The 60,948-nt window shown below is 35.8% G+C and overlaps 1 protein-coding gene across 1 annotated transcript; it reads right to left on the bottom strand.

Annotated features, from left to right (window-relative positions):
- Positions 1-11,051: 11,051 nt before the first annotated feature.
- On the bottom strand, positions 11,052-28,791 carry LOC131067376 (uncharacterized). Its single transcript, XM_058002354.2, has 4 exons — positions 28,404-28,791; positions 25,265-25,370; positions 11,712-11,860; positions 11,052-11,555 (listed from the first exon to the last, which is right to left on the bottom strand). Exons 1-4 carry the CDS (start codon positions 28,560-28,562, stop codon positions 11,460-11,462), a joined length of 510 nt encoding a protein of 169 aa, XP_057858337.1. The 5' UTR covers positions 28,563-28,791; the 3' UTR covers positions 11,052-11,459.
- Between the last annotated feature and the right edge of the window lie 32,157 nt (positions 28,792-60,948).

The raw sequence follows: 60,948 nt of genomic DNA, 5'->3' as shown, positions 1-60,948 counted from the left end.
CACCTACAAGTCTCACATCTAAGATGATGTGATCCCATCCTCAATTGTGCAACAAGCAACCTTGATTTTCCTTTAATAACTACCCCTACATAAGTTTTTTTCACCATGTTCACAAGTTGGGTGAAATTCTTTGATGTATGTTTTTTTACGCCTAATGTGATTAGTCCACATGGTAGTCCTAAATTTTTCTATCACAAATTTCTTTATTTCTTTGATTGGTGTTAGGACATTCATGCAACTTGATGTTCCACTTGCTCAACCATTTTTTTTTTTGCTTCATTCAAGTTTTCTTCTTATAGCCTAGATCCTCCACCATAGCTATTTTGGGTCAACTTTGATTATCCATGTTTTCAATATTTTTTTAAATAACTTATTAACTAGGTTATCTTTGATGCCTCCAACAGAAAAGTACTTGCTTCAACCAAAAGAATTTTGTAGAGGACTGTGGTTTTAACTTTGAGAATGCTTGTAATTAGATGCTTCTAGATTTTTTCTAACTCTCTCCAATTGCAGTTTGACATGTTGTTGCCCCATACTTCACACCCATAGAGGGCAACTGAATGTAACCAACAAACCAAAAAGAGCTTTCTTGGTTTTCTAGTCCCAAAGCTCAATGTTTTTGCATATATTTTGGAGCAGATATGAGGTTTCCCAACCTCCATGTATCCTTTTCATCCCACAAGTCTCTCAATTGATCTTATAGTGGAAGTCAATCCCAAGATATTTGTACTCTTTCACTATTTCTAATGGATTGCCTTAAAAAAAAAGGTAATTGTTTTGTCTTTCCTTTTCAGAGAGAAGATCATGATTTTGGTCTTGGTAATGTTCACTTGCATCCCGACCTCCTAATAAAAGTATTCTAATTCCTTTAAGTGTTCTCTTAAACCATGAGTTGTTTTTGAAATTAGGATAAGATAATCAACATATAGAGGTAGCTTCACCACATATCCTACCAATTGGACCCCTTCTCCATATGTTTTGCTTAACTAGGCTTCCACCTTATCAATGTATAAACCAAAGAAGGTGGTGGAAAGAGGGCATTCTTGTTTAACACCAATGGCACTACCGAAACATTTCAACATTCCTTCACTTGTTCTAATTTTACCTCTAACCCACTCATAAAGTCTATGCACAGTCGCTCTATACACGTCTGGGATACCCAATTTTTTCCATTTTGTTCTAGGCATCGTGTCAAAACCTTTCTTAAAGTCTACAAAGAAGCAATAAGCTTCTTCTTCTTGATTCTCCCATATTTTTTCTATCAGATGTCTAAGGGTGATGCAATGATCAATGTTAGTGTCTAGGCCCAAGACCGGCTTGCCCTTTTGCCCTTTTGCTCTTTTTCCTTCACCTTCTACCCAAATGTTGATTATGTGTTCTATCATGCTCCCAAAAAGCTTACCAAGAATCGTGTTGACCATAATAGTGTGGTAGTTAGATGGGTTATTGATATCCCCACTCTTAAAGAGAGGAATGACCACACTAGTAGTCCACTCCACTAGAAAAGCATCCTAAATAACATCATTGAAAATTCCTTTTATGTGAGGAGCGAGAGGCTCAACTCCCCATTTTAAGAATTCAACTTGAAGCCCATCTATGTCCTTTGCTTTACCACTTACTAAATTCTTTATTCCTTGTTTGATATCATCCGTTGTGAAGAGTTGCACTGATGTGTTCACTATCGGGTGAGTCTTTCTCTTGTATCCGCTCATAAAGGAGCCTCACATACTCTAACTATTAGATATTTATAATATTGTTTTCAATTTTTTTTCTCCTTTGTTGTGGTTCCTTTTAAAATCCTTCGGGATTGTGTTTTCCAAGAGAGATTAACTCCTTTCTTCTTGCATTTGCATATTCTTCTTTTTTTATTGTACCAATTTTTCATTTTTTTAAAGCTTTCTTTGCTCAATTCGCTCTCTTTCAGAGATCTCTTAGCTGCCTTACATTCTTCATCATATCACGGATTTATCGGAAAAGTATTTGCAGCCCTCTTTTTGGGGTGAGGCCTTTTGCGTGCACTTAAGGCCTTGTGAATTATTGGAATCAGCAAGCTACTATGAACGTGACCTCTCATCTCATTGGTCGTTTTATCTACTATGTTATTTTTTCTATTATGAAACCGCTACATAAGAGCAGAACTAAATATTTCTCTATTTTCCTTATTCATGAGGATTTTGCTTTTGGGAAGGGTTCTCTTTTACATGCAATGAGTTTGTTTATTGTATGGACTAATTGGGGAAAAGTCCAACTTAACAAGTAGAGTTGCATGATCCTACTTCATCTCAATAGGGCAATCCCCAATATTAAACTCCAACACTCTAGAAATAAAACCTTGAAAACAGATTACGTAGTCCACCACACTTTGACCTTTATAAATTTTACATGTGATACCCCTGAAAGTAGCCACCTTCTCATTAATCATGCCAAACAAACTACATAACCCCAATAACTCTACCCCAAAGTGTCCCACACCCCATTTCTATCTTGTGAAGCTCTTTCCATGATTGACCTCCACCTTCTTCCAACCATAAAGGTCGAATAGATTCCATAAATGTATTGACTAATACACCAACATATTCTTTCACGTGTCAAATCTATCCACTTTCAGCAAGTGAGATGTATTAATTTGGTACATTCTAAATGATGCCCACATAAGACAACTCAAGTTTCCTCTCTTGTATGAATCAACACTTGGAATTCATGTCCTTGCTTATAGTTTTGCACGAACGTATCATTTCAGACAGTATTATTTCAATACAGATTTGTAGTTAGTACTTAATAATTTATGAAAAATCTTTGGACTTCTTTTTCTATTTTCTATGAATAAAAGCTTGAGCAATATAGTAGTGTTGTGAAAGTCCTACCAAATTCTTTGAGAATCCAATGAAACAATTTATTTGTAAAGTTCTCTTAATGATAATGGCAATGACGCACAATACAATTTTGTGCAGTTTCCCCACGACATATTATCCAAGGTCAATTCCCATGTTGATTTTTGTGTGTACTACTTAATCTTATATTTGTTTCATTTCATTTTATACAACTACTCATCAGTTTTCTTCAACAATCAAGAATTCAATATTTAGGGAAATTTTTCATTCTTAAGTAAAGTGTTTTTTTAATTTTTTATTTGATTGTGTATCTTTTTTGTATCAATGTTTCGGATCACATTCTATGATCTATCATCAAGATGTAAGAGAGTGTCAAGAGATTTAGAAATGTAAATTGCAGATTTAGACTCACTTAAAGTTGATATTTGAAGGGGAAAGGAAATGGGAAGAAGCACGTGGAATGAGAAGGATGAGAGACCAAAAATAACAAATGGCTAAAAAAGGAGAGACCAATTAAGAAAATACTATAAAAAAAAATTACAACTTGAACAAACTAATAATGTGCTAAGAAATAATGTGTATGAACTATGCAATATGATAAGACAAAAAGAGAAATATAACTGAATCTTCAGGAGTAATTACTAATTAATAAAAAGACAAAAAATGAAAAAAATTATAAAATTATGATCAAATATAGGAATAATAAGATAGTATATCGCAATTAGTGTATTTTTTTTTTTATCGGTAATAGTTTTTGTATTATATTAATGCAGAACTTAAAGCATACATAAATGCAGTCTCCCATAGTCCATTTACATGTTGTAGACAAGCAACCCCCCATACTACCCACAACCATACAGTATGTTCTAAAAAACCATACATCCTATGCAAGTCCAAGAAAACCAGTTCAAAGTTGCTCCCGCCAAACTCAAAAATTACAAACATAGTTAAGTTTTAGCAGCAACTATTAATAGAAAATTTGTAAAGCATATATAAACAATGGCCAAATGGTCACTCACTCGTTGTCACTCTGGCTCTCCTTCTCCCCTCCCTCCTTGGTGGCTGAAGCTTTTCCTCTTGCTACTTCACGTTTCATCTTTGGGATGCAATCCAAACATCCAAAGTCAATGTCACCTTCCAAGCTCGCAAGTAATTGAACAACCCATCCTTCCTCAAACCTGTCTCTCAGGTCTCTACCGACTTCATTCGCCCTAATTAGTTTCACACATAGCTTCATAGCTTCCCATCCAATACAAGCTCGTTCACGATATTGTTCTTTTGTTTCATCCTCCGGCCAACGGACAAAAGGCAACAACTCCTCCTGGTCATCTCCCTCCTTGATATGAATGCCTACTCGAGGCACAACCCACTCCAAAAGTGAGTCTAGATTGATCAAGTACTCCCCATCAATCAGTTTGGTCAATGTGAGTCTAATCTTCTCCACCTCCAGCTCAAACTTGCATGCCCATGCCAGAATCAAAGAGTACACCTCCATATTCATCTAGTATCGATGATGGACATACACCACCTCTTCTGTAAGCATGAGGCGAGCTGCACTCCACAACTTCTCTGTCTTGTAACGGAAAAGTCCTTGCATCCTCTTCTCTGTCAATCTGCTCAGGAATGACACCAACTTCTTATCTGTGCGCAAGGTGAAATTTGCTTCCATACTCTCCTGCAAATTGAAACTGCACCAGCTTCTGTAATAATAATGTCATAAAAGCCACCAAGTAGTGCAATAATTTAAAAAATACACAACCCTAGCTCGCAAACCAAAAGGAATTGAATTTCTTCTGCCGTCGTTTGGGGTGAGTAATGAATGCAAAAATGATGGCATAAATGCCATGAGATTGCACGAAAGATTTGTTGCCATCCTCCACCCTCATCGAAACATGCGACCTGCCAAGAATAACAACCACATTCAAAGAGCAAGTGCCAACTTGTGTGGTGTACTTGCCAAAAAACTTCGCTTACATATAGTGGGCTGCAAATTCTTAAAAGATTGCATTTAAGACCACCTCCACAATCTTCCATCTCCTTTCCACCACTTGGTCGTATAACTATCCATATCACACCCAATATTAGATAGCAAATCTACCACTACATTTGCCACTCGCCTGACATGGGAGACACGAAATTCCACAAATGATTTGAGCTTCTCTCGAATCGTAGACACCCAACAGTTTATTTTCCAGCATGGAGTGTTGCCTTTAGCAATTGCGTTGACAACTACCTGAGAATCTCCTTCCAAATGCAGTCGTTGGATTTTCATATTTAAAGCCAACTCAGTTGCTAGGAGTGTCGCCTGGACCTCCGCTTCATTATTCGTACCATCCTGCAAACGTTGTGCTCCTTTGAAGAGGATAGATCCATTATAATCCCTCGCTGCCACCCCAACACCTGAGATTCCCGGATTTCCTCTTGAAGCACCATCGAAATTGACCTTAATCCACTCTTTACTAGGTGGTTCCCATATAACATCCCCTATATCATACGAAGGATCAACCCTCGAGGACCCATTAACGGATGCAATTAGTGTTTATTAAGCAACATAATGATATGATATAAAAAATGAAAGAAACAAAAGCACAATACATGATTATATGGATGATGTAACTAAAGTAATGAAATATAATTCATGTGATAATTGCATGAGATTATCTCTATAGTAATAACAAAATATGCACAAAATATGAAAGATATAAAAGATGAAAAAATATACTATAAAAAAATCACAAATAAATCTCAATATGCAAATGAAAAAGGGAATAGTTACATAAGCAAGAGTGCAATTGGATAATGTAAATGCATTTATCATATTGCACAAGCAAATAGCAAATAGATATATAATAATGATGAAAGGTGAAAAGCATAAAATGCTATATAGAAAAATATTAACAAAGGAATACAAGGAAAAATGGGCATAAAGATAAATGAAAAAAAATGAATTACAACAAAATGATATTTAATAATACAATTGCATTTACATGAAATGAAATAAATGCAAGTAAGATGCTACATAGAAGAATATTAACAAAGGAATACACAAAAGAATAGGCATAAAGATAATGATATTTAATAATGTGATTGCATTTATATACAAAACGAAATAAAAACAAGTAATTAGAAATTAAAATAGAAAAATGCCAAAAGAATAGAAAGAAAATAAGAAAATAAAAAAAAATAACAAAAGAAGAAAAAAGAATAGAAAATAATTGGAAATATATATAAATATAAATATATGCAAAAAAGGTAGAAAATAATAGATATCACAGCAATAATATATATATATCTCTCTCTCACACACACATATATATATAAGCTAAGACAAACAAACTTAAGTACATAAATTATTAATAATTGAAAATAAATTGGAATGTAGTATATTTTTAAAACAAAATAATAAGATATAAAGCAATTAATGAAACAAATGTATAATAAATTATGTAATTAATGAAGTGATATAACAAGAAAGTGAAAAATTCTATAACTTGAGATAAACTAATAAATGAGAAAATAAATAAACTAATACCATATATATAATAAGAAGCATTTGTAAGAGATTAAAAATAATAAATACTAAATAAAAGAGAAAGCAAAAGATACGACAAGATGACAAACAACACATAAAGCAACTTGACAAGAGAGGAAGGAAGAGAGGGGAGTGAGTGAGGACAAAAAAAAAATGAGGGAAGGAAAAGAGGGGAGCATGTGTGGGCACAAAAATTGGTCATGGAGGGGACTATGGTGGGTGTTTAAGGAAGAAAGAAGAGGATGATAAGAATGACTTAAATTCCACCCCTTGTTGTGGATGAGATTAGTAGGATGGTTGTAGATTTCCATGAGCTCCCTTAAATTTTTCTTGTAATAGTTGTCTTCCTTAAACAGGAATTTGAGTGTTTTACAAACATATATGATGATTGGTAGATGATGAGTGCTTAGCTAAGGCTCATAGATTTCTTTACCTGTTAAGATTCCTGCACATGAATTAAGCTTGGATGATATGTGTTGATTGGGGATCAAATCTTAAATGTCTCAATAGTTATAATCCTACTTACTTTACATGAGATAAACCAGTTGAGTGCAAAATTTAAAACAAAAAATCTACATTTGTTGATTTTAAATTTTTAACACAAGCCTCAAAAGATAAAAGTTTATGAAGGAAATAATTTAACAAAAATGAAATAAAAAAATTTACACAACTTCACAAAAACAAAGGTTTATGTGAGAATTTGTCAAGATCTAAAGGCAATGGAAAGCACAAATAAGAGAGAAAAAAATGTGACAAGAATAAATCGTATTCTCATCAATAGATAGATGATCAAAAGATCAATAGTCTTGTTCATACAATGAATATGAGTCTGCATATATAGGCAAGGCAATATGGATATGTGAGTACACAAACATGACATGTGGCTCAATAACAAACAAGGGTAAGTAAGAAATAAGTGTGGTAGGTAGGAGAAACAATAAAATATTCCACATGAAGTGGATCACCCACCGAAAGTGAAATTATCACTCCACAATAAGTGGATATGATAGAGTAGTAACAAGATCACACCATAAAAGGTGGAAATTCTCCTACACACAATATCTCAATGTGGCACAAACACCCAAGTGTCCCATACTCAAACTACTATGAAATGCATTATCCTAAGTAAACTTAAGTAAGGTGTAATAATATCCATGATGAATAATTATTTACACCAACACCCCCCTTAAGTGCAACTTAGGGGGATGCACTTAAGTGAACAATGCAACTAAGCAACGCAAGATGGGTCCCGACTACGAGGCCAAACAGAGAAAGAGAGAAAAACCATATGGAAAAAAACTCTCCCCCAAAAGAGAGATGATGAAAGCACACAATGCTCTCAATGATGAATAAGAAGAACAAAATATGTTCCCCCATAAGAGAGGAGACCCTGAAGCCCCCCCTCAATGTAAAATCTCCTACAAAGATGGTCCAATGATATTGACCAAAATACCTTCCCATAAGGAAGAAAAAGAGTCAATGTTGCACCAACATTGTCAAAGTGTGACAAAACCAGGCACCAATGTCGATGACAATGAATCACTTGATGCAACATGATAAAGATCGACATGGAGACAACCTAATTTGAGCATCAACTAGATACTCATAAATAGCAAAAATACTGGTACAATCAAAGTTTCATGAGAACCATGCACAAATGTGTACAATCTAAGTCTCAACTAGAGCCATGCACCAAGTCTCACAAGGATATTTCTAATATGTGTACAAGAGGATTACATCAAATAGTCATCAAAAACAAGATACAAAGAAGTGTGTCACTTTATGATAGTGCGCGTACAACATTGCTCATGCAAGAGCATACAACATGATATAGAGCAAATCTGAAAACATGAAAATCATGTCACCAAAGAAGCCTTGTAGAATATTGTAGATGAAGATACCTCTGATTGGGATGTTGCCAAAAAAAATATAGGAGCAATAACCCCCCTCTAGTTGTCAATTGGAAGCGCTGCAAACAAGTATGAAGTGATAAGAAAAACATTTGTTCCCCTTTTGGCTTATTTATTAAAAAAATTGTTTTTAAAAGATTTTAAAAATCTTAATAAAAACAATTTATTAAATGTCCATGAAAAAAAACTTGATTAAAAAATAATAAAGAAAAAATTGATAAAAAGGGCTCTAAGTCATTTTTTTTAAATTTTTGATATTAAAAAAAACTTCAATAAAACTTTATTAAAGAAAAACTTTATTTAAATAGATTATTTTTATTATTAAAAAAAATTACAATTTTTAAAGTTTTTAAAAAAAACTTAAAAAAAAATCCTCTATGAATAGGGACCTGCAGAGCCCTCCGGGTACACTGCAGGGCCGCACCAAATTTTAAAAAAATATATAAAAAATTAACCCCCCTCCCACAATATTTCGATTTATAAATTTTTTAAAAATTTTTAATGAAAAACGAATTTTTTTATTAAAAAATTTAAAAATCGTACCTACTCACTACGTCTGTACCAACGACCAAAGGAGGGATTTTTTCTCAGCTCGGAATGACGGAGGCCAATTTGGGCAAATGGACAATCGATCTTGAGATTTTTGGGCCTTCAGAGCGCAATGGCGATGAAGAACTTGGTCAAATATGCTCCAAAATTGCAGATCGCTGTCAAGACAAGTCACCACCTTCCACCTTCAAACAGCTCTAAATTTAGCCTCAAATGTCAAATTTGGACAAAACAAAAATCAATTCTGACTTTCTCGAACCTCCTCAATCCAATGGTGACCTCAGATTTAACCCAACAAGCTTCAATAATAACCTGCAACAAAAAGCTCCAAAATGAAAAAACCTCAAATTTCTCTCAATTGGCAAACCAATGACACTCTAATGGTTCTGATACTATGTGAGAATTTGTCAAAATCTAGAAACAATGGAAAGCACAAATAAGAAAAAAAAAAAAAATGTGACAAAAATAAATTGTATTCTCATCAATAGATAAATGATCAAAAGATCAATAGTGTTGTTCATACAATGAATATGAGTCTGCATATATAGGCAAGGCAATATGGATATGTGAGCGCACAAACATGACATGTGACTCAATAAGAAACAAAAGTAGGTAAGAAATAAGTGTAGTAAATAAGAGAAACAATAAAATATTTCACATGAGGTGGATCACCCACCGAAAGTAGAATTATCACAAAAAAATAGAAATTAAAACAGCAGTCATACGTAATATATCAATGTTGTGAAGACCTAGATAACACAAAAATTAAACTTTGAAACTAGTAAGGATTCTATTACACAATAATAGAAAATATGCAGCAGTGCAAACCAAGATTATAGCGCAGGAAAAATGCAGTTACCAACACACCCAAATATTCAGTGTGCCGAAGAAAGATCAAAGAATTCTCATTAGTACAATTAAAGCTTAGAATTCTCCTTACACAACTCCACAAATCTCCCATTTTAAAAGCCAAACAAAAAACAGGCTTTTCTCGTGCCTATACAATATCATTTATCTTCTATTTAAATAACTGTAATCTAACAATTCTAACGAAAAATAAACCATTACAAGTTTGATCAACTAATCCAAAAGGCACTCAAGCATAACGCCCTGGGACAAGCAAGCACAATAAATTAAGGATTTATCGGTCCTTATTTCATATGGAGAGATGATAAGAGAAGTAAGCTGATCAACATGACAAAGCTAAATTTACACAAGTTATACATAATTTGCATATTTTAAGTTTCCACATTCATTAAAAAAGAAAAAGGAAAAGAGAAAACCTAAGTTACCAGTTGGGGTGTGGGGACTTGGGTATGACCATACAGCCAAAAAGATTTCGGATTGAATGAATACATACAAAAAATATATAAAAATCATAAATATTTATATATTTAAGCCTAAAAACAGGTATTATGTTCAGATAAAAACATAACATGCATAGAATGAACAAAACAACCATCAAAATATATTCCAAGCAGTATAGAAAGTCTTCAACAATCAGCAGGGGCAGGGAGAGCTCAAAATCTTATAATGCAAAAAAGTTATCATGCATCTGACATTTCTGATAAGTACTTGAATGGATTAATAATTCTTAGGAAAAAAACAAGTGGGTTATAAAGATTGTTACCTAGTCCATGAGCTATAGGACACGTAATAAATTTTAAATTGAAACCAAATGCTTTCAGAAATATTTTCACAGGTGCCACAAGATTGCACTTTGATGCTGACTGACGAGATTTGATGGCAATAGTTTTGAAACTTTTGAGAAGGGTTGCGCCTTGCTGTGCTTACCAAAAATTGTCAAATAGTCAGATGATGTCTATACGATATCCATTCTGTAATAACACCAGCCAGATGTTGGCAAATCTTATTGTACTCTGGTCGTTCATTAGAAAAAAGTTCAGTACATGTGAATAGCTTCAAAGATATTTAAACCTCTTTTCATTCCAGTATAGATAAAGGTCACTTCAAGGTGATAAATTTCAAGAAAAAATCACCATGTAAAATAAAACATAGATCGACACATTTTAAATACTTTGCACACTAAACCTCTTTGTTTTTATTTCAAGTTCATCTTGTGCAGTGGGGTATTTGCACACTAAACCTCTTTGTTTTTATTTCAAGTTCATCTTGTGCAGTGGGGTATTTGCACACTAAACCTCTTTCTTTTTATTTCAAGTTCATCTTGTGCAGTGGGGTAGCAAAGGATTTATATAACACACAGGGTTAAAGTTTTATAATTGTGACATATCTCACAAAGATCTAAAAAATACCGTTTGCTATTTTTCGGAATGCAATGTCCCTAACCTATATAGATAGGGACATTAAACAACTATAACAGTGAGATAAGAAATTTAAAATTACATGATTACAAAGAAGTTCCTAGCCTCATGGACCAAAAAAAGTGTGTATGACTATGCCTCTCAAAAGAACAGAAAAAAAAATACAAGAAATCATTTCAGTCTATTGTGGTGAAAGAGCCTTGTAGATGCACTGGGAAAATCCATATGCTGTCACTTGATCTCCCTTTGCAAGGAAGATAATTATCGGCAATGAGAATAATACAATAGAAACAACTGAAAAGAATTCTATGTGGAATCCCTGTAAAAGCCACTTTGCACAACTTCATTGAACTCATTCGTTCTTTTCGCGAGACATACGGGCCCGGTGTTTCAGCTCTGCTTTCTTCCACTTTACAATAAGCTGAGATAATGTAATCAGAGTATTTATCTGCAGAACAGAGTTTTATAATTCAATTATACTGGCAACTCCACATCAGTTCAATTAAGTCAAATTACTGTATGTGGATGTTCCAAGACATAATTTATAACTAAATCACTCAATTTAGCATATCTGAAGACATTTCTAATAAAGTTAAATACAAACCAAGATTATTGTTGAAATGACCAGCAGAGGACCAGACCACATATTTGACAGAAAAACCCCATGTGGATCGAAGTAGTTCTGTCCAGCAAATTTTTTCCAATTGCGACTTAGGTGGTAATTGATCGTTTCAGCAAAGTACACCCCCGCAACTGCATGTTATACCAGTTAACATGTCAGAAACATGATGTTACTTTCAGTTAATAATCTACCTCTGATCATAACACAATTCCTAATCTTCTGAGCAAATCGCCCACCATGTTTAGAAAATGTTTCTGTACAATCAGTGTGCAAAATGGTATATAAAATTTCCAGAAGTAAAAAATTTGAGAAAGCTACTTATAAAACATCAGCATCAAACAGTAATAAACCTACTAACTCCAGAGTACACTAGCAGTTTCATTTCCTGCAATGTGCAAATTTTCTCTTAAGCTTAATCAAACAAAAGAAATTACTCTTTGTAAAGACAGAATGCAAGTGTTGCCTCCAAATGTTTCCCACATGCACAAAAGAGAGTAGCTAATGCAAATATAGGCAAAGGCAGAAATTTTCATAAATTGCTTGAAACTGGGTTACAGAGTCAAGTAAGGTTTTGGAGACTGTTTTCTTGTAGCTTAAATTCAAGAAACCACATAAAAAAATCACGTACCCTCCACCCATGCAGCTTACTGTGTTTATCCAGTAACCTCCTAAGTTCAATGTAAAGTCCAAGGTATCACTTTCTAAGGATTTGAAAAGGCTATGGACACTATGTTACCCCGAGTTTCTGGGACGGGGACAGCAGGGGACAACGGGACGAGTTTCCGGGACGGCAAAAATTTTTGCCAATTTTGGGGACGGCGGGGGGACGGCAAAGGGGACGGCTATATAAAATATAGGGAAAATTTAAAATATATAGTGAAATTTTAAATGTTCATATGAAAAATAGATAAAGCATGTATATATACATTATATTCATATGAAAACATGGATAAAGCAAGTATATGTACATTATAGAACCTTAACATACCACATTTGTGTTCAGAATTTATTGTCAATACTCAATATGCATTCATAATTGAAAATACATTGTCAATATGCCAACACTTGTTTGCATGTAGTTCAATGTTTATTTCTGGTTGAAGGATATTTTGATAGTCTTCCATTTCTATTATGACCTACAACCGCTTCTTTATGCACTACAAAGTTTTGGATGTTTGTGAAATTCTATACCAAGCTGTTATTCATATTTCTGAGTGCTTTTGGCTATGATTCAGACCTGTTTACCTTTCATAATTGTGAAAAGTCCAATATTGCAGACCTACAACCACTTTTTTACGCACTACCACATTCTAAGTGTTTGTGAAATTTATTACCAGGCTACTGCTCATTATTTCTAAGTGCTTTTGAAAGTGATTCAGACATGTTTACCCATCATATTAATGAAAATCCAATTCTATAGCCCTGTAATAAAATAAAAAAATCTTTTTTTGAGCATTTGAGTCTTTTTTTTTTTTTTAAATGTGCTGGGAAAAGGGGGACGGTTGGTCGTCCCCGGGACGGTTAGGGGACGGGGGGACATCCCCTTTGAGAGTCACTGTCATCCCCAAGTTTCCAGGACGTTTCCCACAAATTTTGCAATTTTGGGGACGTCGGGGGGACGTCCCCTAGCTGTCCCCAAGTCCCCGAAACGTCCCCGGTACGGAGACGGGGGATTTTAACCCGGGGACGCGTCCCTGGGTTACGTAGTATGGACATGATTCCCTCTTAAGACTAGGTTTTAAGTCATGTCAACACACTGCAATTGTCTTTACATAGGGGTTTGACATTTTGGCTCTCCAGTTTTGAAGACCACAACATGGGGTTCATCATATATACAACCATGACATACATGGCAGCTTAAACTATCATCTGAACCTGCAATTGCTTGAGGACAAGCAATTTTCAGTGAGGCAAATTTGTCATGTCTTGCTTATTGTCAATCTAAGTCTATGCATATTAGGCTTGTACGTGTGTTTTCCTTGTTTTCCCCTGTTGTGTGTTTTCACTTCCTAAGTATGTATTTTCCCTTCTTGAGCAGGTCTTCTCTTCCAGCTTCCACTCTTTCTTTCTTCTTGTTGAAGTTTTGAACTTCTCTATTGTGGCATGCCCTCCACCTATCGCTCACCTCACCATTGTATTTGTCAGACTTCTCCGTCCTGTCGTACTCATTGCTCAACCCTCAACACCTCACCCTTTAGTTGAGTCTTGTGTATGGACTATGGCCAACCCTTGATCCCTGATATTTCCACCTGTGTTTTTCTCCTAACTTCCCCGCACATGTTACATTGTTTCCAATAATCTATTTTTGGTGCCATTATTTGTGGCACCTTTCCCACCCATGATCACTTTTTGAACTTTTAGTCACAGATTTTTTGGTGGATGACCTATTCTATTTGTGGTTAACAAATCTCTAATAGTATCTGCATTGGCCAAGGAAGGCTCTCAAATGAGTCAATGTATTAGGGGTTGGCCAATCTAGAATAGCTTGGATCTTTTGTTGATCAACCGAAACACCTTGAGCACTAATGATATGAGCCAAGTATAGAATCTATATCACTCCAAAATCACATTTAGATTATTTTGCAAAGAATACTTGTTGCTACAACACCCCAAGGACTATATCCAAGTATCTTAAGTTATCTTCCCAATTTTTACTATAGATCACTATCATCAAAGCATACTAAAACTCAACTGCACACTAAATACATGATTCATAGCTGACTGGAAAGTAGCTATACCATTTGTTAGCCCAAATGGCATGACCAAGAACTTGTAGTGTCCATAACAACACTTGAAAGTTGTCTTGTATGAATACTCATCACACACACATCTAATGGTAGCCGATCCTCAAGTAATTTTTTTGAAAATTAGACAACTCCATGCAATTCATCAATAAGCTCAACAATCCTAGGAATGGGACATCTATTCTTGATTGTCTTCTTGTTCAAGGCCTTGTAATCTGTACACATGCCCATCATGCAATCCTTTTTATTTACAAATACTACTGATGATGCAAATGAACTAGAACTACATCTTATGTGGCCCATTTCCAACGATTCTTAGATGGCCCTCTCTACTTCTTTGTAAACCCACAAATGGTGATAGGAGGTGATCATGACGGGCTTAGAGCCCTACTCCAACTCTATGATGTGGTGGAATCCCTTATATGGTGGCACATCTAGAGGTATATCATTGAACTCAATACTATGCTTATCCAAATAGCCTAAAGGTCAATGTGATAAGTAGGCATGCCTTTATCACAAAGCAACCAGTTGTCCATGAGACTTCTCCTTATGGAAAGTCCTTTCCATACTCTAAGTAGTAACAACCTAAGGTCATCAAGCATGCCCCTAAGTACCATGGTTTTCCCCTAATATTTGAACTCAATTCCATGGAGTAATAATATGGGGAAAATTGCCCAAGGAAATGCAATCACCATGTACCTTGACCATGTGTGCCTCCCCTAGTCCCACAACATAAAAATCATCACACATATCATAATCACAAAGGGTGGTGCAGGAGCACCTAAGTTGTCATCAAGCCTCTATGAGGCAAATTATGAGTCTTTCATGTTTTGATAGGTAGTAAGGTCATGAATAAGGTATAATAAACCATTTCTAATGGATTAATGTTAGGTTTGTGTGTTTAGAAGCTATTTGGTGTCATTAGTCCTAAATTGTCAACAAAGACCTATTTAGGTTGTCATAAGGAGTCCTAGATGTAAATAAGCCTTTCATGGCATTATTGTTGATGTAATGAGGGTGGTATTCATGTTTTAATCATTTTCAAGTCATTTGAAGCATCTATGCAAAGTTTGGAGTCACTATATATCAAAATGTAAAAGTTGTCCTAAAGGTTGTCAAAATTGTCAATTACACATAAAGAAAGTTGTATTAGAGCCTCCAACCGTCATAAGGAGTTTGAAATTCGGTTTGTATGGTTATGATGTTTGTTTTGGGTCTATAAAATCTTGTCAAAACCTCAGTGGAGGGATGATGGTCATTGTATCGGGAAAAGAGATCAATAAGCCTGGAGTATTCTGCATATTTACTGTTCTGTTCCAATGTGTTCTGCATATTTACTGTTCTGTTCCAATGTGCAGACTGTTATACTGAGTTTTTTCATGCTTAAATCTATTCATTGATGTTGCAAATCTATTTCATGTCTTAGGGGAGTGAATCTACTGTCGTTTCCATTTGGTTTCATTCAATTTCATGCAGTATTGTTAAAGTTCTCTTGGTTTTTGTTAAAATTGTTACTAACCCTATCTAGGGTAACCCAAGACAAAGAAAAATGCATTATGTTTCATTTCCACGTTGAATAAACCCTCCAATGGGTGAAAAACGCTTGTACATATGTATCTTCATGTTTCCTAATCACTGCAGGGCTCCATGTCAAGGAAAGTACGTACAAAATGGTGAAGAAAGCACTGTTTTCTGAGTCTGAGTCAGAATGAGACAGCAACATGGAGGATTGGAAGGGCTGAATGTAAAGCAAGGGTCTTGGAGGGCTATTGAGGATTTAAAAGGGAGTGTGAGGGTACCACAAATTTGTGTCCAGGATTGAAAACCTTTGAACAAGCCAAAGTGTCAAGGTTTTGTTGACTGTCCTCAAACTTGTGTATTACTGTCACAACATGACAGTGGACTGAGTTTCCATATTTTGAAAGGCCATAGGGAAGTTTGTTGAAGAGTTTGGTATCAGGAAGAGTTGTAGGGATGTCCTCCAACACATCCACTATCGTTTCAAGTTCCAAGGATTAATAAATGCACCATAAGTGTTTGACTGTCCTACTGTTACTTAACTGCCACTGTGAACAGTGTTTCCACAGCAAGGTCCATGTTGTCTTCTAGGGAGGTTGGGAGGGTAAAGACTTGTGTTTTGTCTATGGGAGAGAGTCTGTTTAGTGTTCCCATTAAGATCCTTGGGTTGTCCTGTGCCTACTTGGCATTGGAAGTTGTGTCTATAGCCATTAGGAGTCCTAATTGGAGAAGGACTTGAGGGAGTAAGATTTTGAGAGTTGGTGTGATTCAATGATTGGAAGATCTCAAGATGGATTTGGGCAAGATGAGTATGCCTAAGGTGATGTATGTCAGTGATTGGATGGGGGTTAAGGAGTAGAAGTGTGTCTTTGGGGTGTTGAAGCAACTTGAGAGGCTAGTAGCCTAGTGAGGGTTTGGATTTTGTTACCTATTGAATAGGTGAGTTGGGAGAAAGATATCCCTAATTGGTTGAGATTGTTGGATGCTCTGCATCAAAGGGATAACTTGAGATGTCGAATTATCTTGGTTCATGGGATAGTGAATCCATCAACTACAATGACATTTAACCCTCAGAAATCATCCCCCTTCAACCTTCTCTTCACCACAAGGCCTTCATAAAAAAAATCGTGCCTAGTCCCACTATCAATAAGCACCATAACCCACTTTCCCAAAAACTCTCCACAAATCTTGAACGGATGATACCATAGCATACTTGAAAGAGCTTCAAGTCTCCCTTCACTAGTGCCGATCTTATCTCAAGCCAACTGCTCAGGTTCCTGCCCTGCGATTGACTCTTCTATTGCATGTTGCTGTCCTTAATCATCAGCCTCATAGCCAGTCTCCTCTTCATCAGAAATTACTTCAATGTAATGGACTTGGCCCTTGCCCAGACATTTATAAACAGGATCCTAAAGTTTTTTGGACAAAAAAAACTTTATTCTTTTGAGCTCATTTTTCTTTCTCTATTGTCATGTGCCATTTTCTACTTCCTCTACTCCCTCTGTTGATATCTCACTTCCTTGTCACTCCCTCTGTTTGATTGTTTATATTAGTTTGTTTTGTTTGTTTATCATAGGCTGGCAAGAACACAGCTCTAATACCACTGAGATGTCCTAAACTATATACACAAAAATCAATACGAGAAGGGCTATTAAAACAAAGATTTTATTTTTTAATTGCTTATTAGTTATTACTTATGAAACACATACATTCAAAAGATAGCAACTTATCTAATACAACTCTCATTGGAAACTCCCAGCCTACAGATCTGAACTCTGAAACATCCCTATTACATTGTAATTGCAAGATAATTGCCCTGCTGTTCTAAATTCTCTGTGCGATCCTGGTATAGTTCTGTACCAAGTATCACTCCTGGCTTCTATCATTCTGCTACACATATGACTCCTAAGGGTTTTCATCCCCAAGGAGACCAGCTTCACATTTGAACGGTTTTGTTCTGCAAGCTGCTGTGGCAGGGTCACCTTTCTTAAGCTGAAGTTGACTTCAGGCTTGTAATTTTCCAAATATCTCATCTCATTTGCCCTAGGCACTGTTTAATAAGCCTAGCTCCCAGCAACCCCCAATTATAGGAAGTTGGTCCACAAATAGTTGCAACTAACTGACAATCAATTTCCTGAAGCTGAAGTTGGGTTCAGGCATTTTCATAAGCTGGAAGTAGGCTGGCAAGAACACAGCTCTGATACCTCTGAGATGCCCTAGACTATATACATGCAGAAATCAATCCTAGAAAGGCTCTAATAATAAAGAAAAAATAATAATTACTTATGGAACACTACATTCAAGAGCTAGCAACTCATCTAATACAACTCACTTAGAATGCCCAGCATACAGATCTGAACTCTGAAATGTCCATATCGCATTGCAGTCCACAAACTGATTGCCCTGCTGTTGCTGGATTCTCTGCATGATCCTGCAATAGTTCTGTACGAAGTATCACTCTTGGCTGCTATCATGCTGCAACACATGACTGGAGGTGGAGGATGGAGCACCCCCGGTTAAGGATGGAGAATTTGCCATGTTAGCAGGATAGCAATCTCATGTTAGCAGGCCTTCAGAACAATCTAATGACCCGACCAATCCAACTGGAAAGAAACCAGAAACCGGATGCTCGAAAACAAGGACCAGAATGAAAGCAAGCTCCTTCACTCAACCGTATTCCATCTGCTACTTTGGATGGGACCCCTTGCCTTAGGTACCCTCCCCCACCCACAGTTGTTTGTTTCTTTCCATCGGAACAAATGGCTCCCATCCTTTGTTTCCCGATCCACCGAGTTCCTGCTGTTGAGAGAATGGAAGAGCTCCGGTTGAGTCTAGTTAGGCTATCACGTATATAATCTGGCTCGGTGGCAATGAAGGACAGAGGGCTATAACTCCCTGCCTCCCTCCCTTCAACTGAACTGTCGCGAAACGCCTATAAAAAGTAGGGCCTCAACTGTTCCGGGCACTCCCGCACTGTTCCCAACAGGGAGGGGGTGAGGGAATAAACTCTTTGCTGGGGGTCGTAAACTGTTCCAGACTCTGAGAAACCACCTTCCCTTTCAACTACCGGGCTCTGAGAACCAAACAAAATAGTGACTAAAAGGGAGGGTGGGCATGTTACGTATAGAATTGAGAAAGGGGCCCCCGCCCCAATAGAGCCCATAGAATTGTAGGACCCCCCCTATACTAAGCAGGCTGATGAATCAAGAGGTAGATTAATATTGTGGGCATGTTGCATATAGAATCGAGTGCAACCTCTAGCAGGCGTACTCCCCTTATATAGTTGGTAGGTAGATTAGTTGTGGCCATGTTACATATAGAATCGATAGCTTCTTCCTCCTCCCATATTCTATATGTAAAAATGATCACGTGACCCTTGTGTCACTTGAAAACCACACGACTTTGGTTAAATTAGCTCGCCCCTCTTCTCGATTCATGCGGTGAATTGGATGAGTTCATCTGCTGTGGAGGAATGGCCAGCCAATGACTAAACAAAGGATAGGACGGCCACTCGACTTCTTAAAAGAAGCTAATGACCTGCTGGAAGAATTTGGTAGGAATAACTCGATTTGAAGGGAAAAGAGGTGAAGAGCAGTGGGAGGGAGAGAGCAAGCATTCGAGCGGATAACTCGGCTGCCGTAGGGGCAGACTCAACCAGTCTCTATTTATTGATTGCATCGTTCGCGTGTTTCTTCAGCCCTAGATGAAATGAATATCAATCTGTATAGAGTCAAGGAAAGTCAAAAGGGTGTTCTGTTTGTCGATGCCATATCGCAGGTTTTGCTCAGATGACAATTGGAGACACACCAAGAAAGGACATCAAGTAGTTGTGAAAAAACCTACGGGCAGTCGGAGAGTGAACTGGCAGAGTGCTGACAGGATCAGGATCAAAATAGCGGTCTTTGGCGCTTCAGGGTCTCGGAGATTTCTCTTGACCATCCCAATTAAGAGAGGGCGGGGTCAAGCCCACATAAAAGCTCTCCCCGATGGTTGGATCATTCCAAAACCAACTCTTCTAGTGGAAAGGCGGGTTTCACTCTCTTACCATCATAGTCTGGGAAGGGTATCCATCATTTCTGCAATGACCTTGAAGATAGGGTAGGTCATATGAAATGCATCTGCTTCAAATTAGATAGAGGTGCATTTAGCTCTTTCCCGACAAAGGAGGGGAAGGAGCAAGCACTCTAGTTTATATCTAGTTTCTATTTTTACCAACGAGACTGGAAGAAATGCGGGATCATTCTGCTTCTTCCCCTCTCTAGCATGTTGCCTGAAGGTCCTGCTTCACTAGGTGGAATGCCGAAGATAAACAATCTCATTTATTAGGGTTCACCGCCAATTAATTGAATAAGAAATAAAAGTAATAAGAAAAGGGCCCTTTTCTTGAAAAATTCTCTGGAAGGCTGACTCATTTATCCGTTCCCTGGGAATAGGAAGAAATTCCCCTCCCCACTGTACCCAGTTCAGCGGCAACTAACTTGGATTGGAGAGAAACCTCGTGTCTACCCCTGAAATAAAGACTAAGGCAATCACTTGCTCCGAACAAATGTGAATCACCCTGGCAATCATTAATGCTTACTGTCCGTTGAGCCGGAAAAATGCCTACACATGGCGGTAAACGTGAATTTGACCTCCCCGAGTGCCCGTAGGGGCAAATCACTAACGAGAGATGACTCACAAATGAGATATTACTTTGAACGGTACCAGTCTACTCTTTTCTATGGATTCAATCCTCCCTCCCTTTTTCATTAATCTATTTCTATTCATTCCCCTACCATCTAAAGGGGCCCTACCTCCATACTAAGGGTTTTTGTCCCCAAGAGGACCAGGTTCATGTCTGAAGGGTTTTGCCCTCAAGCCCTAAGCAAGCTGCTGTAGCAGAGTCACCTTCCTGAAGCTGAAGTTGAGTTCAGGCTTGTAATTTTCTAAATATCCTCTCATTTGCCTAAGGCGTTGTTTAATAAGCCCAGCTCCCAGCAATGCACAATTATAGGAAGTCAGTCCACAAACAATGGCAACTAACTGACAATCAATTTCCTCAGACGTAGGCAGCTAAACTAAAAACAACTCCCTCTAATTGCAGGGGCTGGTATGGACAGGTAGCAGACCAATAAACAAACAGACACTTTATTTTATGCAGTAACCTCCTAACTGAATTAGTTCCAACTGCTGACAGACTTGGTTGCTCCATGGTTTAAATATTGTAAATACCTTTGTTCCATGGGGACACATCCCTCGCCCTCAAACCCCCATCCCCATTCACATCCCCAATGTTGTTTTGGGTTCTGGGGTTGCAGAAATTGTAAACACCATAGGGACATTTGGCCATCCCCAGACTGTCGAGGATGTCTGACACGTCCCCTGACCATCCCAGGGACAGCCAGACATCCCCTTGGGCAAAGCCAACTTTTTAATTATTTAAAAAAGAAAATCATTCACAAATCATAATATTAAAAAAAGACTTAAAACATATCATTGTGGTATTATGATAGCATTACAACAGCAGCAATAAATATATAATGATAGCAGCAGTATAACAATAATAAAATTAATCCCGTTAATGGGTCTTGGAGGGTTAGTCCCCTTTCGGAACCAACAAAAGACGAGGTTAAATGGGAACCGCCAACAAAGGAGTGGATTAAAATTAATTTTGATGGGGCCTCTAGGGGTTATCCAAGTATCTCAGGAGTGGGAGTAGTTGCAAGAGATGATAAAGGGGTTATCCTATTCAAGGGGGCTCGACGACTACAGAACAGGACAAATAACGAAGCGGAAGCACAGGCGGCACTAATGGCTACAGAATTGGCCATAAACATGAAAGTGTCAAAATTACATTTGGAAGGGGATTCCCAAGTGGTTATCAACGCAATAGCGAAAGGTAACACCCCTTCATGGAAACTATCTCATTGGGTGGAGATAATACGCGAAAAACTCACCTCTTTTGAAGCTTTTCGGGTTTCCCATGTCAGGAGAAGTACTAACGCAGTGGCGGACCTCCTCTCAAATGCTGGATGTGATATGACATGCCAAGTGGCCAAGTGGTGGAAGGGTGGGTAGTGTATGGAAGTGGTATTAATGCAGTTCGTGAAGCTACAAACCAGTAAGCACTCTAGACGACTCGCAAGGACGAGTAATCACTATCACTGGCATAATAATTAATGTGGCAGTTCAAAAGCACAGAGTCTTGGTTCGAGACAATGGCGGTGGGTAGGAAATCTGCCGTGAAATCTCTTTCCATTTATTTCACAGATCATGCATTTATACCTAGCCGCAAACGACGGCGGATTTATAACTAATTTGAAATTTGTGCAATGTATTCGCCAAAAACCGGATTAATGAAGGTTGTTTGTGTCTTTGCATTTTAGTTTTTCTGGTTTAATAGGTTGCGAGCAGGTTCAATGGAGGCTAATTTCACGCTCCGAACAGAGAAGAAATTGGTCCCTTTCCTGGGAACGGTTTCGGACAAGCGTCTGCAAGGTCTTTTCAAATACAAGGAAGATAAGTTGTGGAGTGCTGCTCGGTTAATGTTGGGGGAGGAATTGGTCAATATCCATTTCCGGTACAGAACAAATATGGAGGTCTACTCTTTGATAATGGCCTGGGCGTGTGAATTTGAGCCCGAAGTGGAGAAAGTCAAGCTAACAATGAAAAAGCTTGTTGATGGGGATTACTTAATTAATCTTGATTCCATCCTGGAATGGGTGATCCCCCAGACAGGAATTCGCATCCAGGAAGGAGAAGCAGAGGAGGAGATATTACCGTTTGTCAAGGGACCAAAGAGTCGTTTAAAGGAGCAATGCAGGGAACGAGCTCACATTGGCTGGGAAGCCATGAAGCTCTGTGTCAAGTTGATACGAACAGACGAGGTCCTTAAGGCACTTAAGGTGGTGGCGCGCATGGAGGTGGGAAGAGAGCTTCGGGACCGATTCGAGGAGGGGAGAGCGATACAGTTCCTAGCTAGCCTGGAAGGTGACCCAGACTTTGGGAACTTGGACTGTATTCCGAAGATGAAGTCTGAAGTGGCCAAAGGGAAAGCCTTGGCGGATATCGATGATGAGGAGAGGAAGATGCCGAACCAGAGCGACTCGGATTGAGCGGTCACGGTGCAAAAATCTGTGTTTTTTGCTTTCTGCCTTCGTTGGTTTTTAAAACAAAAACTTTTATGGATTACTGTAATATTTCGTGCATGAATGCACAGTACTGTGTTACTTCTTTTTCTGTTTTTGTTGGAACTCTGCATAGTAGGTTTGAACTGATTTTGGGCTGATGTTGATATCCGTTTGGCCCTTGTAGATTGTAGCTATTTTCTTGAAAATCAATATATCCAAAATTACCAATAAAAAAAAAAAAACAATAATAAAATTAATCATTACAGCAGTGACAATGGCAACAGTGGTATACCATATCATGATTCAGATTCATAGCTCATGATGTAAGTTATATAATAGTTAAAACTAACAGAAATTATTTAGATTTCTCGTTTCATTGTTCAAAGAAGTCTCAAACTTCAAAATTTTCGATATGGTATTAGAGTCAGTTATCATTGTCAGTTGCAAAAGAGATTAAAAGTGGATTGACCGTGATCTGGTACAGTATGATATTGTGTGAGAAGTGCAGACAAACAATTTCTTTTTGGAATGTGGTTGTCATGCAGGCTTTTGCAGACATCATCCAGCATCAATTTAACAGTGTCATGTTATTTTGCTGCTGTTATACTTTTGTTCATTAACTAGTAGAAATCTCTCTCTCTCTCTCTCTCTCTCTCTCTCTCTCTCTCTCTCTCTCTCTCTCTCTCTCACACACAATATTTTGCCATCCCCCCACCATCCAAATCCCAGAAATTGCCATGTAACATAGGTAAATTAGTAGATATGTTGAATCTTATTTATTAATAATTAATAAAAAAATTAAATATTTTAAAATATTAAATTAAATTTTAAAACGAAAGAGATACAACTTAAATAAAAACAATCGATACATTTTTAATATATTAAATTTTATTAAAAGCAAAAAACAAAATAAAACAAAAACAAAACCTAAAATGAAGTACAAACGAGAAGTTACAATTTACGAATCCCTGCATCTCCTCCTGCAGCAACCTGAAATGGATTCTTCAGCAAAATGACAACCAGGTGGCAGGACAGACACAATACTCGCACTGTGCAGGACACTGACAAAGACTTCCTCCCAACTCTCTTCAACTCTTGTAGTCACAAATTCCAACCTCCAACAGCTCTCCACAGGCTTACAGTCAACACTAGTCTGCAATGCAGAAGGCAACAACAATGCTAAACACAGGACACTGACAGTGAGTTGAATGAAGCCTCAAAACAGGCTGATTGTCTACAACAGTGAGTGAATCCCACATTTGCAACAGCAAGCTGCCACCAAGTCAAGACTAAAACCAGGCTGTTAAGTGTCAACAGCTCTAACAGTAAACAATAAACACTCATATTTTTACAGCACAAAGACTCACATGGCAAAGACTTGCAGACCTGCAAAAAAATAGTGAAGAAAACATGTCAAAAGTGTTGTTTATAGAAAAAAACGTAAAAACCCTAATAAAAAACCCCTGATCCTTTTTTCTGTACTAATTTTAGGGCAAATTGAAACAATTATTTAGGGTTTTTTATGTTCGCTGAATTTTGAACTTCATGAATAAAATCTGGCGAACCCTGTGACATTAGTTTGATGTGCATTGTTGGCTGCTTGATGCTACTGGAGTTACTAGAACCAAAACCTAATATGATAATGAAATCTGCAACCTAATTTGAAAACATCAAATGGGTTCCACCACACTTCAATAAAAAATCTAATAAGATTCAGAATATGGCTTCCAAAATCTATTAGGGTAGTGAGACGCGCACCCCAGTCTGAACACATGGATCAATTAATTCAATCACTTAAATACAAAATGCGACAAGATTCAGAGCACAACTTGCCGTCTTATTTGTTTCTTACAATCAACTTCATTGCAAACAATTTATTCTAGAAGAACACTAAATAAATCCAAGTGTCAGCACCAAATGAAAATTGTCATTCATCGTTGCATGATAGCAGAAAACAAATAACACAATAAAATAATGACCAAGGCATACATACAATCCAACAAATATCAGCTAAATGCTAAAGATAAAACAAACCTCGTACAAATGGCAAAGGTTAATCTCCAAATATCATGCCACAAGCCAAAAAGGAAAATGACAATATCCGACAGCAATTAAATGTTAAATTTTGAATTTAGTTGAGGAAAGAATATATAGTCCAACTTACGAGCACCAAGAAACAAGCCCATCTGAAAGTTGCTGCTTTTCCTAGTCGTTATGGCCAAAATCAATAGTATAATATGAAAAACTATGAGCGTTATCAACCAAGGCTCCTGTTTATCAAGCAACAGAGAACAAAATTAAAAGTCTGAAGCAGATTAATTTACCAGAAATATTTTATCGAATGCATTAAGCAGATTAACATAACAGATGCCATTAACATCACATTACGTTAGGAATTGATGATTCCAAATTGTAATACCGGAAACGTGTTTACTAAATGAAACCTGAGGACCTAAAACACAAAATCTTTAAAGAAAGGGCTAGGTAAATTTGTGGTACTCCAATCAAGCAATCACTTCAGACTCAACAAAACATTCATTTAATTTTAACAAATAAAATCCTTAGATAGCTTTTCCCATGTCTTTGTTACTAGGATTAGTATCTCACTGGCAAAATGATGCCCTCTGGCATTAAAAATTATAATGCTGCAAATTAGAAGGAAAGGGCTAGGTAAGATCTTGATACTCCATCTAAGCAATCCTTTGGACTCGACAAAACATTCTATTTAAAGAATAAAACATTTAGATACTAGAAACATATTAAAGAAATGAAAACTGCAGACCTATAACACGTTATAAAATCTTTGAGGAAAGAGCTATGTAAAATTTAAAAATTGTTACACAGAGCTCTCTAAAATTTAAAAATTGTTATACAGAGCTATGTAAAATTTATAAACTGCGATACTCCATTCAAGCAACTCTTTGAACTCAACAAAACATTCATTTAAAAAATGAAACCTTAAGACAGCTTTTCTCATGTCTTGTAACTACAATCAATATCTCACTGACTAAATAATGCCCTTTGCAATTACCTTGTGAACTGACCGCTGAAAGGACAACACACATCACTATCATTTTAGATTAAGAATATTGAATAGTTCTGCCTAAAGTAATGCAAAACATTTTCAAGCCTCAGAAATGTACCTTAAATCATTTTTAGTACTGGAAAAACATGTGTAACTTTCCTCATAATGCCTGATTTGAATCATTCAGTTGCATCTCTTTAATTTAAAGATGTTAACGTTTGCCACATTTCCCCATTCATTACATTCAATAACCAAACAGCTGAATGTTTTGCCCAACCAACCTTGTCCAACTTCTTCACTCTGACCTGAATCCAAACAGGTTTATGTTCAAACTACCAATTGGTAACAGACAGGTTTTATTCTATGATCATGTATGACAAGGTCTTCATGTTTTTATCAGTTTATGCAGTCAGGCTGTCAACATTGCTCTTGGGGACGTTTTGTGTTTCCCCAAGTTGTAAGTATAATGTAATTTTCCTATATCAAAATGATAAGAACTTTCAATTAATGAAAAGAAAAGAAAAGCTGATATTGGCATGGTGTGATGGTCAAGTTGTAGTATTGTTGAAACCCCGTTGGGGTGCTATTGTTTAATGGTTAAATGGGGATGAGATCCCCCATTTGTGACCTCACCAATTCATAGCTCCAGGTCAAAAGCATTTACCCCTTTTTTTAAAAAAATTTTAAAAAATGAAATGAAAAGATTAAAAAAGAAAAGACCAATGCTTGATTGAACCCCATTCAAACCAAGTCGGTGACTTGGATAGTTTGACTTTCAGTCACTGGGATACATGTACAGGGAAAGGGACTGTGATGGGAACAAGGATGGAGATGTCAGCTTGAAAAAGTGTACAAGAGTATATGAACAAGGATATAGCTAATATCCAATTAAGATTAAGTATAGTATCCAGGTCAAGGGGTACCGGGACAAGTTTGTTATCCTCGAACATAAGTCTCCTGATTACTATACCACCAATCTTTTTAGAGCCCCATTTTTTTCTGAGTTGGGTTAAGGGATTGTCAATTGATGCAGTACTGCAGACAATGAGAGATCCTGCAGTCAATCACTCATTTAAACATCATAAACATGGCTCATATAATCGATGTTGAGGCTATCCTCTTCAACACCAGCAATGCCCTTGCCATAAATGAGGAGATCATGGTGATAGGGACAGTTTTCACAATCATGCCGGACAAAATGTGGAATCTCCAGAAAGTGGAGGCCAAAAATGCAATTGATCAACAAAAGAAGGGAATGCCATGTGCAGTAATTTGCATATTCAACCAGAGCTCTACAGGGTTACTGCAAGTCGACAAGGTGTCAACCGAGCTCAAGTTGGACAACCTTCCTCCTCCAATACCTCGTCCCAATATTGAGTAAAAATGATCAATGCTTCAGTCTACTCACATAATGATCGTGTATTTTGATTTTGATTTGGGTATGGAGCATGAGACAGTAGGTAGGAGACCCACTTTGTATCTCCACCGAATAATGTATGCATATGTATGGCTAATTACCTAAGTTGCCAAATTAGCAAAAAAAAATTTAAATGTATCTGGACTTTTTTGTTTTTGCTCCCTTAGAATTCCTATTAGAAGAGGCTAGCAGTTTGCTGGCACGATTTGATGCCCCTTTTGATTTACCATATCTAAAACATAGAATCCTTATAATATGCATGAACCAAGCTCAAATCTAACCGCTATAATAGGGCAACTCATAACTCCAAGCATTGGCAATTTTGTGGTCAAATGATTATAAGCTATATTCCAATATAATTCAAGCTTAATAATAAATATTAATAAACTTTATCTTAACCCAGTTATCAAGAAAAAATCATCCAACAATGTTCCTGCAGCAACCTTCAATCCAAAATATTATGAATGCAATCCATGCCTGCTGGAAGAAAACTTCATACTCCAGGCAAAACAGCCAATAGCTTAGTCGTTGTGGGCATTAATATTTTAATGGAGGGCCTAAGGTACAAATCCAAAATGATCCAGATTAACAACACATTACAACTATTACTTATTAAAGCCAAAAAGACCACCAAAACCAACTTATTATTTTGCATTCAAATAAATGTAACGACTGCACAATAAACTCCAGAATAACCCAAGCTTACTAAAAACAAAATTCTCTAATACAATATTCAGCCACCAAAGATCCAATTAGTTCAAAAATACTAAGATTTACAGCAATCTTCATTTAGGGTTTAAATTTAAAGAACATATCTTAATGAAATGAATAAATTGAAAAAGGCTTATGTAGAATGCGTACGGTCCAGTCGACAGCATGGACGAAGGCCAAAACGGGATCCACGAATTTCCCTCCTTGAGGGCCTGCATTCCATTGCTTGCGGAGCTCGGCGCTTAAGCCCTCGAAAAGATCAGCCACCTGATCCATGTGACTCTGAACTGCCGCTGTTATTTCCTCCATGAGATCTTCAAGACTTTCTGAAAAGATTTTTTTCTCCTTTTAACAGTAGAGTGGGCAGAAAAATTGCGCAATATCGTTCATGGGACAATCGATTTGGGGTTTCTGAGTTCGAAATTTGAAAAAGAATTGGGCTGGGCAATGAGAACGACGTTGAAAATAACTGAGCTTCTTAAATAAGACCTTGTTTTTAGATTTTACAGTACGCCTTTTTAACTTATAAATGGCTTTTTTTTCAAAGCTGGGAGGGCAAGTCTATCCAACCCTCTAGAATTGTACCTAATGAAATTAAAGTGTATCTAGAATGTTTTATCGATAATAATTTTTTAATTAGATTGTGTATTTGATCATAATCATATTTGTATATTCAATAATTTATTATTTGGTATATTTTTAAGATAAGTAGGAGATTTAAATGTATTTTCATATTAACAAATATTTAAATGTATTTTCATGCTAACGAGCTATATATATCATCCTTTGGAAGGTCAAAAAGTGCATACTTAGCTAACTCTCCTTTAGTTTTGTACTCATTTTAGCACCCCCAATTATAAGAACAATTTCAACCATTTTGATCCTTTTAAAAGTGAATTATTCCAAAAAACCCTCCCATGTGGACATTAACCCCTTCCATAACAAAAGTCTCATTTTGTCCATGTTTTCCAAATTTATGTCATCCAAGACACAAGCACATTGCACTCATGTGCAGCAAATTCAAACTTAATGCTATCAGATTTCCACAATTCATATTATAATTCTTTTAGAGCTTCTGGATTAAATTGTGTACCAAAAAAATTTAGCATCCAAAATTGTGTGGATTAGATTGATGTTAAAAAAAAATTGGCACACAATCTAATCCAAAAGCTCTAAAAGAAATTCAAACTTACCTTTTTTCTCAATGCTCTCCTTGTTACCTAAACTTTAATTCTCCTCCAATTGCAAGTTGAGCCCAAGAATGCTTATTTAAGTGGTTTGGCTAAAATGGAAGCTAACAACAACCTTCTAGCACTCACCTTATAAGTCTAACACATTGTTTCTATTTTTTATCATCTATACATTCCTCAATTATTGCACACGCCATCTACCTCCATAGTTGTAGTTGTAGACGTCTAAAATTGTCCTAGCCTAATTAAATAAATAATATTTATTTAATTATTTTATCTTAAGTCTTCTATTAATTAAATAGATTTTTATTTATTTAATTAATTCACTAAGGCTTTTATAGCCTTTTCTTATCTAAATAAATATTTGTATTTGTTTAAATTATCCTCTCCCTAAATTAAATAGATATTTTATTTATTTAATTGGTTTCGCTTCCTCTATTAATTAAATGAATCTTTATTTATTTATTTAATTCGTTAGTTTTTTCCCTTTATGACACTTGTCATTTATCTCTTGATTTTATTGTTGGTATTTTGGATATGTTGATATAGTTTTGTCATTGATGTCAACACCTATTAACACTTATCGACTCTGAACCGGCAACAGAGATACTGACAAATGAACCTACATTGAACACACCAGTACAGAATGAAGATCCAATTACACCGGTATCATCTGAAAATTCCACTATAACTGAGGAACAACAACAAACAAAGACACCCCAGTATGTAAGATTGAACCACTCTGAAAATCAGATAATTGGGAACAAATATCAAGGAGTTATGACAAGAGGAAGACTGGCAAATGAAGAGGTATGTCTTATTTCTCAAATTGAACCATTATCAATTAATAAGGCATGTGAAGATAAACATTGGATTAAAGCTATGGAAGAAGAATTAGAACACATTGAAAAGAATAACACATGGAGGTTAGTTCCCCAGCCTAAAGACAAAAATATAATTGGAACAAAATGGGTATTCAGAAACAAACTTAATGAAGATGGTAAGGTAATCAGAAATAAAGCAAGAGTAGTGTTTAAGGGATATTCTCAGAAAGAAGGAATTGATTATAATGAAACCTTTGCACCGGTAGCTAGAATTGAGGCAGACAGATTATTCTTGGCTTTTGCAGCACACAATAACTACAAAGTATATCAAATGGATATTAAGTGTGCATTTCTGAATGGAGATCTTGAAGAAGAAATTTACATTGAGCAACCTGATGGATTTTCTTTGACAGATAACAAATATATGGTTTGCAGGTTAAGGAAAGTTTTGTATGGGTTGAAGCAAGCTCCAAGAGCTTGGTATGCTAGATTGGATAAATATCTTTTGAAGAATGGTTTTTCTAAAGGTAATGCTGACAGCAACTTATACTATAAAGTGACTAATGATGACATCTTGGTTATAGAAGTTTTTGTTGATGATATAATCTTTGGAGGAGAAGATGGATTATGTAAAGACTTTTCTATTGAAATGCAGCAAGAATTTGGAATGTCTATTATTGGAGAAATTAAATTCTTTTTAGGATTGCAGATTTCACAAACTAATAAAGATATATTCTTGAGTCAATCTAAGTACTTGAAGGAGTTACTAAAGAAATTTGGGATGGAAAACTCTAAACCGATAAGCACACCTATGACTACAAATGACAAATTATCACTAAGGGATGAATCTACACCTGTTAATCTGACTAGGTACAAATCTATGATAGGAGGTTTACTGTATTTGACACAAACAAGACCTGATATTATGAATGCAATATGTATTGTTTCAAGATTTCAGAGTAATCCTAGAGAAAATCATGAATCAGCAGTAAAAAGGATTTTTTGGTACTTACAAGGCACTACAAATCTTGGCTTATGATATCCTAGAGATGAAAACTTTGAATTATGTGCATACACAGATGCAAATTGGGCAGGAGATGTAGATGACAAAAAAAGCACCACCAGCGGAGCATTTTTTCTTGGAAGCAGATTAATTTCTTGGTTGAGTAAGAAACAAAGTTGCACATCTTTATCAACAGCAGAATCAAAATATGTTGCAGCAGCAACTAACTGTACATAGGTATTATAGCTTAAGCAAATGTTGAAGGACATAAAGGTAAAATGCAAGGAACCTATAACTACATATTGTGATAACACTGCAGCAATTGATGTATCTAAGAATCCGGTACTACATTCTAAAACTAAACATGTTTCTATCAAACTGAATTTTCTAAAGGATAATGTTGAAGCAAAAGAAGTAAAACTGGTTTATGTAAATACTTAAGAGCAGATTGCAAATATTTTCACTAAGCCTTTGCCTAAGGAGACTTTTGAATATCTCAGAGATCAGCTTGGGGTCATACCCCCAGTGGTAGAGACTTAGACAGTTGATGTTTGTCATCAATCGACAGAACTAACAGAGAAATATTTTACTCCGACTTTTGATGAGGAGAGCTACTTCTCAAAGGGAGTAGTTGGTATACTAAATAAGTTGGTATTTTGTGTTTGAACTTGGTTTTTGTATTACTTTGCCATTTGATGTCAAAGGGGGAGAGATTGATATGGAAAAACACATGTTACTCCTAGGGGGAGAGATTGTTATTTTGGGAGAGATTGATTACTCTCTGTACCTGAATTTTGATTTCTGGTTTTTTATCTCTTTTGGAGATTGTTGGTTTTTGGTATTTGGCATTTCTGTTTTGGCACTTTGATGGTTTTTCCATCTTGTGTTGCCATCAATGCCAAAGGGGGAGATTGTTGGTATTTTGGATATGTTGGTATGGTTTTGTCATTGATGTCAACACCTATTAACACTTATCAACTCTGGCATTTGGTGAATTGGCAATGTTCACCGGCAAGCATGTGACTTATGCATAGTCACCGGTATCTGGTACACCGGCAGGATATATTGTTCATCGACACTTAGAATGATATGGAAAACACTTTGTTATGTCGAAGACATCGTTTGGACACTTTGTCTTGGAGATTTATTCATTGGTATATTCAAGTTTACATATTTGTTGTTACCGACAAATAGGTTCAGGATAAGCACCGACAGACTTATCTATTCCAGATTAGCACGACACGCTATGGAGATGATTTTGTTGTTATTGTAAATGCATTGAGCCAACATCATGCATCAAATATTGTTTTATTTGTAAATGATTTTATTGTAATATCTTTTAGAGCCAACCTACTAAAATTGGTCTTAGGTTATGGTATATATGTAAGATCTTATTAGTAAGATTGATATGCGAATGTGAGAAGGATTGCAATTCGGTATATGCGAGAATAAGCAGAGCTATACATGCAGACATCATTTGAAGGTTGAAGGAAGGTTTTTGTGAAGGCAATCACACCGGTACTGAATCCAACATATGAAGATGCTATTTTGAGCAGTACATCATTATTGGATTTAACCATCCAATTGTAGTCAATGTGACTCCTATTTGTGTTTGAGTAGTGAGCTCTAGGCGCTTGGCCTTTCTGCATGTGCAGACTCCATTTGTATACACATACTATCTGCAATAGTATCATCTAATTGTGGGTAAGGTTTCCCACCGTGGTTTTTCCCCTTACAGGATTTCCACGTACAAATATTGGTGTTATGTGTTGTGGATGTTATTGTCTTTCTGTTTCATGCATTAATCTTTACCGGTACTACAATTAACTAATAAACTGTTTACCGACATAAAGTTTGGTTTACCAGTATTAAGCATTAAGGTTGGTTAAGTAGTTTTTGGTTTGAATTTATTTGACAACTGATTCACCCCCCCCCCCCTCTCAGTTGTCTCCGGGACCTAACATTTATCCTAACCACCTTTCTAATATTTTATCCTTTTCCCTACCTACCCTTTAATCATAACCGACCATTTTTCCTTTCACCTCTTAATCTTATCATTTTCTAAGGTGTCTTCTATGTAAGAGGATTCATTCATCCTTATCAACCCTAATCCAGCATAATCAACAATCAATCAAACTTCATGCGATCAAATGTTTATACAACCACAATTTGTTCTTTGTTGAGCTCTTGTGCACACATAAAATCTGAGAGCAATCATATCAAACAATATCAATGGAGATAGGAAACAATGGAGATCAAACCCTACTAAGCATGTGAATGGTATAATCTTTCTATTTTGTTGTAATTTGCATGTTTTAGGTTCTTCACAGCTCCTCCCTATTGCTTCATCCAACAATTTCTATCAAGCTTTAACAATCACAAAATATCTGTAATTGATTAAGAAACTGAGATTGATTGATCAATGAATTTATATTTTTTTAAATGAGGATGAAGATGAAGAGTGGAGTTCATTGAACTAAAAAATAGCAGTTTTTAGTTGAGAAAATAATGACAAAGAATTAAATTTGAGTGAATAATGAATGTGCTCACTCAGTTTCTATTAAAGAATAAGTTAAGTGAAGAGAGAAGTTACTAAAAAGATGATTGGTTAATTGAGGAGAAGTGAAAAAGATGCTAAAATGGAAGAACAATTAATTGAAGAGGGAAGATTGAATTTCTTAAATATATGTTTATATAGAAATTATAAATATTTGATGAAAATGAATTAATGAAAAAATTTGGAAAATTATTTAATTAATACATATGAGGAAAATAATTAAATAATTATTAAAGACTAGGAAGAATGAGATTAACTTAATAAATAATTAGAATTAAGTAATTAATGAGAGAAGGCGAAGAAATGTGTTAGTCAATTTTGAGCGTCTACAATAATTGTAGTGTGTGTGAAGTAGGGTACCTGCAACTGTAACATAAACACTCAAAAGATCATTACAAGCATGGTTAGCAAATTAAAAGCAAATGAAAGATAAACCATGACAAAGCGACCTATCGCCTCCTAAGAGATGCGAGTATGGATTTTCTCTCAAATCTGGATAAGCAATCCCAGTGACTTGACTACACCTAGATGGAGGATTTGAAATGATGATGAGATACAAAGTAGATGAGATTGATTATGCTAGATTGATCCAAGAGTCTAATTAAGGTAATGATATGCATGATTAAGCTATGATGATGATGCAATTAAGCTAGAAAAGAGACTGATTAAGCTACATGATTCAACAATTATGTTAGAAAATGATCAAATTAAGCTAGATCTAAGATGCAATTTCCTATAATAACAATGCTCAAGTGATATGCTATAATGGATATACCTATAGTAACAATGCATAAGATGAAAATGAGATGGGATCCTTTATGTTCCAAAATGGGGGATATTTATAGGATTTCCAAGGGCAGGGGTGAGGTGGCAGGAATCAACGATCAAGATTGAGTCTGAAGATATCAAGGGTGAAATTGGAGGAGGTTGGAGAAGAGGTTGGAGGGAGGGACACTTGTCATCTTTGTGGTGACAAGTGTCAAGGAGCCTTGCTCATAAGAGGGAAAGTGTCCAAGGGAGGAGACATGTGACCTAAGTGTCATGTGTCTCAAGGGGAGAATATCCACACCATAGGAGGTTAGGATAAGGAGGTTAGGATGTTAGGAGGCATGTGGGTAATTTGAATTTAAAAATTCAAATAATAGAAAAAGACTAATTAACTTTCAACAACTCATAAATTGATTTGTTTTAATTAATTAAGGGATTAGAACGAATGGATTAAATGGGGGGAGGATTAATTAATTTAGATTAATTAATCAAAGGGGACCATTGAAATGAACCTATTAAATAAATCCTTAGATTTATTAATAAGTAGATGAAAAGGATTTAATAAAATTGCTAATGAATTCAATTAAATTAGGAGGGGGGATTAATTAAATAATTGCTTATTTAATTAATTATCTTCAGACCATTTATAGGTGTATGCATTTTGCCCCTCTTTGAATCGAGGTGTGATGATGCGTTGATTGAAAGAATAATCTCATTTTGATGATGATATCGGTTCGATAGGATGCCCCAGACATTTGATTGATAAATTGCGGTACGATGATGCCCCCTCGGGAGATCAATTGAGATAAATGACCTTTGGAGTGTTTGGATCGTTGCAAAATTGATTTCACGATTAGAATTAATTTGATTTCCGCAACGTTAATTGATGAAAGTGCAAGTTCTTTGATCATGATGGTGTGGTTCTCGATGTGATGATTGATAAAGCTTGATTGAATTCGACAAGATTGATTAGACTAATGAGATCAAGATTTAGTCTGGTTTCAGGAATGACACCTCATGTATAAGACAAAGATGATCAAAGTGTCTGGTTCCAGGAATGATATATCCTGTATAAGACTTGATCAGAACGTCTAGTTCCAGGAAAGATGCATCATGTACAAGACATGATAGAATAGATTATATGCGATCGATTGATATAATTGATAAGGTTGATTGGATAAATCACTGACATTTTGTTGATACCAGGTTGCAAGAAGATTCAGATATGTTGATGTGAGTTCATTTGAGGGGGTAGCATAAGATTTGTATTGGGTCGACAATATCTGGAGAGAGATGAGTCATTGTTCTTATTGTGTATACACTTATGATGATACTTTGATGGTTCCTGGGATAGATTTGGCCTTGGATAAGATGAGCTTTTGTGATCCCATGCAAGAATGAAATGCAAGCTAAATGCAAATGCAAATGAAATGCAAAGCTATGATCAGACCAGTCATTGGGTTATTGCGTTTGGTCATCATTGAGATTTTTTTTAAATGTGGGAAGTGAGTGCAAACATTGATGGTATAATTAAACCATGATGACCTGAGCACTACTTTCTTGGATTTTGATATTGCAAGTTAGCACAAGCATCGAGGTATAATTGAACCAAGATGACCTGAGTGTTGCTTGCGTAAAACAGGCACTATTAACCATTTCTATATGCAAGTCTGAAATGTCTTCTATGATATTTTGATGATCATGTCCTTAGATAACTTTGCACATATTAACGATTAATTTACAGACAATGTACAAGAAAAATATCATGTTCCTCTAGTCAGAGACATCATGGAGTCACTCAGAAATCATGATAGCGAAAATCAAGATAGAAAAGTTGAACAATCATTGATTAAAGTTTTTGAACAATCATTGATTAAAGTAAAAAAAAATCATTAGTCAAAAGATACCATTCAGTGATATGTGAGTTTCGTGCTTAGACTGACATGTGATAGTTTTGATGATTCACAATTTAATCTCATGTTCAACGTTGGATGCGTCTCAGTTTCACTTGACAAGAGTTGTTGAAATATTGTTCTTCCTGTTTGATTAAGCTCAAAATGATCAAAAATTTTGCCCCCAACTAGGTGCAGGATTTTGCCCCAAGCCTAGAAACAAAGTCATTATGATATACCCAGTGATCCAAAACCATGGCGAGAAATCAGTTGTGATGCCTGCGTATGTACAAAGGCTTATTATGGATATGAACAACGCTGATGGAAAATGAATGCAAGCGAAAGGATGCATGAACTAATAGATGGAAGAGCTAGCTAACAGATAGCGCCTGTTTGCCAGGTTTTCACCATTTGTTTTATTGCACTTTTTCTCTTATTTGATCTTTTTTGTTTATTTTTCATTGTTTGCGCTGTTTTTGTATTTTCTGATTTTCCACTGTTTTTTATTTTTCTTCTTTTCCACTATTTTTTATTTTTCTAGTTTTCCACTATTTTGGGATTTTTCTACTTTTTCACTGTTTTGGATTTTTCTACTTTTTCACTGTTTTGGATTTTTCTGCTTTTTCAGACATAAAACTTTTTCAGATGCATGTTATTGATGGGTTCCTCGAGCTGATCCCCATCCTGTGTTGATAGTTGATATGCTCCTGACCCAAATACTGATGTGACTACAAACGGACCTAACTAGTTTTGTTCAAACTTCCCTTTCTTTTCCCGATCTGCTTGGTTGCATGGATTTTCCTTTATTACGAGTTCTCCAACTTGAAATGCTCTCGGTTTGACCTTGTGATTGTAACTGCAACACATTCCTTATTGATATACCTTTAAATGATCAAAGGCATTTTGTCTTTGTTCATGGATCAATTCTAACTCTTGTAATCTAGATACTCTTTGTTCTTCATCTGGGATAAGGCCTTTTAATGATACTCGTAAAGAAGGTATCTCTACTTCTATTGACAGTATTGCTTATAATCCATAAATAAGAGAGAAAGGTGTGGCACCTGTTGGTGTGCGGATACTGGTACGGTAGGCCCATAGAGCAAGGTTCAATTGAATATGCCAATCTTTGCCAGCATCATTCACTGTCTTTTTGAGGACTTTCAAAATAGTTTTGTTCAATGCTTCTGCTTGCCCATTCCCTTGTGGATAGTAGGGTGTGGAGAATCTGTGTTGGACCTTGAATTTCTCACATAGCTCTTGTACATCCCGATTCTTAAATGGTTGCCCATTATCAGTGATAATGGTCATGGGTATTCCATAGTGATAGATGATGTAGTTCAAGATAAATGCAACAATTTGTTTTCCTGTGATATTGATGAGAGGTACTGCCTCAATCCATTTTGTGAAATTTTTTGTAGCTACAAGGATGAATTTGTGACCATTAGATGAAGAAGGATTTATCTTTCCTACTAGATCAAGGCCCCATTGGCAGAAAGGCCAAGATGTTGCCAAAGCATGAAATTCTTGTGCTGGTGCATGAATTAAATTTCCATGGATCTGACATTGTTTGCATGTTTTAGCTATTTGAAAAGAATCTCGTTCCATAGTTGGCCAATAATAGCCCAAGCGTATGATTTTTTTTCAAAAGGGTAAGACCACTTGAATGAGTGCCACAAATGTTGTTATGGACTTCATTTAAAGCCTTCTCAGATTCTTCTTGCTCGAGACATCTTAAAAGAGTATCATCCAGACCTCTTTTGAAAAGGGTATCCGCGACAAGAGTATAATGGGAGGATTGGCGAATAAAGTTTCTCTTTTGGTTCTTTGACAAGTCAGGAGGGAGGATATTATCTTTCAAGTATGTGTAAGTTTGGCCATAGCGGGAGGAATCATGCCCAACAAGGTGACAGATAGTTTGGGAATCAGGACAATTATGTGCAGGGTAAAACAACTCTTCCACCAGGAATTTATAACACTCTTGATTTTTCTGTGTCTACAATAGAGAAGCAAGTGTTGCCATGGCCTCTGTTGCTTTGTTGTCATTCCTCAGAATCTGCTGAAAAGTTATTTCTACAAAATATTTCTTGACATCATCAACCATCTTCTTATAAGGCATTAGCTTTTCATCCTTTGTTTGATAATTGTCATTGACTTGATTGATGGCGAGTTAAGAGTCTCCAAAGACCTGTATCTGTGTAATGTTCCATTCTATAACCATGTTGATACCTGTAACCAAAGCTTCATATTCTTCTATGTTATTGGTGCATGGAAAGCTTAATTTGTACGCTTTTGGAATTGTATGACCTTGTGGTGTGATGAATAGAATGTCTGCTCCTGATCCATGTTGTGTTCCATTATTGATGCCTGCTCCTGGACTGACATTCAGGTGATGTATTATAAGATCTGGATCAAACCCTAGAATGTCTGCATATGACCATCTTTTGATTTGCCTCCTTTTGAAGAGTGCCAAATATTTTTGCCTTTCTAGTTTTGATAGAGAGATTGTTGGATGTAGATCAATTGTGCCAATGGCGTCAGAAGATGGGAGATTTGATAAAATTCGGGTAAGGTGTCAAATCTTTCAACGCCTCGATGAGGTTTTCACCATTAGATGTGTCCTTTCTTTTTTCTTTATCTCAGTCTAATGTTACCAATAAATGGTTTTCAACATTAGACTTGATATTGTTTTCTTTATTTTCACTTTTGTGACTAGGAGATTTGGTACCCACTTGACTTGAAGATATGTTAGTGAAATCCCCGGTGAAAGTTGTTGTGGGTTCGATTGCATTAAGATATAAGGATATGGCATGGTCATTAGGAAAGGTATCAATGGTAGTATGTCTTTCATTTTTCCAGTCCATAGGTTTAGGATGGATTAGAGGTAAAGGATCTTCAGGTTGAATTGTTTCAAAGATATTAGGGGTAATGATAGAGATGCCAGATCTTTCAATATGTATTTCCATGCCTAGAACGATACTCTCGTCAGAATGACCTCATGCAAGTAGCTCCTGATCATCCTCGATTAAGTCCAAGTCAACCGAATGTGATCCTGATTCAAGGAGGCTAGTTCCTAATGTTTGCCCCGCATATGCATGAACTACATCGACTCCTAAATCTTCTTCTTCCCTTTCAATTTCAAATTGCTCTTGTTTGTTTTTCCATGATAGCAAATATTCTTCATTCCCTTGATCTTTTGGCTACATTTTTTTTTCCATGCTTGACAAAATTGATGCAAATTATTTTCCCTGGGATTGTGTGCTTGAAGATGACGTCTCTCTGTTATGTGGAACAATAACCTCTGGGGCCGGTTTTAGATTACTATAGCACTGCAATAGATTTGAGTCTGCTGAGATCGTGATTTCTTGCCCATTATAGGGAAATTTCAGGCATTGATGATATGTTGATGGAATAGCTTGTATGTCATGTATCCATGGTCTTCCCAAGAGTATGTTGTATGGTAAGTCCAAGTCTAGAACTCGACATGCTGTGTCTTTCTGCAGAGGTCCCACTCTGATGGGTAATATCACAATCCCTTTAGAGGAATGCTCTTTTTCATCATATGCTTTGAATGTGATCTTTTCCTGGGGATCAGCTGCATCTTCAGAATAACCTAGAGCACGGACAAGACTCAATGAGAAAATGTTTAAGCCAGCTCTCCCATCTATTAGGACACATTTAACATGTGTTCTATGAATGAGGACTTCAATTTGCAAGGGAGCGTTATGGGGATGTTGCAAGGAATCAATGTTGAGATATGAAGGAGATGGGCTTTGAATAGGATCCTCTAAAATAGGTTTGATGAAAATTATGGATATCCCTTGGGGAACTGCATCCTTGGGTGTATTGTTTGGTGACGATGTTATGGAAGGTTCTTGCAAGTATTCAAGAGGTGTAGGAATAGATGCCTTTGGAGAGTCAATTTGCTTATGGGGGATGAGCCATTGTTAGACATAGGTGCGCGATTTTGATCTTCCTCGATAAAATCCCTTAGGGACCTCTTTAAAAGTTTCATAAAAGAGCAACCTTTCTTTGTAGATGTATTTGAATCCTTGTGAGGTTTTGACATAGTTGGCTTTTGATTTTGGACTTGTTTGATTTCTCTAATATGTTGACGTGTTATGTCTTCTTCTTGTATAATGTTTTGATATACCATGTTGCTATGATCTTCAGCTATTTCAAATGTTTCAATTTTCGTTTCAGCGATCTTCCATCTCTACGCTTTAGTTAAAACAGGCATACAAGTGTGTTGGATATTGTGCAAGGATTTGATTGTCTAGGAGGTGTTTCAATAAATGACCAATTGTCAACGTAGATATGACATAAAAAGATAATTCAAGTGTTTCAAAGTTCGCAAGTTTTTCAATCTTCGCTTTTGGAGTGCAATGATGATGATTTTGATAAAACCAAGTCCAATAGGAACGATATATCCTACGATGTGGGACAAGGTTATCCTGACTAGTTGTATTTTCATGATAGAGGATTATAGATCCTGATGAGAAACTATGTTTTGAGTGATCAGTTTATCAAAGAGGGTGATAATGCACTTTGAGATATTTAGATCTTGAACTTGTTGAAGGTGAATACTTGAAAATCTTTGAGGTGTCTAGTTCTAGAATCCGATTTGATAGAAGATAACTTGACCGAGCAAACCAAGAAGACAATCTAAGCACAAAATGATAGATATCAGGAGTTTATGCTCACTGTAAATTGACCAAGCAAACATGACAGGTCTAAAAAAGACATGCAAGAAGATAGCTCTGGACTGACTGAGACAAAAATTTGTACGATAGTTTAGACAATCCTAGGCGACAATTTAGACAGAACCATACGATAAACTAGGAATCTCGCACGACAAAGGCCTAAACTTGTACAAACCTTACCATAAAACCAGACGACAAAAGATAACAAAAAAGCTTATGCTAAACTAACTCATACGAGCATTCCCACATAACCAAATGATAAACTAGATTTCTCGTATGACAAACTAGAAAGCTCGTACGAATGAGGACAAAACATAGACAAATTTTATTTGGACGGATTTTTTTTCAATGAAGTTTGATGTTTTGATTCTATTTTCCAGTTTTTTAGATGTCTGGCTTTTTTTTTAAGGGATGAAGACACAACAAACACGTGATATGATAAGTGACCTCAAACATAGCATGCTAAATCCTAAGGAAGTTGGCTGAGAGAGAAAGCCTTTGCTTGCAAACTTAGGTACACACCCAATAGCTAATTAGAATATGGCCATTGAGTCTCACATAATGGATTCTCAATGTTGTATTATCCGACTCCAAATGCTAATGAGGCCATGATATGGCAAGTGTCTTGGGAGAGTTACTATCTCTCTTGCACAAAGATTATCCCCCTTTCGGAGGTGAATCAAGTAGCTTCTATCTTAGGGTTCGTAGTAAGGGTTTCTGTTTGAAATTACCCCTTGCAGTCATGCAAGCGCAATTGAGACCTATAGCCCAACAAGGTACCGAAACAAGAAGTAGTCACGCAAGCATGATTGAGACTGCAAGGCCCTACTAAATGTACGATATGAGATATCTCAAAAGAGAAAACTCAAATAATCCCATCCTCTGAGACTTTAATCCCGAGAGGCCTATTTTTAAGAGTGAGTCGAAAAGCTTAGGTCTAGTTGTACTCACTTGGGTCATTCTCACAGAGTGATTACTTTTTCCCACTGTGACAGGCCCATTAAAGGTAATCAAATCTCAAACATAGAAGTGCTTCAAGGGTTGGGATTTCTGATTGTCCAAATGGACAAGAGCATGCTCTCCTACCTTTTAGACAACTTCTTAGACATAGAAAACAAGATGTTCATTTACCATTAGAAAAATAAGTGTGCCTAGAAAACTTAAAGAAGACATAAAGTTTGGTTGAGTTCTCCTTTAGGCAACCTGCAAAACAGATACGTTAGTAGTCAGGTTGTTTAGATGAAATGAATCTTTGACAATCATCTTGCAAAAACCAGTTAGGCTGCTAGAAAACTCACAAACAGACCAGGATTAACATTAGTAATAGCCCCCTAACCTCAAAGACAACATCAAGGAGCTACACGAAATTAGCAACACCCTGGCAAAAGCCTTGGAAAAAATTTGAATTCTGGAAGGCATGCTGGCTTAATGGGGCTTTTTTGGGTTTTCTCTGGTTATCCGTTGGTTTTTTGTGGTTCTGATCTTTTCTGTTTCTCGTCGCTTTTGTTGTATATGCTATTTTAGTTCTGTTTGTAAAGGGTTTCGGGGCCCCTTCAAAACCTGTTTTTTCCTTAATCAAAAGCATTAGTAATAGCCAAATTGAAGCATTAAAACCCTAAAATGCAATATGTTTTGAAAACATAGAAGCAAAAATTCGTACGAGTATTCTCACCTGCTCATACGAGTATTCTCACATATCCGTACGAGTGCACAAAGAAACTCATACGATACTGTAAAGGTACTCATACGAGATGTTGAAATAGACCCAACCAGAAACCTATGAGATTTAAGATTTGATGATGAGAGGGCCAAGAAATTAGATTTTCAGCCCCACGACGGGTGCCAAAATGTCGTGTGTGTGAAGTAGGGTACCCGCAGCTGCAACACAAACACTCAATAGATCATTACAAGAATGGTTAGCATATTAAATGCAAATGAAAGATAAACCATGACAAAGCGACCTATCGCCTTCTAAGAGATGCGAGTATAGATTTGCTCTCAGATCTAGATAAGCAATCCCAGTGACTTGACTACACCTAGACAAAGGATTTGAAATGATGATGATATGCAAACTAGATGAGATTGATTATGCTAGATTGATCCAAGAGTCTAACTAAGATAATGATATGCATGATTAAACTATGATGATGATGTAATTAAGATAGAAAAGAGTCTAATTAAGCTACATGATTCAACAATTATGCTAGAAAATGATCAAATTAAGCTAGATCTAAGATGCAATTGCCTATAATAACAATGCTCAAATGATATGCGAGAATGGCTATGCCTATAGTAACAATGCATAAGATGAAAATAAGATGGGATCCTTTGTGCTCCAAAATGGGAGATATTTATAGGATTTCCAAGGCCAGGGTTGAGGTGGCAGGAATCAACGGTCAAGATTGAGTCTAAAGATATCAAGGGTGAAAGTGGAGGAGGTTGGAGAAGAGGTTGGAGGGAGGGACACTTGTCATCTCTGTGGTGACAAGTGTTAAGGAGCCTTGCTCATAAGAGGGCAAGTGTCCAAGGGAGGAGACATGTGGCCTAAGTGTCATGTGTCTCAAGGGGAGAATATCCACACCATAGGAGGTTAGGATGTTAGGAGGCATGTGGATAATTTGAATTTAAAAATTCAAAGAATAGGAAAAGGCTAATTAACTTTCAATGGCTCATAAATTGATTTGTTTTAATTAATTAGGGGATTAGAAGGAATGAATTAAATGGGGGGAGGATTAATTAATTTGGATTAATTAATCCAAGGGGACCATTGAAATGAACCTATTAAATAAATCCTTAGATTTATTAATAAGTAGATGAAAGGGATTTAATCAAATTGCTAATGAATTCAGTTAAATTAGGAAGGGGGATTAATTAAATAATTGCTTATTTAATTAATTATCTTCAAACCATTTTTAGGTGTATACAATAATAACTTCAAATATTGAATGGAAGAATGTTATTGACGGAGTTTATGATGGATTTACCACTTGGAAAGAGTGGTGACTCTCTCTGCTTGGTAGAATTACATTGATCAAGGCTTTCATTGCTTTGATCCTAGTTTATATTATGTATATATTCTAGATCCTAGCAAGGGGGCCAAGTGCTTGAAAGATATGTAAAGAATTTTTTTTGGGTGTTGAAGTGAATACTTTTGCAAGTGCAATTTGGTTAAATAGAAGGGTGTGTGTAAGGCAATAGTTTTGAGAGGTATAAGCTTGAGTTTCTGTGAATGGTTGAACATGGATTTGATGGCCAAACTTGGTTATAGAGTTTATGAAGAAAAGAATAGAATCTAGACTAAAGTTTGTTGACTAAGTATCACTCCCAGGGGGTTAGTAATTCATTTTTTATTCTTAACTCCCTCCCTAAAGGTTCGAGTCATGGGAATTTATAAGGATTTCCTACAAATTAATCTCACATGATATTAGGTGGAAGGTAGGAAGGTGAGGTACTATTAAATTTGGGTAGGATAGATGGATGAAGGATATGATCATAAAGGATATTTCATTTTTCAGGCCACTTGTGTTACATTTTAAACATTTTATGTGTGCTAGTTAAGGAATGTTGGGTGGATGACCAAAAATTAAAAACCCTCTTTCTTCTTGTGCCTAAATTATAAAAGGATTGTGATAGTATTCAGTTGGAGATTGATAATTGGCCTATTTCTCACAAAGTCTGCAAAGATGTGATGATTTAGGGAGGTCATAATAATGGATGTATCATTGTCAGATCTATTGGACGCCACCTACCAGTCTCTTGACTGAATAGTTAGGTTTCCAAAAGGTTTTACCAAGGCTAATGCATTTTTGTGGATTAATTCCAGCTGAAGAGTGTTAGAATTGTTTTGAAAAATAAGCCTTTTTGGGTGTGTTCTATGAAAGGACAAGGTAGAATCAATTCACCACCTACTAAATAATATTTTTATTATTCAAATCAAACTTAGAGTCTTTTCATGAAGAGGTGGAGTTTGGACTAGGTTGACCCTCTTAATGTTCCCTATCCCTTGGCTGCTTGGAACCAAAATCTCAAAATTGGTGGATTAATTTTTTTTTAGGATTACGTCTCGACTCTTGTAGTGAAATATTTCATTGGAGAAAAATAAGAGAATTTTTCTAATGTAAGAAAGGATGGTTGAAAGCATCCGAGACATAATTAAAAATACAATTAATGATTTGGGTGACATACATAAGAGAAAGAATGGTTTTTACACCAATTTGAGGAGTTTTTAGCTTCCAATTGGCCAAGATTCAGGTGGTTGAGAAAAAAAAAGAACTCTCTTCTCTAGAAATTCTAAGAGTTGGCAACTTCTTGAAGTGGGATGCCTTGAGCTAAATTTTAATGGGACTAGAAAAGGTACCTGAGCAATGCTAGTGGGGGAGGTGATTTTCATGATGAAAATGAAAAACCTCTAGGTGCTTATTCTTATAGTTTAGGGAGGGATTCCAATAAAATGTTAGAATATAAGGTATTATTATGGAGTTTAATTATTATAGGGGATAAGGGATGGAAGAAGTTATAGATTGAAGGAGACTCAAAATTGGTTATTGGAGCCTTGAAAGAAGGTAAAATTTAGAATTAGATATTGAAGACTATTTTACCTAATGCAAAATTTAATGTTCATTGGTTTGAAGAAACCAATATTTCTCACATTGGGAGGAAAGGTAATTATTTCCCTGATTGGGCGACCAATGGAGGTATGAATCTTAAGAGGAATAATGGTTTTTCGTTAGTTTATTAGTGAGAAAATTTCTATTAGAGACAACTTATTTAATCACGAAGGATATTTTGAGCATTTGTCCCAAATTGGGGTGAATTGACTCCCAATTGGAAGGTGCCTTTGAGTTAGATTTTGAGCTATGGAATTTTTAGTGACCAGATTAGCTGGTGTCCATTTAATACTTCATTTGGAATATTTTATGCTCCTAAATTATTATATGTTCTTTATTAGTTGTGGTTCAAGTTACTATGTAGTGGTGATTACATATTAGTGTGTCATGTGTATTATTCTCATGAGGGATATTTGAAATTGTGTTATTCATACACCCTCTACACCACTTTGAATAGTAGGGCCCTTAGAATAGTAGGATTGTGTGTGGACCCATCTATATGTATAGATGAGATGAACTAAGGTGGGCATACCTATTTTCTCTCTCAAGGGGCTAGTGATAGTAGTAGGGATAGGGGCTAGTCATCCATCTATAGTGGGGTTGGATGATGTATTAATGGAGCTCGCTCTTTAGTTATTTTACTAGTTGGATAGGTAATAACATATTTGAGTTGGTTAAAATTTTAATCTTCTCTATGTCTTGTAGCTTGTTCTACCTCCTTGCTGACCTTGACACTTGTTGATGGCTTGGTCCTAAACTATGGGGATTCCCTTATTTTTGTCTTTTCTTGGTTCTTGGACCTAGCCAAGTAATTTTAACAAAAAAATTCTTCAAATATTAACCATTACTTTAGCCACCATCCCCAAAATGTGGGAATAAGCATTTGCCCTCACATGCTTCTAGGAGATACATAGAGATGCAAAAAACTATTTCTATAGTCTCATAATGTAAATAAATGTCTTGTTTTTGTTTTCAAGACATGAAATCATGTATAATTTGGGAGATTAATATCAAGGGTCAAGATATGAGTCTCTAGATAACTATGGTGAGGTAAAATAGTAAATCTGAAATCTATGGGATATTGTTACTAAAAAACTAGTAAACTAATACTTTTACCCCTTAAGATGTTCATGTGACATCAACCACCTTCTAGGATGGGCCAAATTAGAACTTGAACGAAGGAAACAATTATAAAGACTCCACTAGACTCGGCCTTTCCTATGTAATTTTAATATAAGTATTCATCTCTTTACTTCAAAATATTTAGCAAACCTACAAACAATCTTCATAGTAACAATATATATTTTCAAACCAATCTTGATAAGAAAATTTGTAAATCATTCTAATTATCTGTAGACAAAAGAAGGAAAGGTAGATAAAATTATTTCCCATTACAAATAAAATTACTATCATTTCATAAGATACTCAAAGAGCCACCATTGCCAATGAAGTTTATTATAGCCCCATCTTAGTTACTTCTTTCTAAATTATTTAAGTTAGCAAAGACTTGTAACAAGAAATCGTATTGCTCACTACTTGGGCCTATCTTGATAATGATAATATTTAATCCATGATCAAGTATTTATACAATATTATTCAATAAAATCTAGCATGCATGTATTTTACTATTAAATAATTATTGCTTTATTTTTTATTGATAAAGTGGTGAGAAAAAGGACACTGACCCTTTACGTATCATAACTATTAAAAATCATAGTGCAGAAACAACACTATAACAACATTAACAACAACTATCAGCAAAAAGAGACCAAGTCTTTAGAAATCAGAAATAACAGCAAAAAACACAAAAACAAACTACAGGGGTGCCTTGCGCACCCCAGTGGCATCCATGGCATTGTTCCATTCATTGGACGGGAACTTGTAAAGGACCCTATCCTCCTGCTTATCCTCCTCCATGTTCGCAGTACGTTCCCTCACCAGAGAGAGGGTGAGCGTCGAGTTGTGTAAAACCTGCAAATGAAATTTGTTAAGGCCCGCCATTTGGGCATCCCAAGCCTCCATCTTGCTCTTGAGACGGTTGAAATCATCCACGATAGCCTGCAATTCAAGAATGGGGCTAAGGTTCTCAAACCTCTGTGTGATGTCCAACACATCTGTGCTCAACTTTTCCATTTGCTGCAGAGTAGGGACACTTGGGGGTTCATAGCAGCCATGTCATCCGTAGTCTTTTCCATCTCCTTGGGCACATCTCCAGCAGGGGAGTTTACAATGTCATTACCTAGGCCCGTCAAGGGGAGAGATTGCATCACCTGTTCATCCATCTTTAAATCCAGGTCCAAGTTACCAAAGTCCAGGGCTTTGTTATCCAAAATTTCCTCGCCCATGACACCCTCAGTGCCCATGTTCATAGGGGTCGTATCCTTAACATCAATAAGGTCTTAGGTTTGCATTTCAGAATTACCCGTGTTAGTGGCACCAATACTGGTTGGAACCATGGGGTCCCTAGGCATATCCACATCCACAGCATCCCCATCAGGGCCCCCCATAGTGGTATTAGGGTCCTCTCCCTCCTTGTCCCCGCTGGGGTCCTCCCCCGAGTCAATATTTTTTATCACCAAGGTCTTCTTCTTGCATCTTTTGGAAGCCAGTCTGGAGGATCTCCTTTTAACCTCAAAATTAGGGGAAGGATTTTCATTCTCGACATCCTCAGAGGAAGAATTGTCATCAAAGACAATATGTTTGCATTTAACAGGGGTTTTGCCTTTGCCCTTGGATAGGGAGTGGGAAGCACTGGGAGAGGCTGACAGAGTCAAATTGGGAGAGACCGCCGATAAGGAAACAACTGAGGCATAATCATGCAAAGACATGGTGGTCGTAGCAAATCCTTCATGAGGATACTGGAAAAATCTGGGGAATGTCATAGACAGGGCGACAAGTTGCTGAGGAGTAGGCATGGGGGCTAAGAGAGCGAAAGGTTCTGGGGGGGGCAAAGGGCCTCATGGAATTTATACATCCTGTAAATGAGGCCTTGGTGAAGGAGGTAGGATGGCTTATCCCCATGCTTGGGATCCATGGTGTCTTTAACGGATCTTTCAATAGAGTGCAGTAAATAAAAGGGTAGACAGAGCAAATCATTATTGCGAAAATGATTGAGAAGGGCAAAATGATAGTAGTAGAATACCTTGTGCCTGCCTTCAAGAGTGAAGTACTTCATGATCATAAGGTAGATCATGTTCCATGGGTGTTTGAGTTCCTCTCGAGAAAACCCACCTTAGATCTTGACGGGTTCTTCGCGGTTGCGGAAGAATCATTTCAAACCTTCACTATTTGCAACATGATTGGTACGCTTCTAGTGACGACTGTCAAGGGTTAGCTTCGTAGCCTGTGAAATAGTCTCCTTAGAGACATCAAATGCAATGTCGCCCCATCGAGACACACCTCCCAGACCAGGAGGAGGCAAAAGAAGCTGAGAGCTGCTCATTGTGGTCCTTCAGGCATTCCAAAAAATCGGCAACCCCTCCTTCAATGTAGAAATTCCAGACCATGGGGTCATTTTTGAAATCATTCAGATTATCCGGTTCATATCTAACTCTGTTGCCCCCCATATCCTCCACCAATAGAGCTTCTTTAGTCATGAAAAAAATTTCACTGAGAAAGTTGCAGAGACACTTCGAGAAGCAAGCCAATAAGAGATAATCATAAGTGTGCGAGCCCTACGTCAATAAATAAGACATGAAGTTGGGCGCATGGGAAAAAATGAAACCACTTTTAAAAATGATTTCTTGGTTACGAGGCATGAAGAGCCAACAAATACCGGCATCAACCAACACATTACCAATCCAATCGTACCTCATCATGACATTGTAAGCCCAAAGGAATTGCCAACACAACAACACTTCCATCACCACCAGCCTGGCCAAACGAGTCACCACCACATCAGAAAAGATCAAAGGGATATTCTCAAAATTTGAATTATGAAATCAACACCTCCAGACTACCCCAAGGGAAGAGATGAGAGTAAGGAAAACACTTGGCAACAACTCAATCATTGGTAATTTTTTTGGATTTCTCTTCCTGAAGAAGGAAGTTAACATGGTCTGAGAGGGAATTGTGACTCTTCCAACATCTCAATCCCGAGAGATTTAGACCAATGGCCACCAGGGCATCTGCCACTCTATTGCCTTCCCTGAAGACATGCATAATTTTGAATGAGTCAATCCCAAAGATGAGCCTCAGAGTGTCACTGATGGTTCCCTGAATGGTCCAATTAAGCTTATTTTTCCCTTTGACAACATCAATGATGAGCTTGGAGTCACCCTCAATGTACATAATCCTAATTCCCATGGTGAGGGCGAGACAAATTCCCCAGGCTAAGGCCATAGCTTCAGCGTGATTAGAGGAATGCCCATTTAGGTTACCTGCATAAGCAACAACAAGGGCCCCTAAATGGGATCTGATAACCCCTCCACCAATAGCCAGGCTCCCCCTGGCAGCCCCATCAGAATTGAGTTTGAAATGTGTAGCCGGAGGGGACCAGACCGTGCTTTGTCTTAGGAGTCTCTTAGAGCAGTCAACAAGAGAGAACGAGGGGGGAATGTTCCAACATCTAGCAATTTCCCAGTCCTAGGTAGAGGGGGGCTTGGACGCCATCCGGGTTTTAGAAACAAAGATATTCTCATGAATCAACTTAAGGAATCGAGCAAACACAGTTTCCACATAAGTCTCTTTGTCTCTGAATATCCTATCATTCTTTTCCTTCTAGATACTCCAGCTCACATGAGGGGATCTGCTTCCATAGTTGTTGGATAAGGGGGTTGGAAGAGGGGCCCTGAAACTCATGGGACAAATTTAACAAATTATCATTCATAATCCAACACATATTGAGCTTGTTGTAGACAATCCCCTAGAGCTCCCGAGTAAAGGCACAGTGGAGGAAGAGATGAGCAGGACTTTCCTCATCATTTTTGTAGAGGATGCATCTGTTAGGGAATTGGAATCTTCGCTTGAACAAATTGTCTTGGGTCAAAATTATGTTGAGGAGAGCAATCCACCAGAAGAAATTAACCTTGGGGGTGAGATGGGGATTCCAGACCTCTTTCTAGATAGAGGTGTAAACAAGTTCTCTTAGCAAGCTGGTGTAGGCAGTTATGACAGAGAAGTCTCCAGAGGGGTCCCACTTCCAAATGAATCTAGCCTCCCTAGGAAAAAGGGGGATGAACATACCAACCAAAATCTTCTGGAGCTCTCTAGCAACAGGGAGGAGGAAGGGATGCTTAATGCATCAGTCCTCCAAGGCCCTCCAAGTGTGGTTGTTGAAATAATCACTAACCCTTTCTCCAAAGAAGCTTTTGGTAGAATCCTGGAGCCTTCGAAGGGAGGGGGAAGAAGCAAGGGGTCTCTCTCCTGACCAACAATCCTCCTAGACAAGAATATTCCTACCATTTCCAATAAGCCACCTCAAGCCATGAGATAAAGGGTCCCTGCAGCTCAAGATGTTATTCTAAATTATTGCTTTGTTACATTGTTAACGATTTTCAAATAGTTATTCAAAACAGTGTTGAAAAGACAAAAAAAAACCATTTTTTTAGCAATATAGAAATTGTCCTAATATATTTGCCCATGGAAAAGGAGGCAAAAGGCATTTTCTTTTCAAGAGGAATGTAATATGTTGTGAAAAAAACTTCTATCTTCATCGTTGAATTTGAAAACTAGCGATTTGTTTTAAAGAAAGAAATAAAGCTATGTGTATCATATTTGATTTAAAAAGTTAATTTTTTTTAATTAAATGTGTATTGAACAGACCTAAGTCTATATGTATGTTTGTGACTAGATAATTTATTTTTGTTATTTATAATAGATTCAACCTTAGAAATCTATAGCAACAAACAAAGCCACAAAATTTTGCGATCAATTAAAAATCAAACATGAAATATAAATCAACATTACAAGGAGATTTATCTATGGTTTGAAGTGAAATTTTGGGCACGACTAAGGTCTATGGTGCCTTAATTTTTGTGGCCTAATCATTATATTTCAGTTTTGCACATATTATTCCATTTGGTTTTGGGGATTCCCTCAAGATGAAAAAATCAAAATTATTTTACAAACAATTACATTATACATTAGTGTTAACTGGCCTCCTAGTGGCGTCTTAGGGTTAGCCCTTTGATTGCAACCTCCTAGTGCCTACTCTATGTAGTGCCCTCTCTCTTTTGGATTGACAAACTTTGTGGTTTGAGTTTTTGTGTGGTTTCGACCCTTTTGGTGTTGGTCGATTTTGATTTGGATACGATGTTATCTATGTCTTTTGGATTCTTATGTGATATCCATACTCTATGTTCTATGGATTGTTGGCATAATGATGATTTTTCATATTGTGGACTATGATGTGATTATATGATGTTATTTATGATTAGATAGCCAGATGATTATTGAGATGGATTATATATGTGATGTTAGGATTTAATCATTATACTTATCAATGTTTATTTATTCTGAGATACATTGTTTTCTATGTTGATGTGCTTGGATGAAAGGGAAAAGCATCACACTACTCTTTACGAGATAACTACGTCACTTCCATCCCCTTTTCACGGTATGACATTACATGGTTTATATGTACATGTGTGATAGTTTCTTTATGTAGTTGTAGGTACCGAGCATCGACTCCGCCTGAACTTTTGGGTCTAATCGTGCTCTATGACCCAATGGTTAAGTGGAAAACTAGAGTTATCAGTTAGACCCTAGACATAACCATTGTTCCCATGGAATGAGATTCTAATCCGGTATCCTAGTTGTTAGTCAAGTGGTTTGTCTGGGCAAGTCAGTTGTTCATCTTGTAGCCCTTGCGTTGTCTTGGTTAAAATTATAGCTCGTTATTTTATAGTGCAATTTTTGTATGTGTATGTAATATTGTTGTTGATAAAAAAATAATAATAGATTAATGTATTAATGTTAATTATTGAATTGAATTAAATTGTTAAATTAAATTAAACTAGCAATCGCACCTAGGTGTGCAATGGGTACACCGAAGAGTTGTGGAAGGTCAAATAGGGGAAATTTTGGTCTATTTTTTGTACACATTTGTGTTGTAAATAAGGTCACTTGGTAGACAAAGATAAAGAAATAGAGAGAGGCAGATGGAGAGATAAATATAGAGAGATAGGGAGATAAAGAGGGAGAGACTTAGAAAGGAACATATATAGAGGAACATGGAGAGGGGTAGATAGAAAGGGATATAGATGGTGATAGAGAGTGATAGAGAGATATATATAAAGAGATATAGAGAGGTGGAAAGGGAGAGAGACAAAGAAATAGAGAAACATATAGAGAGGGACAAATAAAAAAAGAGATAAATAAAAAGTAGAGAGAGAGAGAGAGAGAGAGAGAGAGAGAGAGAGAGAGAGAGAGAGAGAGAGAGAGAGAGAGAGAGAGAGAGAGAGAGAGAGAGAGAGAGAGAGAGAGAGAGAGAGAGAGAGAGAGAGAGAGAGAGAGATTATTTTTAATCTTCTAGTGTTGATAAAAGAATGTTTTTTTTATCTGTAAACATTTGAGATTCAAATTTTCATTTTGAATGAATAAGATAACTTTTTTTATTCTTTAAGTCTAGGACCTACCTAGCGATTAGTATTTAGCCTTTTATTGTTATCTAACAAAAAAATTAGAGACATTAATTCAAGGAGGAGCAACATATATGTTAGAAGAAGAAATGCATCTCACAGATGTCTAACAATAGAAATATCTTTAGTTTCCATTAAAGCTCGTAATCAACTTGGTATATTACAAGATTGAAATAACAAGTGCAATCACATACCCACACATCATTTGTGTATGCAAATTATAATAGTGCATACAACAAGGTCCTCTTGAACCCGACTCAATATGCTATGTCATATTGACATACCTAACAATGCATTTATTTTGAAGATATTTTACAAAAATAAATGTTTCTGATTATGTTTTTCTTTCATTTATGTAGGATTTGATAATAGAAAGAGAGCCTACTATGGAGCTAGTGGGGGCACCTATTATTTTGATATATTTTTCTACCTATTTGAAAGCTAATCCAAGTCTTATTAGTGGTCAAGAAGTAAAATCATGTGTGGTCAAGAAGTAAAATAATGTGTAGATCTAAGTAAGTACTTAAATTGAGATGACATCCAGTTTAGAGAGGCTTTGAATGATGTGATTGCCAATATGTTTATGCAAGGATAATTCATCAAGCCTCCTTTTAGTGCATTGTTATCTAAGAAGAAATGTGAATCATGAAAGATATATTTGAGAATTTATAATATGAGAAATGGTGAAGTGGTGAAGTGAAACATTGACATAAAAGAGGGAGTTGTTCGTTTATAAAATATTGATTATTTTATTCAAATTAAATAATATAATTACGGTCAAAGGATTAAAATAGGTTAGGTTTCAAATTTTGAAGTAATTTTACAATCTGATTTTTTATTTTAGTTAATACCCTACAATTTTTTAAAAGTATTATATTAAAATAATTAATTAAAAAAATTAAAAAATATAATAAAAAATCAAAAGATACAACTTTTTATTAAAAAAATTAAATATATAATTAACAATTAATATATTATATTTATTATTTCAATATTATAAAAAATTACATATAATATATTTAAATTATTTAAAATATAATTACTTACAATTTTTTTTATAAATAGAAATATAAATACAAATTATTAAATAAAGATATATAATTTTATATATAATTAATTTTAAAAATATTATATTTAACAAGAGAGGCAAAGCGTCAAGTTCCTGCCTACAGTTATTATAGGATAGAGTAGTTGTTAATAGATAACGTAGCTACTTACTGGATATGAATATTACAATTGAAATAGCTATCATTATCAACATTGGATAAACAAAGTTATTTTATCGTTAAAAGGGTTTAATGATAAGATAATAATTGCTTATTAAGTTAAATCAACATGTACATAAATTGAGAGTAATGTTGTTGAAAGTAGAAAGTCTACAAATTTTTTAGTTACCAGTTGGTAGATAAGATTTCTTTAGATTTCTATAAATTTTGTGAATTTTTCAAATTATTATTTTCACACAAAAAATTATTATTTACCTATTTATAGTGGATGAGATAAGGTTTGTATAGATTATTTATAAACTTTTTGATTTTTATAAAGTTGGCAAATTAAATATAAGGGTTAAAAGGAGAAAACTTACCTTTCTTGCAATCCAAACATTTAAAGCAAAAAGGAGAAAAATTTATTAGTTACTTGTTGGTAGATAAGATTTCTATAAATTTTGTGAATTTTTCAAATTATTATTTGCACACAAAAATTTAATATTTACCTATTTATAGTGGATGAGATAAGGCTTTTCTAAAATTGCACACAATGGATGCATAAATATTCCTACACAAGGCATGACCAAATAATACATATAGAGCTTACAATTAGAACAAAGTTTTGGATGAAAATAGTTTGTGCCCTTCAAAATTACACATTGAATATCTCTACATAGGAAGGGCTTTACAAAGAGTGTACATTTAGTTAAGTCCTCTTATAGTTGAAAGATCAAGGACTTGCTCGGGAGGTTGATCACATTAAAGGCTTAACAATGTCTTGCAAATATTTGCATAATTGGATATTGTAGTTTTCCAATTCCTTTAAGCTTTTTTCTATCTTTGTCAAGTCCTTTACTTATTGTACTTGTAATGCAACTTGTAAACATAGATGACAACCTTTTTTCTCTTTCTTGTGGCAGGCTGAAAGCTTTTTGTATGAAGGAATTGTAGGCATTGCATTGACGTTCGATTGATATGCGGTTACTGGACTGTAGATTATTTGACATGTCACCATCATTTGAGATTTTATCGACCATAACCCGCTCAGTGGAAAAAGTGTCACTATTGTGGCACACAATAATCGGTTCAAGCGAACCTTGTCTATATTCTAAAATAAATGAAAAAAAATTGTTAGTGAATTTAGTTGCTGATTAGCAATACTCAAAATTGCTAATATAAAATGTAAACAAATATTACAACACCAATTTTTAAAAAAAGAATGTTTAAAAATAGTAATTGAAAAAATCTTTAATAAAACTTTTTACTAATCATTGATAAATTTTTAGAAAATTGTGATGCGACTCTTGGGAAAATAATTCATATGGGTAAAATGAACTTAGGGATCCTAACCCACGTTCAAATTCCACTAACATAGTAAGTGAAGCTACTATGTGTTGATATTGTGTTGTAAATTTTAAATTCATAGATCTAAAACATGGGGAGAGAAAATCATAAATAATATGAAGTAAAAACAATTTTTTGTCTCGAATTCATGTTAGGGTACAAAAAGCACAACCCATAAACCTAATATATGTTTCCAAACGGAGACAAAATTAGGCAAATTACAACTTCAACGCAAAGAGAAAAATAAACAAAAAGGCAAATGTCTTATCCAATTCAATACCCGACTTACAAGCTAATGCTATAATTGACGAAGACATTTTCAACTTTAATATGTTATTTTCACATCTTATTTGACATTTAAATTTAACATGCGTGAGTGCATGTTAACTGTTATTTGTGAATATGCATGAATGATGTAGGTGTGGCAAATAAAACAAGGGACACGTTCCCAATATTTGACATCAAATCGGTGGGAATGTGGCAAAATAAGGAAAACTTAATTTCAACATCCGCCATTTGTTCTATATATGTGACTCTTCTTTGGGAGAAGCTTTATGTTATAAGAAGCCCAACGATCTCACCAAATTTATTTTCATATGCTGTGATTTATCAGTTGGGTAGATCGAATCTCGGGATTGGTTTTAGGCACGGTTCAAGTCATTGTTCATTCTCCCTATCCTTCTGTGATGACAACGGTGGTCAGAGACCATCCTGAACCTCCCAGCCAATAAATGACAAAGGTTGTTCATATGATTAGATAAAGACCAAGCAAACTGTAAGCAATTTTGTATATTATTCTTTGCAACAAGGTACATGTTGACTTACCTTTAACCTGTTAAGGTTTCTGGGGACCTTGTACCAATGTTTTATTGTAAGATAATTCGAGGTAGTGTAAATATATTGATTTTATTTTTCATAATTAGGGGAATTGAACTAAAAACATATAAGTGAGAAAATTCAGTTTTATTGTTTGCTTTTCCGTCATATTTAACCATCGGGTTTTACTATTTGCTTTTCCATCATATTTAGCCATCAAGATTGCTGCATCAATCATGCAAGTTCATTCCTACAACAACAGAGAAAATTGGCATTGGAAATGGTTGTTCATTTTGTCTTGTAGGTCGAAGAGGATGAAGGACAAATATTGCTCAAATGAATGGAGGAAGCTACATAAATTTTGGTGCAAAAATTGAGGTTTTACGGTTTGCTTTTCCATCATATTTAGCCATCAAGATTGTTGCATCAATCCTGCAAGTTCATTCCTACAACAGAGAAAATTGGCATTGGAAATGGCTATTCATTTTGTGTTGCAAGCCAAAGAGGATGAAGGAAAAATATTGCTCAGATGAATGGAGGAAGCTACGTGAATTTTGGTGCAAAAATTGCTTTTTGGAGATCAATTTAATATTCATAAGAATGAGTCAGCAACATTAATTTCAAAATTCTCTATGTTTGTTAATTTGTCAGTAAAAAATGCATCTGCACTTCCAATCGAATGGGAAAGTACAATAGAAACTTTTCAAATAAAACCTCCGTGCTTATTAGAAACCAACAATGTAGTAGCCATAGTAACAAGCAAGGAAAATGTCAATCTGCCAATGGCCATTTAAATATGCAGTCCATTAATTTAACCTTTCTCTTGGTTTTGCAATCTAAGAGTTTCTAAGGTTTTGTCGAATCATTCAATCAGTCTTTCTATTGAAAGGGTAAAAAAAAATTTGTTTCTATTTATTTCAAATATTTTCCAATAAATCAATTTGAAACTTGATGTATTTGAGAATTATTTATTTATTTTTTAATAGAAAAGACTCTTCATGTAATCAGTTACAAATATCCGAGAACTTATCCAACCATAAAAACTCTAGTATCAATTTCTTTCTCACAGCGTGGATTAAACAAAATCTATTCATAACTATTCAAAATCTATATAATATTTTTTCTAAATGAAATTTGCAACTGGGAGTCGAAAAACTCCAGTTTTTTTTTATAGAAAAGACTCTTCATGTAATCAGTTATAAATATCCCAGAACTTATACGACCATAAAAACTCATTTCTCACAACGTGGATTAAACAAAATCTTTTCTTAACTATTCAAAATCTATATAATATTTTTTCTAAATAAAATTTGCAGCTGGGAGTCGAAAAACTCCAGTATCGATTTCTTTTTCACAATGTGGATTAAACAAAATCTATTCATAACTATTCAAAATCTATATAATATTTTTTCTAAATGAAATTTACAGTTGCGAGTCGATGAGAGTTAGCGCACAATGGGAGTCCACCCATAAGTTTACAAATGGAATCTATATAATTTTTCAACTATAATGGAAGAGGAACGAATCTGTAATGACAAGGCCACAAAATGAGAAAGGTATGTAGGAAGAGAAGAAGATACAATTATTACAGTCTCCGTGGGAAGCACATTATGCCAATCTAAAGAATGGGAGTTCATGTGTTTCTAAGGCGGTTGGAGAAGTGGCTAAGGCACCTCACATATAGGATTGCTAAGCCTATGTAAACACCAGCAGACAATTGGATAGTGGTAGAGTACATTGGAGCATTTGGAAAGGGTATATGGGAGTAGCTCTTTCGAAAGACCAAAAAGAAGACCCATTGTTGGTCAAGCCTAAAACCATACCTCAAGCTCCCTATCCTCCATGGATAACTATACAAGCTTCATACGCTCTATCTTATCTTCCCATGAAATGATGGACAAAACTAAATTTCATGAAAGACACAGACTTTGCAAATCTATTCACAATGTGATCAGTCTGGAGACGTTGCTACAGGCCAAGAACAATAACATAACGGTTATTTTGAAGCCTCCACAGGCCAAGAACAGGAGATTCAAATATGAAATTTACAACCTTTTTGAAACAATGGCATACCTCTTTTCTGTCTGTTTCTGTGCGAACACCACTTCAAATAGCAAGTATGCTCTTCAACAAGTCTGCAAAAGATAGGAATATTGTTTAGCAGAGCGAAGAAACATGAATCCAACACAAAAACCTACAAAAACACAATAACTGAAAAGCGGTTGTCGGAGCATGAAACCTGCAATATATTTTGCAAAACTAAAGAATGAGAAAGCTTGAATATACTACCCGGTCAAAATAATAAACCCAAGAGAATGGAAAAGATCATTCCAGAAATGGGTAATAAATACTGCCAACGATATCTTTAAAAATCTTCTTCATTCAATAATAGAATGAATGGACATGCATGTTGCAAAAAGTTAAATGTATGAATACTACAGTATATGAATAGTAGAATACAATCAATCTATACACATTCGCCAAAAAAATCAATTTAATATGCATTGAATGTGCATGTGGTAGGAGGCAACACTTGTCTTTTCCACTCTACTAATAGTAGAACGCATTCAATGAAAGAACATTTGAACATTATGGAGGAGGAAGAAAATTATTGTTTTTTTGGGTGATTGAAAATATTGTCTAATAACTAAACAAAAATAATTTAAAATATATTTTTTGCACTGACTGTTTGTAGAAAGGACCAATAGGAAAAAAGGAAAATAGTAATTAAAAATTTAAGAGAAATTGTGCCTCACATTTGACTATAGAAATGCATGGAAAAATATAAAAATACTAGCACATGATTGGCTACCTCAAAAAAAGAAATGAATTCAATGAATGCATTAGTTATCCTGCCTACCGACAGGAACTAAAAACTATTATAAAATATAAATTAGATATAAAATAAATATATTAAATATATCACATATCAAATATAAGTATAAATATACCATTTTATACTTTATCATTTATTAGTTCGTGCTATTAAGTTTTTAAATGGCTTAAATAGTTATTAATCATCGGTCAAAATATATAACCTAGTTAATTTCCTCTGTACCTAAATTTTTTATATTACATTGACTTCACAGTTTGGCATGGATTACACATACTAGTGAAAGATTTGAACATAAGCTTAACAAACCAAAATATTTGAAAATAATTTTCTTTTAAAAGTTAATTTTTTTAATATAAAAAATTATATTTTAATATTAATTATTATATCTATTATAAATGAATCATTCTTTAAGGATATTTAATTAATATTGATTTCATAATGATTAATTTTATCTTTTTGAAAACTGTAAAATATTTTATAATAATATATTTTTAGCTTAGAATCTATAAGCAATTGTTAAATTTGTACAAGTGTGATTACAAATATTTTTTTGATTAGATTTTAAAAAGCTAATATGATTTAACATAAAGATGATTTAATATCATTTTTAAAATTATGGAAATTTTTTTGTAATGTTCATGATGATGTCATTCTCAATAACAATTACATAGTGTAACTAAAAATATTCTTTCCATATGCTTGATATAGATTTAATTATAAAGACACAAATTAAAATTATAAATTTTTTTTTTTTGAATCAAGGGGTAAAATTTTTATTGAAAATCAGACACAAAAATTACAAGGAGGACCAGAGCCCCAAGGCCCCAAAAAAGAGCCACAAGCCCAACCCAAGATCAGCCAACATCATAACTATCCATGTCCTCAGCAAAAATCTTCTGCAAGACCTGACAGTAATCCAAGGAGAGATGCTCCCAACCTTCAATTTTCCAATCACTATCATGTTCCGAGGCCCACTTAGCCAAACAATCAACTGCTCTATTCCATTCACGAGGAATATGGATGAAAGACACCTGCTCCATTAAAGAACTAATTTGAAGAATCTGATGAACAATCCTTGCCAGCTGCCAATGAATCCCACTCACCTTCTGCTCTGTCAACAAGTTAACAATAATTTGTGAATCTAATTCGCAGATAACCTTCCTTCGACCCAACTCCCAAGAACGCTCCAGGGCATAGAGAATAGCAAGTCCCTCCATAAAATTATCAAATTGCCTCCCTTTATGCACCGAAAAGAAGAAGAACACCTCCCCCATACAATTCCTACCAACACCACCAACCCCAACAAGGCTTGGGTTACCCCTGGAGGAGCCATCGGTGTTAATCTTGATAAACTCATCCTGAGGGGGTTT

Source organism: Cryptomeria japonica, chromosome 5, assembly GCF_030272615.1.
Source record: "Cryptomeria japonica chromosome 5, Sugi_1.0, whole genome shotgun sequence".
Classification (NCBI taxonomy): Eukaryota; Viridiplantae; Streptophyta; class Pinopsida; order Cupressales; family Cupressaceae; genus Cryptomeria; species Cryptomeria japonica.
This window is presented reverse-complemented; position numbering and strand designations above follow the sequence as displayed.

Coding starts and splice junctions, on each gene's coding strand:
- LOC131067376 (XM_058002354.2), bottom strand. CDS start 28,562: ATGGAGGAAATAACAGCGGCAGTTCAGAGTCACATGGATCAGGTGGCT. Junction 11,861..25,264: donor GGGCTTGTTTCTTGGTGCTC/GTAAGTTGGACT, acceptor TATAACATGCAG/TTGCGGGGGTGTACTTTGCT. Junction 11,556..11,711: donor TCATTTCAACAATAATCTTG/GTTTGTATTTAA, acceptor TCTGTTCTGCAG/ATAAATACTCTGATTACATT.